Source organism: Nicotiana tomentosiformis, chromosome 6 (assembly GCF_000390325.3).
Source record: "Nicotiana tomentosiformis chromosome 6, ASM39032v3, whole genome shotgun sequence".
NCBI lineage: Eukaryota > Viridiplantae > Streptophyta > Magnoliopsida > Solanales > Solanaceae > Nicotiana > Nicotiana tomentosiformis.
The window spans coordinates 2515812-2576759 of record NC_090817.1 but is presented as its reverse complement, the minus strand read 5'-3'; the positions used below and the strand labels follow the sequence as shown (position 1 = coordinate 2576759).

At 37.4% G+C, this 60948-nt stretch overlaps 6 protein-coding genes and 1 non-coding gene across 9 annotated transcripts; 5 read left to right on the top strand and 2 right to left on the bottom strand.

The window, feature by feature from the left end:
* Window positions 1-721: 721 nt before the first annotated feature.
* LOC104107502 (nucleoid-associated protein At4g30620, chloroplastic-like) lies at window positions 722-7495 on the top strand. Its single transcript, XM_009616327.4, has 7 exons — window positions 722-967; window positions 3178-3317; window positions 5058-5158; window positions 5264-5303; window positions 5741-5812; window positions 6461-6517; window positions 7223-7495. Exons 1-7 carry the CDS (start codon window positions 901-903, stop codon window positions 7298-7300), a joined length of 555 nt encoding a protein of 184 aa, XP_009614622.1. The 5' UTR covers window positions 722-900; the 3' UTR covers window positions 7301-7495.
* A 3426-nt stretch (window positions 7496-10921) lies between these two features.
* On the top strand, window positions 10922-16077 carry LOC104107503 (uncharacterized). The gene is made up of 9 exons (XM_009616328.4): window positions 10922-11059; window positions 12386-13392; window positions 13808-13892; window positions 14060-14155; window positions 14484-14744; window positions 14833-14952; window positions 15156-15281; window positions 15370-15453; window positions 15802-16077. The coding sequence occupies exons 2-9, from the start codon at window positions 12407-12409 to the stop codon at window positions 15925-15927; spliced, it is 1884 nt and encodes a 627-aa protein (XP_009614623.1). The 5' UTR covers window positions 10922-11059; window positions 12386-12406; the 3' UTR covers window positions 15928-16077.
* Window positions 16078-18082: 2005 nt separating this feature from the next.
* Window positions 18083-18155, top strand: TRNAE-CUC (transfer RNA glutamic acid (anticodon CUC)). Its single transcript has one exon. It is a non-coding gene; the product is annotated as a tRNA-Glu (tRNA).
* A 1657-nt stretch (window positions 18156-19812) lies between these two features.
* Window positions 19813-21170, top strand: LOC104107504 (early nodulin-like protein 14). Its single transcript, XM_009616329.3, has 2 exons — window positions 19813-20079; window positions 20672-21170. Exons 1-2 carry the CDS (start codon window positions 19890-19892, stop codon window positions 21046-21048), a joined length of 567 nt encoding a protein of 188 aa, XP_009614624.1. The 5' UTR covers window positions 19813-19889; the 3' UTR covers window positions 21049-21170.
* Window positions 21171-23656: 2486 nt separating this feature from the next.
* Window positions 23657-29802, top strand: LOC104107506 (probable cyclic nucleotide-gated ion channel 5). Of its 3 annotated transcripts, none has more exons than XM_009616330.4 (7): window positions 23657-23801; window positions 25737-26321; window positions 26486-26698; window positions 27497-27804; window positions 28318-28429; window positions 28587-28823; window positions 28940-29802. In XM_009616330.4, exons 2-7 carry the CDS (start codon window positions 25806-25808, stop codon window positions 29633-29635), a joined length of 2082 nt encoding a protein of 693 aa, XP_009614625.1. In that variant the 5' UTR covers window positions 23657-23801; window positions 25737-25805; the 3' UTR covers window positions 29636-29802. The 3 variants fall into 3 exon arrangements, with proteins under 3 accessions (XP_009614625.1, XP_070033145.1, XP_070033146.1); XM_070177044.1 differs by lacking the exon at window positions 23657-23801 and adding an exon at window positions 25163-25255; XM_070177045.1 differs by lacking the exon at window positions 23657-23801 and adding an exon at window positions 25169-25250.
* A 635-nt stretch (window positions 29803-30437) lies between these two features.
* LOC104107507 (leucine aminopeptidase 2, chloroplastic) lies at window positions 30438-35929 on the bottom strand. The gene is made up of 10 exons (XM_009616335.4): window positions 35627-35929; window positions 34219-34633; window positions 33939-34133; window positions 33626-33851; window positions 33351-33477; window positions 33152-33247; window positions 32683-32760; window positions 32149-32209; window positions 31712-31899; window positions 30438-30839 (listed from the first exon to the last, which is right to left on the bottom strand). The coding sequence occupies exons 1-10, from the start codon at window positions 35846-35848 to the stop codon at window positions 30708-30710; spliced, it is 1740 nt and encodes a 579-aa protein (XP_009614630.1). The 5' UTR covers window positions 35849-35929; the 3' UTR covers window positions 30438-30707.
* A 17207-nt stretch (window positions 35930-53136) lies between these two features.
* Window positions 53137-53715, bottom strand: LOC138893478 (uncharacterized). Its single transcript, XM_070178095.1, has one exon. The coding sequence runs from the start codon at window positions 53713-53715 to the stop codon at window positions 53137-53139; it is 579 nt and encodes a 192-aa protein (XP_070034196.1).
* Between the last annotated feature and the right edge of the window lie 7233 nt (window positions 53716-60948).

Genomic DNA, 60948 nt, shown 5'->3' with positions numbered 1-60948 from the left:
AGCAAGATCGAAGAAAGCACAATAATAGAAAGGCAAGATATCCGTGACTGGTCGAGGATCATGGCGTAAATCTCAGAACGGATCAAATCAGAAATGGTTAATTAGCTAATAATGGAATTTCCTTCTGTAATTAGAATTATATAATAAGTGGAATTCCTCTACTATAAAAAGGGAGTTCTAATCATTTGTAAAGGACATTGTTCACAGATACAAAAATCAATATGATTCTCTTTCCTCTTTATACTGTTGTTCATCGGCTTGTCATATTGTAACTGTTCTTGCATCAACCAGTTCGAGGGTATCCAAACTCGAGGGCTGAGTTCCATTATAACACTGCTTTGCTTTACTTTATAGTTTATTTATGTTATTAATCTTCATATTTATCAATTGGTATTAAGTGAAATCACGTGTTCTTAGAACCACATTATAAGTTTAATCGTTATCCAATTTTTCTGGGTAAACAAGGTTAGGGCAGGCATCATGCGTTCACGTATGGTCCGTGAAGGACCGCACCCCAAGGGGTGTGATGTAGACAACCTAACCTAATATAAGTATTATTAGTTGCTTACGTGGTTCGAACTCGTGACCTATAGGTCATACATAAACAACTTTACCGTTACTCTGAGGCTCCCCTTAACAAAAAAAAAAAAAAAAAAAAAAGGTTGATAGGAGTATATACGAGGGTGCTAGTATAAAGTTTAGAAATATTTGGCATCATATTGATATTATCAAAACCTTGAGGGGGGAAACTAATGTTTATCCAGAAGTCCAAACTGCAACCTCGTAAAGCTGCATAAAGATATTTTTTTCAGAATAAACTGAGGCAATATCGATAATTCAAAAAATCATTCAATCTTCTCTGAAATTACACATTTCCCTTCAATTTATTTTTTGTGAAAAATGGCGTCAACAAGTGCTCTCTCAGCTGGGATTTCAAACCTCCATAACTTCTCCTCAGTCTCCTTCTGTAAGCTCTTTTTTTTTTCCTATAAGTTATTTTATTCTAATTAAATTTTAGTTAATTTTTTGTTTAGAGAACTATTAATTTGCGATAAAAGACAAATTATTTTGTATTGGAAATTTGGAATGAATATAGAGGATTCATGTAGCTGATTGTTATTTTCTTATTTGATTTCTCTGCATTATAGGTTAGTAATTATTTTCAGAACAAACTGGCAATTTAATTAGTACATCCAATTTATTTTACTTTGGTTAGTGATGATGTGTATATTGTAAGTAATTTACAAAATTAGATGCTGTTATGGCTTATGTTGGCATGACGTTGTTTCCTTTTTAGTCGGTTTCATTAATTTAAACATCCAATTTACTTGTAATAACATGAATTTGTAACCGCACAAATGTATGTCATGTTTAAGACCGCAAGTTCCAACAGTTTTTCTTTCTTAAACTCCGCGCCTTGTCAATCATGTTAACATAAAATGAAAAGAAGGTACTAATAGTTCTTTGCTGCTAAGGAGTTTGTCTTGATATTTTACAGAAGGCCCTAGAAAAGATAGAGAGAGCTGATAGGTAGAAGCCATTAAGTTTCCTCCATGTAAAGATAGCAACTTTCTTTGTTGAATAAGGCTAATTTTGGCGGTAATCACAAAATTTTCTAACTTGTGGAAGTTCCTTAGCATGGATGCGTCCTTCCTGCTTGAAATGTGCGCACTCGCACACATATAGATGAACAATTTTGAAATATAGCGACCATTGCCACAAAGGAGTAGTGGTATGGTGGCACTTTATACCCACTGACTTCAAAATCTGTATCCGCCTTTGGCATTTTCCTTTTTGATGTCCCATATGCAGGCGATGATATAATTTAGTAAACCTCTAATAACAATGGGAAAATCCTATCAATCTCTTGATGGCATTTAAATTGTTGGTTATTTACAAAAGGAGATGCCTTTATGGCTTACGTTTGTGTTTATAGTTTACTATAGGCCCTAACAAGATAAAGAGAGCCCGTAACTTGAAGCTATTAGCTTTCTTGATGTAAAGCTAGCAACTTTCTTTGTGGAAAAAGAAACTTTCTTGATGTAAATCTTATCTCCTTTCTACGAACACACGCACACACTCTTATAGTAATGATTATGAGAAAAAAAAAATGTTTGTGTTAAGTTTGCAACCATTGCCACAAAGGAGTAGTAGTGTGATAGCACTCTACACCCACTGGCTTAAAAATTCTGTAGCCACCTTTGTCCTGACATTCTATTCTCCATGGCTAATTGCAAAGATATATCTTAGTAAACCTTTAATAACAATGGGAAACTCCTATTAATCTTTTCAATTTTTCCAACAACAGCCACCGAATCTGACTGTCTATGCAGATTATGTGTTTTTCATTTCCTTCAAATGTGTGATAGTGTTTGTGACCAGGGGCGGATTTAGGGGGGCGAAAGGGGGTTACCCGAACCCCCTTCACCAAAAAATTACACCGTATATATAAGGCAAAATCTGTTTTTTACCTCTATATATTATGTTTTGAATCCCCTTGACATATTCCAAAACCATAGCTTAGTGGTCAAGGGGGTTCAAAACCTTTGTGAGGTCATTGGTTCAATTACCACTAGCTACAATCCCTTTTAATTTTTTTCTTTTTTGAACCCTCTTAGCAAAAATCTTGCCTCCGCCACTGTTTGTGACGGTTTGATTCAGTAATAAATAAGTTTGAGGGGAGTACTTCTGTTTTAAGCTACGAAATATATTTAACCTTCCTATTACTTGTACCAATGTGCCTGTTCTGTCAAAGAGAAAAAGCTCATGCTTAGCAAAAATGTTAATGCTTTATCATCAGGTTGTGTTCCAGCCACTGTTTCAAACTTCTGGATTTAGAAGGAAAGGGCTTATTTGAGTGTCAATATTTGGTCAAAGTTCCTTTCCATTTAGATATTTCTTTGGCTAAAAAATCGAGCACGTCTCTGGAATAATGCTTTTCAATGATTGATTATTACTGTTAAAAGACGTAAGAGGATGAACGTGAGCCTCTTGCTGACATCTTCTCTGCCCAGTTTGGGTATTAATTCATGCTTTTCTGTATGTTGAAAACAAGTAGGAGTATTACCTTAAATGAGTTTTACAAGTACCATTAATTCGTTTCTTTAATTGTACCTCCAGTGGGATAATCAAGCACCTAATGAAGTATATGTTATTTCACAATTTTGGTCTTTGCAGACAATCCAAGTCCTAATGTGAATCAAGTTGGCATGTGGACTTTATCAAGATCCGGCTGTCGAAAGGTTTCTGATAATCCCAGACCTATGCAAATACGTGCTCTGTTTGGAGGCAAAAAGGATGACAATGAGAACAATAAGGTATCTGAGTATAGTCCCTTCATTGTAGAGGATTTTGTTGCTCACGTTGACATTGGATCTATCTTGTTCACTGACTTGTTAAAAATCATTTTAAACTATATATTCGTGCACATAAAGAGCACATTGCAAAATCTTCTTCTGGTAGCTTGCTAATATTATCTCCGCAATTAAAAGAATCAAGTTCATGAGCGTTTTTTTGGTAATAACATTGACAATAAACTGAAGCTCATTCAAGAAACATGGTTGTTTGGGAGTTCCCTTTTTTTGTTGGTATTGTTATGATACCCCGGAGGCTCAATGGCGCACGATTCGAAACTCGGTGGATAATGGGCCCACCCCTCTACTCTTTGCTTAAACACCAAGCTTTTGTTAGTGGCATTGTTTGGGAGTTTATAATTTCGAAAATATTTAGCAAGTTTAAAGAAATTCCTTGGGAAAGAATGATTTCAATTCTTGTTCACGTCATTATTACCCTTGATAATGGGTAATGGATTACATGATACAAAGGTGGATGGAGAGCCTTGAATTCATTTCTCTTTGTTCAAATTATTGTGATTTGAAGTGGCCCCTAGGGTTGGCGATAGTTGATCCTTCCATGAACTAACCACAACAACAACAAACCCAGAATAATCCCACAAGTTGGGTATGGGGAGGGTAGTGTGTACGCAGACCTTACCCCTACCTTGAGGGTAGAAAGGTTGTTTCCGATAGATCTCCGGCTCAAGGAAAAGTTTTTAACAATGAACTGGCTGATGAGTCTTGATTAACGTCTATTTATGAAACATGAAGGGGTTGGTTAATGGTTATAAACAAAATGAAATACAAAGGGGTGTTCAGACATCCAAGACCATATCTTTCTTGGGTGCTGAAGTTTTCGTTCAAGTCTGTTCAGGACTTGAACAGACTTAAATACCCCAACATATTTGTAAGGTTTGTTCATGGACAAAAAATCAGAGGAAATGTCTCTGTTCAGTTTTAAAGCTCGTTAACCTCAAACCTCAAACCTCGGGTAACCATGAGTGCAAGTGTTGACAATCTAATGAAACAACAAACTCAACTTTGTTATCAACGAAAAAGTAGAGGAATAATCTTCTTCTTTTTTTTTGGATTTTCAGGTGTTTGACGTGGGAAGATGCTTATTCATTTGACATGTTTTTCCATTTAACCTTTTTTCTCTACGCTTGATGGGTTAGTAAGTCATGGAAGTGTCACGCCCATAGGAAGTGTCATGGTTCTAAAAATACTTGGATGGCAAAGTGCAAGTTTTTTAAAAATCTCTCTGAAGTCATGCTGAGTTAGCTGAAAAGAAAACACAATTGAAGCATAATATCCATATATGAGGTACCAGCTAGTGGTATTAACACATAGTCATGTTTTTACATTTGAATTAGGTATAGCTTTGGCACATTAGTTGTGATTACTTTGCTAAAAGGCAAATTATTGAGTCCTAGTAGAGCGGAATGAATATTGAGGATTCATATAATGGACCCAACTTGTATGAAATTGAGGCATATTTGTTTAATGTTTTACCTTCACGGGGCACTTAGGAAATGGGGTTTGATGTTTTGGTTGAGCTATATAAGTAATGCAGCCACTATCAAATGTATAAGCTGCTGCTCCTCAGCCTAAGCATGCTTGTAGTTCTATATTCAACTTTCTTATGCTTCACCTGTTGTTCACTCGTCAAAAATGTTATATTATTTCACTTGACCAACCTCAGTGTGCTTATCTTGATCTTAGGCAGGTCTTCTGGGCAACATGCAAAACCTATACGAAACGGTGAAGAAGGCACAAAATGTGGTTCAAGTTGAGGCAGTGCGAGTACAAAAAGAGCTCGCTTTGTATGTTTCTATATAGTACATTTTCTAATATGTTTTAACCTTTCCGTGAGCTATCTTTATGAGTCATTTTCTACTTCTTTTTTTTTGGGTGGTTTGTATTTTCAGAGCAGAGTTTGATGGTTACTGTGAAGGTGAACTAATCAAGGTATGTTCTTTCTTGCTTTATTTTGTGTCATCTAGCTGAAGAGATCACTTCTAATTGACCTAAGTGAAATAGTGATTCAACTGCTCCTGAAATTAAGATGCAATCTCCAATCTTACTTGGCAACGCAAGTGTTGGGTCTGTTTGTTGACTGAAACAATTGAACAAGATATAACCTTCTTTTTAGACATAGAATGCTTCGTCTTGGTTCTGGCAGCACTTCTTGCCATAAGTTCAAGCAAAAATGGCTGGATCTTTTATTTCAGAGTCTGTCCCGCACCTTTTATATTATCTACATGCTTCTCCTCTCTTTCACTATGTGTCTCGGAATAGGATTAATATAGACATATGTAGACAGAAATGATAACATGGAAATGTTAGAGATATTCCAATGTAGATACATTTTTATGAGAGCTTACCAATATTTACACCATTTGCAGGTAACGCTGTCTGGGAATCAGCAACCTATACGTACCGAAATTACTGAGGCTGCCATGGAACTGGGGCCAGAAGTGAGTATATATTGCGTAGATCATCTGAGTTTATGTACTTCTATCTTCTTTGACCTGTCAAAATCTGTTACATACTTGATACGTGGTGATTTAGAGATGGATTCTCAGTTATTAATCGTTTTTTGCTTTATGCTTTAAGCAACCATTTTATCTGCAGTTCACCCAGGAACTAACTCCTCTTATTGTGCCCATTGAGAATCCTTGTACACTTAATCTATTCATGCTTCACCTTAACATACTATTTCTTTGAACCATTTTTTCTTTCTCATGAGACCAAGATGTTTTTACTCGCTCCTGAAGCGAGTCTGTTGCGCAAGTTGCATTTGCTGTATACTCCCTTGTTCTACAACAACAGCAACAACAACAACAAACCCAGCTTAATCCCATACGTGGGTCTGGCGAGGGTAATGTGTACGCAGTCTTACCCCTACCCTATAAAGGTAGAGAGGCTGCTTCCGATAGACCCTCGGCTCAAGGAACGGTACTCCCTTGTTCAGTCAGAGCAAATGAAATTATTCATGAATGCACTATAATTGTCGCTTTCCTCTTTTAAGGAGCCCTGTGGAATACAACAATATATGAATCCATGTGATTTTGTCCGATGTCAGTTCCCAAATGTTATAGAGTCTGAATGTTTTTCTTGTGCAGAAACTTTCACTTTTAATTACAGAGGCATACAAGGATGCACATCAGAAAAGTGTACTAGTAAGAGCCTTAAACTTCTTCCTTTTAGTTGTACTCCCTCGTTTCATTTTATTTGACTCTCCTTTTCCGTTTTAGTCTGTCCTATCTATACTTGGAAACTATAAATTTTAAATTTTCATTTTACCCTTAATAACATAAATTTTATAGCTGCAAAAATATCATCGCATGTTAGAGGCCACAAGTTCCAAACTATTTTCTTTCTTAAATTCCGTGTTTGTAAAACACCATCATGTAAGATGAAACGTAGGGAATATTTTTCGTGCAAGATAAGGCTGCATACGTAAGACCCAATATGGTCCGGTCCTTTTTAGACCTCGCACTAAGCCGGTGCTTAGTGCACTGCACTGCCCATTTTATCCACCCAAAGGGAATCAACAATGGTTCTCTATCTACTCTGTGTGACACGAACCTTTGGGTTAACAGTTGGAGGTAGAGACGCTTCACCAGCAGTGGCATATCTACAAAAGAAGCTATGGGTTCACCTGACCCTGTATATCTCTGTCAGAAAACTCATTAGATATGTATAAATAATAGATTTTAAATTAGATGAAATATGGTAGAATTTCAAATCTGAACTCATAAAGTTTAAATTCTTGATCCGCCTCTGTTCACCAGTAGTCCACTACTCCTCACTCGTCATCTCAATCTTATAACTAATTCTATCTTTAGATTTGTTATTTACTAACATGACCCTTATGTTCTCAGGCAATGAAGGAAAGAATGAGCGATCTTGCGCAGAGCTTAGGAATGCCAGCAGACCTCGGCGAAGGATTTAAACAGTGACATTGTCTCGTGAAGAATCATGCTTCACTGAGTTTCAATTTTGTACACAAGACGACGTTAGTATTATTTGCATCAACCTTATGAAAACATGTTTTATTAAATTGTAGTTTATAGGTAAAGATTATGCATTCAAATCTTTTGGTTTGAACGTTCAATTTCTTTCACAATGATTAGAGTTGTCAAAGAGTTGAATCATCACTTTGAGTGCTGCTTCTTGAGATTTATTGTCAAATATAGTAGAAATGACACCGGGTAGCCATTCTAAGGGCTGTTATTTAGGAATTAGCCAGTGCGTCCTGAATTTAAGTTTTTCAGTTCAATTTTTTGGGACAAAAGTGTCCTGAATTATGCTGAAGTTAAGATTTTTAGTTTAAAATTTTAAAGAAAATAAGTATTGGCTAATATCTAAATATCATCTCTGAAAATGACTATACGTGCACTTGCCCCGACAATGGAGAAATTCAAAAAAGACTGTACTTTACATGTCAATACATAAACATTGTACACTTTATTCTTTTTTCTAATACCATAAATGTTTTATATAAAAATAAATATAATGATAATACTCTTTTTAGCCACTTTGTAAGCCTTTTTTTTTCTTTTTTCATCCAATAACAATTTTATTTGACCAAATGAAAGAGACTAGACATAGAAATTGGTGGGAATCTATTCACCAATTTAATGCTGACGAGGTAATCAAGTTTGAAGCTTGGTTAAATTTATTATTCCACAATGAATAATCGTTTAAAGCAGTTAAAGAATAAGATTTTATCTTCGTCACAAGCCCCTCGAAAAAAATATAGATAACGCACCTAGTGCTTCGTAAATGAATCAATCCCTAGGTAAAATCACTTATCGAAGCCCTAGGTGACAAAAATTATTGGTGTGCACATATCAATAATTTTTGTTTCCTAGGATTTTAATAAGTGATATTATTTAGGGAATGATTTATTTATGAAACACTAGGTGCATTATTTTTATTTTCACGAGTTTGTGGATCTGTCGACGCCAAAGGTGGCATGTGGGCTGGTCCTAGGCTTAAGTGGGCCGATCCATGTCCCGTGTCGGTCCCAATTTAAACGGGTCAAACGGTCCCAATCATGGTGGTTTTTTTGTAGGAACCGGTTCGGGATCGAGCCCACGAACAAATGGTTCCGGGTTAAACGGTCCCGGCCCACGGGCTAAGTGGGCCTAACAGATACTTTTTTTTGTTGAAATTTTATAGAAATTAAAGAAAAAAAGATGTTAATAAAAGTATCTAAGGCAATTCCTTGTAAATTTTATTATAGAATTGTGACCTAAATTTTCTAATTTAAAGACAAAAATATTGTAAAGAGATATTCAAAGCAATACGTTATAATTTTATTATAGTATTAAAAAAATATGACAATATCTTTCTTAGGGCTAGAAGAAAAACTATAGGGTAAGCACACAACAATAACCATTTTTTGCCAATTCTTCCCGAACTTTTTTGGATCATAATATAAAATACTACTGGTAACAGTGTTAACTTTCGGTTGAAATTGATTTGACCCAATACTAGGGTCAACCTGACTAGGAGTAGGTACAGTTGTCCCCTCGCCCAAAAGCTTTGGCACGAAGATATTTTACTTTATCTTAAGGGTGTATCAAAAAGTGTCTAGCCAAAGTCCCCCCCTCCGCCCCGACCTCCAAAATATTTAAAAGCTAACTCCTTGCCACAAGTTTTACACTTAGCCTTATTTTGTGGAATTAGTTGAGTAAAAAATGGCCAAACAATAGATGTTTCTGTTCGTTTGGTACGTTGTCTAGAAAAAGTATGGGCAGTAACAAGAGTATCAGACGGAACATCATTTGGATTAACTTCAGGAGCACGACTAATGGGTGTATCGTCATCCGGTTGAGTTTCATCAAAATCTATTTCCTCCTCATCATTTTCATCAATAGTTGGATTAGAATAAAGAGCATTTATTAATTCATTGTCTAATTGTTCACCAGCTCAAGCATTATGGCAAAATTGACTCTCAGTAAATTGTAATAAACTATTATCACTATAAAGAATAGCAGGTGTAGGACGAATATGTGGTTTGGGTCAGGGAGCCGGGGCAGTGGAGGAGGAACAAATTGGCCACTAGACTCACCACTCTTGAATTTTTCCTTGTTTTTACCAATTTTTTTTAAGGAAGCCATCTTAATTAATCAAATAATAGAAAATAAATAAAACAAACAAAACTATAATATTAAAAATTAAGAGTTGGAACGAGTTTACTAAATTGACGAACAACTTGTTGAAAATTGATTATTGTTGAAGATTTAAATTCACCAACTTCATAATTTTTTCACAAATTGTAACAATAAAGTAAGCAATAGTAGCAATTATAGAAGAAAATTATAGAGAGATCGAGAGAAATTTATGATTTTGTGAGAAAATATGAAAGAATAGGGGGTATTTATAGTTGAAAATAAGGAAAAATTATAATTATAAAAAAATGTGGGGTTAATACAAAGTTTGGAGGGGGAGGGTTAAATGACTATTTTGTAAATACCCAACGACTATTTTGGCAGACCCAACGATTGTTTTTGAAATGCCCAAACGGGCAAATATTTTTTTTTTAATTTTTGATCGCTGGGACCGTTTGGACCCGCCAAGACCGGTCTGGAACCGGGCCTAGCGGTCCTAAAGTAAAAAATCGGCCCACTTAGCCAGTTCTAATTGGTTCATGCCCGTTTAGGCCCAAAAGACCGTTTGGTTCGCGGCCCGGTCCGGTCCAGACGCCCTTCGCCTTCTTATTCTTCATTTATAAAGATTATTGATCAACTGTTTTCGAGGTTATAAGAAACGATATATCACTGCTATTTATATGCATCAAGAATTTCTTTTACACTGAATACTTGCACTTCTAACCAAATATTGAAATTGGAAACAATATCTTCTTTATGATGAAGATTATAGTAACAAAATAAAATGGACTTGAAACTTAAGAAACTAGATCTGAATTTTTAAGTTAAATAGGTAAATTTTTTAATACACTTAATGAACTTAACAAAGTTATGATTAGTTAGTGTGAATATAATTTGGAAAAACATTAGTTACATACCAAAATATTTCCAATTTCTTATAACAACAAATCAAGTTCTCCATATGCACGAACAAAAATAAATCTAAAATTTTAACTTAAAAAGGAAAATATATTAATGTGCTTATTCAAATTCATCGAGTTTTACTTTCACAATAAATTTCACGATTTTTTTTGTGTATAATTATTCAGTATCTAAACAGTAATAATTTGTATAATTGATCCGAATTTTGTTTAGAATTAAGACATACAAATAGTTATTATAGTCGTTAATTATTCAACATCAAAATTCAGTTACCTGACTAGTCTAAATATGTTTTATGTAGGTCCATTACTTGTTGAAAAAATTACATAGTACAACTTCTCTTAAAAATAAAAACCGATAATATGTTATATATATATAGCTAACAAATGTAATTATTGTTACCGACCGATCAAATATGTAATTTTCATAATTAATCCATGAATGATGAAACCTTATTACATTTTTTGCACATGAAATTCGTTACAAAATAGGAAGTTACACATCTATTTCGTTATAATAGAGGACAATTTGGTCTTCACACGGAAAAAAAGTCAAAGCTGACGTCTTTTCATATAAATACTCCAAAATTAACATCTTCGCCTTCAATTTTTCATTTTCATTTTTTTCCCTTTTCAATTCATTCCTTTACCTTTTCCTCCTGATTTCACAAATTGATAGGTATGAATAATTAACATCCTCTTTCTTCTAATTAAAGTTACTGATATTATTTATTTATTTATTTATTTGTAATCCTTGCCTCGTTTATTTTTAGTTTTTGGGTTAGCTGGATTTATTAGGAGTATGTTGTTTTCAATCTGAGATTTTTTTAAAATTGTTTAAAGGTGCTTGGATTTGGGTTTTTTCTGGTTCGATCTGAGTTGGTTTTTTTTTTTTTTTAATTGAGGAAATGATTTTTAAAAATTTTTCTTTTATAGTTTTTGGTTGTAGTTTGATTGCTTGAATTATGAAAAAGATTTGGTGGGTTTATCGTTTTTTTTACCTTGATTTGGTTTAAGGATTTGTGGGATCTTCATAAATTCTGATAGTTTTCTCTTTTAAGTCAAAGTTCAGATTTTTAATTCTCTTGTGTATGCGCATGACGTTAAATTTGATACATGTGCCTTTTCTTAATCTATAAATTTTAGTTTAGGAAACTCTTAATTTGCTTTAAAAGATAAATTATTTACTGGTTTGAGAAAGAAGTGGATCTGTATAGAGCAAATTAGATATGCCCCTAGGGCTTTGGTCTAGTGGTAAGAGTGTAGCTTGTGATGTATGGGTTAGGCGTACTTCACGGGTTTGAACTTTGCTGCTGACAACAGCCTGGCATTTAAGTGGAGAAGTGCGGGTCTATTATACATCGAGTTCAGAACTAGTGGCGGAACCAGTAATTTTACTAAGGTATATCAAGATATACAGAAGTCAACACGCAGAAGAAAATAAAGGGAGTGAACATATATTATATATACATAAAATTTAAAAAATTGACCAAGCTAAATAGTGTAATTTTCCTACGACACCCCTTAGTATTAGACTATTAGGTGACTCCGCCACTGTTTAGAACAATGCGCCACTGCCCCGTTCATTTAGTCGAACTAACAAGTTTGTGATTGTGGTCTAGTTAATTGAATATTATGTTGTGATTTTGTAGCCCTTCTCCCAATATGTGAGCTTTCAAAGTCCAGAAAATCTTAAAGCGTTTTTATTGTTGCCAAGTTATGTTCTTTAAGATTTTTTGTTCTTAGCCGACCTCAACTTGTTTGGGATTGAGGTGTAGTTGTTGTTGTAAGCTTTTTCTTTCTTGATTGCTACACTTTCCTCTTTTAGGCGAAGAAAAGTTCCTGACTTTCCATACATTGAATCTGTTATAGGACCTGGATTTTGGTTCTCTTTCTCCAGCTACATTCATCAACAATGCAAGTTTTATTTTCACTTGTTTTAAGGGGTTTAATTTGCATGCTGAGAAGTGACTTTTTTTCTTAAAACTACGTCTTTTGTTTGCAGGGGTATATTTAGAATCCAAAGATGTTAGAGCAGTTACTGATATTCACTAGAGGGGGCTTGATCCTCTGGACATGTAAAGAGCTTGGAAATGCTCTCAGAGGTTCTCCAATTGACACGTTGATTCGTTCATGTCTTTTGGAGGAACGTTCAGGTGCTGCTTCATATAATTATGATGCACCAGGAGCTGCATACACTCTTAAATGGACGTTTCACAATGAACTGGGGCTTGTGTTTGTTGCTGTGTATCAGCGAATTCTTCATCTTTTGTATGTGGATGAATTGCTTGCTATGGTTAAGCGGGAATTCTCGGAGATTTATGACCCCAAAAAGACTGTTTACAATGAATTTGATGATGTTTTTAAGCAGCTTAGGAAGGAGGCTGAGGCGCGTGCTGAGGAAATGAAGAAGTCGAAGCAGGTCGGCAAGCCTGTCACCAATAATCTAGGTAAGAAGCAAGGACAAGTGCAAAAGGGCATTATGAATGGAGGTAATCAAAAAAAGAGTGGTCCTGAATCAGGAAGTGATGGTGGTGATAGCGATAAAGTAAAAAGTCGTGCCATGGAAAATGGCCATTCTAACGGTAGTAATGGAAATGGAGTAGTACAGGCTAACGGTAAAGAGAATGGAAGTTCTGATTCTGGGGCTTTTGATGTAAATAAGCTACAGAAGCTTAGGGCTAAAGGTGTGAAGAAAACTGATACTGTTATAAAGGGTTCCAAGGCAACCGATACCATTGTAAAGGGTTCCAAGGCAGAGCCTACAAAAAAGATAAAGAAGAACAGAGTCTGGGATGATTCACCTACCGAGTCAAAATTGGATTTCACGGATCCTATGAGTGAGAATGGGAATGAGAATATTGCAGTTGTGGCAGCAGTTCAAGGTGAGAGTATGATGGACAAAGAGGAGATTGTGAGTAGTGATAGTGAGACCGAGGAGGATGAGGAGCCAGGGAAAGACAGCAAGGTCGAGGCAAAGAAGAAAGGTTGGTTCTCATCCATGTTCCAGAGGTAAAATTCTCATCCTCCCTTGATTTCAGAAAAGGGAAAGAGTCTGTTTTACCAGTATTCTTATATCTTTCTTTAGTTAATAACTTTATTATATAGTCTTGGTCCTTTTCTTGTTCGTGAAAAAAGGAAAGTTCATCTTTATGGAAATTTAGTCGATGAAATGGCTGATATTTGTATCATATAGTCCTCACCCCATGGGTAAAATGGGTATAAAATTGATCAGGAAAACTTTTGTCTAATTTGCATATCAGACACTAAAGAAGTGTAATTTGCTTGGGTTTTATATGAGAAGCTAAAAAATATTCAAGAAAGATGGGAAAAGAATGACAGATACAGTTTGTCTTTCAAGATAATGGATCTCTATTTTTGACAATTGAAATGTTGGACATAACCTGTGTTGCTGTTGTTTTTCCAGTATCGCCGGAAAGGCTAATTTGGAGAAGGCCGACTTAGAACCAGCTTTAAAAGCTCTTAAGGACCGGCTGATGACAAAGAATGTGGTAAGTTTGCCGTTGCTTTACTCTTCCCTACCCCCTTTGTATCTCTTTCCTCCTCCCAAAAGATGGAGAAAGAGAAGAAAAGAGCAAAATACTTTCATTGGTGACCCTATTTCTCTCAGCAGTTTTCCTTATATAATTGGTTGATGGGTGTTCTGCATGTCTTACAGGCCGAGGAAATTGCTGAAAAGCTTTGTGAATCAGTTGCGGCAAGTCTGGAGGGTAAAAAACTTGCCTCATTTACAAGAATTTCTTCGACAGTTCAGGTAAGAGAATTGGAACCTTAAATCATGTACAGAGTAGACATTTATAGTCATAGTTTTAAAGTACTCTAACTTGGAGGAACAATGCCATTTGAGAAGTGTTCAAGTCCAAGGTGTTTGGAACCGTACACAACTCCACCCCCGGCCCAAACAAAAAAAGAAAAAAAAAACAGTTTCTTACTTATTAGAAAAGAGAAGATTAAAAATGGGCAGATGTTTTCAAAATCGAATAATTGCATACCAAAACTTCAAAAATCTCTTCACTCTATTTTTTCCTTATTGGTTTTGTTTGAACATACTAATATGGGGTGTTGAATTGATCAAACCACAGGCAGCAATGGAGGAGGCCCTTGTTCGCATCTTAACTCCTAAACGCTCGATTGATATATTGAGGGATGTTCATGCCGCAAAGGAGCAAGGGAAATCATATGTTGTGGTTTTTGTAGGAGTTAATGGAGTTGGAAAATCTACCAATCTTGCTAAGGTTGCTTATTGGCTTCAGCAGCACAACATTAATGTAATGATGGCTGCCTGTGACACATTCCGATCAGGAGCTGTAGAGCAGCTGCGTACTCATGCACGTAGACTTCAGGTATGTCATCGTTGGAAAGTTTATGCGCTCTTCGTTGGGAGAGAGATTATGCGTATTAGTTTCTGACATTGAATTGTCTTATCTTCAGATCCCCATATTTGAGAAGGGCTATGAGAAGGATCCTGCTATTGTTGCTAAGGAAGCAATTCAGGAGGCTAATCGTAATGGTTCAGATGTTGTTCTTGTTGATACAGCTGGTCGTATGCAGGTAAGATTGAATTTTGACTTTCTTACCTTGTAATCATTGCTTATTGTAGGACTCCTAGATTTTCTTGGATGCTGTATATGTTGTATTGGACAGCGGTTTCCAATTGTTTGTTGTAATATTCTGCCTTAAAAGCTGAGCTACTCTTGTTTCTTGTTTTAACTTTCAAGTCCTTCTCATTTATGCACAACTGTCTTATTCCACAGGATAATGAGCCGCTGATGCGAGCACTTTCCAAGCTTATATATGTCAATAGTCCGGATCTGATCCTTTTTGTTGGTGAGGCACTTGTCGGAAATGATGCTGTTGATCAGTTGTCGAAGTTCAACCAGGTTTGCCTCTAATGGTGATGATAACATTCTTTTCTTGAATGTTTGTCCCCGCATTAGATTCACCACGTTCTCTTGTTTTTTATTGCAGAAATTAGGCGATCTTTCACCCTCTCCAAATCCAAGGTTGATAGATGGAATTCTGCTTACCAAGTTTGACACCATTGATGATAAGGTACATGGTCATGGTCTTTTTTCATAAATAAGTTTGATGCCTGGTTACCTTTTCTATACGAGTTTTTAGTGCTAATATCTTCATACTTAATCATTCTGATATTCAAAATATGTTTTAGTCATGTTAGTACGTTTACTTTAGGTCCTAAGCTTTATAGTCATATCAGAGAGAGATTTATATACCGGTAGAAAGAGTATTGGCTTATTTCTACCTTATTTTTGTGTAATATTGGCTTATGACAAGCTTAAATGGAGCGACACAATCAGTGAAGGTTCATATTGTTGATCCCTACTTGAGTTTGGGATTGAGGCTTAGTTGTTGTGCTCTGATATTCAACGTTTGGCGCAGGTGGGAGCGGCATTATCTATGGTTTATATATCCGGAGCCCCTGTCATGTTTGTGGGATGTGGTCAGTCCTACACAGACTTGAAGAAGCTGAATGTTAAGTCCATCGTGAAAACACTCCTCAAATGAGAGCATACAATCTGTCTCCTCCTTTAGTTTGTTGGTTCTAATATGTTGTTTAAGAAGTGTGAACACTTTGTATCCTTGCTGCAGTCTGTTTGTGTACTCTTCATCTGTAATCTCACTATTTTGATTTTGAAGGTGAAGCATTTGACTTAATGGTGTGTACTAACCACCTAACCCCCTCTCCCCCCCCACCCCCGTCCACCCTACTTTCCTCCTTTTATAACCGAGAAATCCGCTGATTATAGGGTGTGTTTGGTACGAAGGAAAATATTTTTCAATTTACCTATGTTTGATTGGCTTAAATGTTTTGAAAAACATTTTTCTCGTGAATTCATTTTCCTTCAATTTGAGGAAAATGTTTTCACTATCAAGAAAAGGGAAAACATTTTCCAAAACTTTTTTTCAACCTTCTCCATCCTATTTCCCATCCCCACCCAATTCGTTGGATAATTGATTCGCCTCTCTATCTTTCCAACTTAAATATCACTTGAAATTTTGTGGATAATCGATCCGTCTCTTTACCTATGTCACCTTAAATTTTTTGTAGATAATCAATTCTTCTCTCTACTTTTTTCAACTTAAATATAACCTTTTCAACTTATAAATAGGTTTCGAACAGTGACATGTGCCAATCACGTTGTTTCCCGGGTTTATGACACATTCTCTTAAGGTTGGGATAAGATTTGCGTATACAATACCATTTTCAGATCCCATTTGTGGGAATTCACTGAGTTTGTTGTAGTTGTTGTTTTGTCGTAACTAGAATCATGTGAAACGTTTAAATCTAAGGAAAGAAAATGCAAAATGGTTAAGTTTAAAAATTTGGAACGAATTTGAACAGAACTACTTTTTGATTTTTTATAGCCATTCAAATTTAACTACATGCCCAAATAACATTCCAACTCGATTCAAGTTTATTAAAGTCTACATTTTTTTTATAAAAAAGAAAAAAAAAGTCTTATTTACGTGCCCGTGTAAGGAAACCACAGTGTATTGATGCGACATTTTAATAAATGCTATTGGAAAGGATAATATATCTATTTCAATTCATATAAATGGTGATGAATGTTGACCAAAATAAATTTCGAAAACTGATGTTAATCTTAATTTATTATGGAGTTTTCAATTATTCACGTTGAACTTTTCAAAACCTTTATTTTTTTTTCGTCTTCCAAACTTTTGATTTATATTTGTTAAAAATAAAAAAACTAGACTCGAATGGAAGAGATTGACGATTCATAATAAAAAGGGGTGTCTAAGAATTCTTTTGTCCCCGACATAAAATATGATTAATAAAAGACAGGGGAGGATCCAACCCTTTGATACCGGATTCAATTGAATCCAGTATTTTTAGTGCGGAGTATAACTCTATGTGTAAAACATTACTAAAATTATAACATATGAGTAGTAGATATGAACACATAACTTTAAAAATATAATTGGTTTGAACCCATAAAATTTAAATTTTATATCCGTCTCATATAAAAGACGAGGAAGAGTATATTTTGTAGAGAGATAGCAATTTGAGAGGAAGAATGACACTGTATAGTCTCTATCAAAATAATAGCCCAAAAAATATATGTATATATATATATATAAAATAAATTAAAGACAAACAAAAAATTCTCTTCTTAGAATCATTTATAGTAAACGAAAAAAGGAAAAAAAAAAGGAAATAACAATGAATAGAAATTTCTTCACCCAAAATGATTCTAAGAAGAGAAATTTTTGTTTGTCTTTAATTTATTTTCCAATTTTATATTTGTTGTTGTGGACAGTCACCATTGACGAGTGAGAGAAAGGAGGAAGAGGAATAAGATCAACCAGGTGTTAGATTTTGTAAAACGACAGTGAAACCCCTCATATTAATGGGTTGTTATTTTGATAATAGGGGCATTTAAGGCAAATCAAATATGCATACATTGCTAACCTACTATAACTATGTAGTAGGTTAGCATATATATATATATATATATATATTATGTATGTTATATACAAAATTTTATAATTTTTTGGCTACCGAATGTAAATAGTTTTTGGCGCGAGCTAAAATTTTTTTAAAAAAAATATATATATATATATATATATTTGAGACACATTTTGTACCCCTCCTTGGGAATTCATAGTTTAATAAAACTCTGTGGCTATTAACAACAAATCCGTTGTAGTCTAGTTGGTCAGGATACTCGGCTCTCACCCGAGAGACCCGGGTTCAAGTCCCGGCAACGGAATTCTTTTTATTTCCAATTTTAAATTTATGATTAATTATTATTATTACATTCTTTTGGATTGGTGAAAAACATAGTGAGCTCGCCAACAGCCCAACAGCAAGACTTGAACAACCAAATTGATATATGACTTTTTCCACGTATCCAATCTATTTTGGTTAAAAAAACAAATTCTAAACCATCTCTATAACTAGCAATCAAAGATATAATTCCTTTTATTAATAAGAGCTTTCTCTGGATTTAGAAGGCAAAAACTATGTAATTAATTTTTCTAATTTAATTATGAGTTAGGATTTAAACAAAAGGGTTCACAAATAAAAATGCTAATGCTACGGTAAGTTTATACATTGTTAAAACTTTTATAAAAACTAGAGTATATAATAGAGTACCTCCTCCTTTTTTTTATCCTATGCCTCATATTATTTGCGGATACCCTCTACAATTTGATCATCTACATATTAATATCGGCAACAATGAAATTTATAATAAGAAAAAAATTCATATGACTTCAAAAATCATGATGGTTCAAATTTCCTCTACTATTACTGGGTGAATTAAAGCGCAAAAAATATTTATTGCCTCCCCCCCCCCCTCATTTTATTCGTGGGAATCAGAGGCGGACCTATGTGTAATGCTAAGGGGTCACCGGACCTCGTAAACTTCGACAAAAATCTTCTATATGTATATGTATATGCATATACCTTAAAATGGTTAATTTGAATCACTTGACACCCTGAACGCTAAAAGCCTTTAGAGAGCACTAATTAAATAAAATATTATTCCCTCATCGCATTAAAATCCCGGGTCCGCCTTTAGTGGGGATAATAGTGGCCTAAGGTTAGGGAATGTAACAAGAAAAGAATAACGTAGGAAAGACACGATTCAAAAGACGACTTTTTAGAGCTACTTAGCTCCTTGATCTCTTCTCTCAAAAAAGACGTTGTGCGGGCAGAACTAGCATGAAAATCGATTTATTAAGACCAATGCGGTTATTCCTATTTCATTTTGAACCTTATACTTTAGAGTTTAAATCATATTTAGAGTTTAAGTCATATACATCGTTAGTGTAAGATTTTATTTTTCATACCATCAAGTCACCTTTATATATTGTAACAAGTAACATATCTTATTTTTAAAATTATAAAATCATATTTTAAGATGGTTTTTTACCTATAAATATTCTTTGAGTGACAAAATGTTGATAGTGTTCTAACGTAGTTATACAGTCAAGTTCCAACCCAAAAGATAATGTTTCTAAGGGATGTTTCAATGGGTGGATTTCACCTAAAAATATGTAATATTAATGTTTTTAAAAAATTTAAACGTCCTAAAAATGTGCTCACTATAAATTTGTACTTTTACTATGGGATTTTTTTAATTATATTTTTTGTTTTTTTTTGCTCAAACTCATGAAATGAAACGGCTCATTAAGCTAATTATGGAAAATAAATGACCAAAAACAATCCACTTAAATATCAAATTCAAACTTTCCAAACCTCCCTTTTGACTTATCATGTGCCACTAACGTGTCAACATCTCACAGCTTCGATCAGTCCGAACCTCACTCCGAACCTAGACTCCTAAACAAAGCCAAAAGCTTTATATATATCGATAAAGCCCATAAATCCTACGACTCTCTCATCAACTCATAATATATATCTTTCCTTGCTATATTCTTCACTTATAACTTTCTGTTTAGAAATTTTTCACATTTTCTTTTGAAAAAAGGAAAAAAAAATGGTTTCCATTAAAAGTAATACTCTTGTTTCCTTTTTGGCTTTTCTTGTGATTTTTGTTTTTATCAGTTTTTGTGAAGCAAAAGAGTTTGTTGTGGATGGCAAAGCAAATTCTTGGAAAATCCCTTCTTCACCTGATGAATTTAATAAATGGGCTGAGAAAACTCGTTTTCAGATCGGTGATTATCTTGGTAATTTCCTTTTTTAATCTTAACTTTATATTTTCAAAGTCATTTTCTAGAAAAATATTTTAATAATATATCCTTGTTCTCTAGATTAACTTGCATGCATAATGCATATATATATATATGTTCGTTATTCCATACATGTTAGTGTCAGGACGGGAATTTCTGCCTTGTTATCAAAAAGGAGTTCGGTAAAGCAAATTCTCTCTTTGGAGGAGCACGGGCTTAGTCATTGCTATGGGCGGAGTTAGAGTGGCGAAAATCTACTTTGCCGAAACAAAATTATATTTTATGTGTAGATAGTAGATGTTGAATCCTCTTGACATGTTCGTATGTTTGCGTTTTAATATTCTGAAGTTCATTAATAAAAATCCTGCCTTCGCTAGTGATCGTTGCATTGCTTGATGCTCATCCACCGCTTTTTATATAAAAAATTTAGTCTTTATCTTTTTAGGCTGTCTTTTGTGTGCTATTATTTACCATCTGCTATATAACTTACATCTTGTGGCTATATTAGATAAACCAAGATTTTCACCCCCACAACAAGTTAATTTCAGTTAACACTTCTTCTTGTCTTTCTTAATTATATTTTGGACAGTTTTGAAGTATGATCCAAATTCAGACTCAGTACTACAAGTGAATGAAGAAGACTACAAAAATTGCAACAAAGCAAATCCCCTTAAATCATATCAAGATGGAGAAACCAAGATTTTGCTTAATAAATCAAGTCCATTTTTCTTCATTAGTGGAGCTAATGGCCATTGTGAAAAGGGACAAAAACTTGAGGTCAAAGTCTTGTCTCCTCAACATAGTTCTAAGGCTCATTCTCCGGTCCTCGCTCAGACTCCAGCTACTCACACTCCAGTCGAAATTTTACCTCCGGCACCGACTCCGGCTAGTGGAAGTTCCGGCATGAAATTTGGGATTATTGAAGGTTTCATTGTTATGCTAGGAAGTTTTATTGTTCTTGCTTAGGGTTTTTAGACTTAGGTTTTAGATTTTAGGTTTTTTTTTTAAATCTTGTAGTGCATGACTCATTTGTGACATTATGTTCGTGTTTTTTTAATTAGCAGTACTTCTTTTGTTGTTTTTTGTTATACGGTATCAATTTGTTTGAACCTTTTCGAAGTATTTGGTTTAAATTAACTAATTTTTTATATGAGTTCGAATATATATTTTTTTAAATTTTTATAAATAAAATTCACATATATAGAAGCTACATAAAAAGTACTATATAAGTCAAAATAGTTAATAATTTAAAAATATTTAAAAACTATTTGCAAATATATACTTATCAAAGAAAATTTTGTTTAATTCTCCAAATAGTAATAAGTCCATTCTTTTTGAAATGGAGGTAGTAACTTTTTGTGCAATCTTCTTTTTCTTACTTCAAAGCATTTATAAGTTTTTTATGCATTGATAATGAAAAATATATTTAAACAATCAAATTACTTATAAGATAATTATAGTAAACTTATATATATATATATATATATATATATATATATATATATATATATATGATATGCATTAACTGGTAATCTAGTAAAACAATTATGTTTTGCATCATGTTTGTAGTTGTTTATCAGCAGTACTTTTGTAATTTTTGGTTATGTTTGGCTTATTGGAGATATTAGCTTTTTGTGCAATCTTGTTTTTTCTTTGTTTTTGTTTTTATTTTTATGAGCCGAGGGTCTTTCGGAAACAATATCTCTACTCATTTGGGGTAGGAGTAAGGTCTGTGTACACACTAACACTACCTTCCCAAACCCCATTAGTGAGATTTTACTGGGTTGTTGTTTTATTTTTTCTTCCAAGAATTTTAAGTTTTTTTTTGCTCTAATAATGGAAATATATTTACATAATTAAGTTACTTGTAAGATAATTATACGTAGTAAATTTTTCTAGTAAAAAATATAGATAAAATCCTAGAACAAGAAAAACTTTATCTCTAACTAAGAGATGAAGATAAAGATAAAATCATATAACGAATAGTGATAAAAATATGATTGAAGTCGTTCCCGTCAAGATGAGTTTCTAATCTAGTGAATAATAAAAATAAGATATAATCTAATAAGATAAATACTACTAGTATTGTTTAGCATTAGAGACATTATCTTTTGAGTTTAACTTAAATTAATGCACTAAAACTGTAAAATCAATTAAATTACGAGGGTATATAAGTTAAATTCTTATCAAGTGAAAAATCTATTTAACTTAGGTCTTTTCAAGTTAAAGAGTCACAAGAACTCAATGAAAAACAGATAAGCCAGTTTGGACATCACCAAACCTATTCATATTTGCTCTTCAACAAGAAAATAACCATTCAATTATATATTCCAAAACTTTTGCTCTTAATTTATTATTTTCACAACTGCATTTGCTGTCTTAAGTCCACTTGTATCAACAATTAATCCTCTCATTTTTTACACTATTTATAACTCCTAATTTGCAATAACTAATCTTCTCTCCGTCTCAATTTATATATTATATTTTTCTTTTTAATCTGTCTCAAAGAGATGTTATACTTCCTCATCTAGAAACAATTTAATAGTAAAATTTTGATTTTATTTTTAATAAAATAATTTATAATCACACAAATATTCATAGTTTGTTTTAGGCCATAAATTTCAAAAGTCGAATTAAATAATGCTACATAAATTGGGGCGAATTGAGTAGTCAAATATCATTGCGAGTAACCTATGTGACTATCTGCTCACCGACACGTTATTACAAAACAATTCGAAGGGAAGCCTCAAATGTGAGAAATAATGAATTATAGATTATGACCCAAAAAAAGAGAATGAATTATAGATTATGATACTTTAACTTTTAATCATTAAAACCAAATTATAGGATGCAAATTGAAACAAAAAAAATATATGTGTCATCAGAATTCAGTTGGATAAATTAGTTATCGAAATTTTATAAGATCAACCCCAATTAAATGATTAATTAAATCATTATACTTATTTTTTTGACAGAATAGACTAATAGATACTTTTACTTCTCTTATTTTGACATCCCGAACCCCTATTTCTTGCGGTGACGGAGCCACATATATTCAAGGGGGTCAATTGACATTCTTTCGTCATAAAATTACGATGTTTAGCTAGATAGAAAATTCGTTTGTACATATATATAACTATATATTGACTATTCTTGGCTTTTTCATAGTTTTACTTTTTTATATTTTGATCTCTTTTAATAAAAATTCTTGCTCCGTCACTGAACTCTCGGAGTTTCATCCGGTAGACACTTGTAATTGTTAAAACATATACTACTATTTTCAACCCCTTTAACACTAAAATTGCAAATACTATTTTAGTTCTAAAATTTTCCTTCCTTTTCCATTTTCAGAATAACAAGTGCCTTAACATTTCTCTTCTAAAAAAAAAGAAAGAATTGCATATTATTATGGAAATTAAAGAAAAAAACTAAATGAGAAAATTGGCCAATAGGGAAAGAGGAGGTCTTTTTTTGTTGGGAAGCTACAAATTTTCCCAACTTGTGTCTATTTTATTAGAACTTCTGCTGCTCTGTTCCTCACTTTTGACTTCTATATTTAGTGCATCCCTTAGATACTGTACATTTTCAGAAATTTTTTGACTTTATCTCTGCTTTTTATTACAACCCCTCCCCCCTACCTAGCCCCCCTTTTCTTCTTCCCTTCTTCTCTATCTCTTTTACACCTTAGTTCATCAATTAAACCTCAAAAGACTTTAACTGTAAGTCCCTTTCTCTGATCTACTTTTTTTCCCTATATCTTCACTTGTAGAGATTATTCATTAAAATTAGCAATATAATATAGTTTTCTGTTCTTTTCTTGTCTTTTTTTTTTTTTTTTTTCTAACTTTAAAAATGGAGTCTTGATTAGTTTGTTGGTTATGTGAACTTATATACAAATTTACAGCTGAAGTGGTTAATAAAAATTCAATCTTTATTGGTTAAATTTATGGGTTATTTTCTTTCTTTCTTGTTGACTAGTTAAATGGACTCTTGATTAGTTTGCTGGTTATGTTATCATCTGGTTTTTGTTGTCTGAATTTATATACAAATTTACAGCTGAAATGGTCAATAAAAAGTCAATCTTTATTGGTTAAACTTTTGGGGTTTGTACCTTCTATATATCTTCACTTGCTGATATTAATCATTAAATTAGAAATATTATGTAGTTTTCTGTCTTTTTTTTCCTCTTTTTTTGTTGTTTTTTGATTGGTAAAATGAGTCTTGATTAGTTTGCTGGTTATCATCTCTTTTTTTTTTGTCTTAATTGCTCGTGTCAATTTATATACAAATTTACAGCTGAAATTGTCCATAGAAATCCAATCTTTATTGGTTAAATTTATGGAGTTTGTTTCACTAGCAGATATTATTCATTTAATTAGCAATATAATTTGGTTTATGTTTCTTTTCTCTTTTTTTTGCTTCATTTGATTCGTTAAATGGAGTCTTGATTAGTTTGCTGGTTATGTTATCATCTGTTTTTGTTGTCTGAATTGCTTGTGTGAATTTATATGCAAAATTTACAGCTGATGTTGTCAATAAAAAAAGGGATTGTTCCACAAATAGCCGGCCAGATTCAATGTTTACTTTTTCTAGCCGGTATACATAGATTATACATTAATTATACACAGTTATACATATGTTATATACGAATTATACATATAGTATACATCCGTTGGCTATTTTTAGTTTAAGAGATCGGGTGAGCGGCTATTTGGGTTAATTCTTCATAAAAATTCAATCTTTTTTGGTTAAATTTATGTGTCTTTTTGTTTCTTTCTTGTTGACTAGTTAAATGGAGTCTTATTCCAGTTTACCTTCTTCACTTTTCTAAACTTTGTTTGAGTTTGATTTTCTTACTTTTTCTTCCATGTTAGAAAAGAACATTGAGATTGTTGTTGAAGTGGCTCAATATGATGTTCTTTTTCATGGTTCCCATTTTGGAAAATAAAGCTGCTCGCATGTATTTATCTCCTTGATGGCTTTTTGCAAGTAAAGAAAGATGTTAAACGGCAAGGGTCTTCCCAAAAATTGAAGAAAATTACACACTCGACTTTCGAACCTGCTGGAATTTTTTGCTTTGTTGCAGTTACTACATATGTGTTTGACTGTACAAAATGTTTGATTGTGGTTCCAAGTCCCAATATCTGGGTGGGCAGCGAGAGAAGTTTGTGAGGTACTAGAACATCCTTTGTTGAGATTATCAATCTTTTGTTTCTGTCCACTTCTTTCCACACATATTTGGGGGTTGTATGTTCTTATACGTTAGACATTGTTTTTGCTTAATGTGAAATCAAGGGTAAATGGATGAAACTGGATTCCATAAGTTCCTGATTTATTTGATATGAAATGGCAGTTGGAGCTGAGATCTAACTACAATCTGTTGCTTAAATAGCTGTTGAGAAATCTGTGGTAAATCAATGTTTTCTGGTTTTTCGTAGGTTACATCTTGTCCTCATTTCCTTTGAAGGTTATTTTCAACAATCTTGATGTTGTATTAGACATTTTTCTATTAGTTAAAGATAACACATAAGATGTTACTATTTAGAATTTAGTCAATTTAGTTATGGCCATTTTCTTTAGTCATTGATGATTTTCCCTGGAGTATCTCTATCGTCATTTGGCAGCTAATCTTGCTTCATCAAATTTTCATATAGGGCGGATGACTTGATTCCAATGTATCCTCACGGTTAGCATCAATTGCAACAAATATATGTGGCTTCAACATGGAAGCTTTTAGACATTCTGGCCATGCAACTAATAGCCCGTCAAGGTCTTTTAAGAGAGGAATGAGAAAAGGATCGGAAGGACTCAAGTCTATTGGTCGATCACTCGGTTTTGGTGTCTCTAAGGCAGTATTTCCTGAAGATCTGAAAGTTTCAGAGAATAAGATTTTTGATCCTCAAGATAAATTCCTTCTCTTGTGGAATAAGCTCTTTGTTGTATCATGCATTCTGGCGGTATCTGTGGATCCACTGTTCTTCTACCTTCCAGTTTTTAATAACACGGCGAATTGCCTTCAGATTGATCGAAAGCTAGCTGTCATAGCCACTACACTACGTACCGTTGTTGATGCTTTCTATCTTATTCACATGGCACTTCAGTTTCGTACAGCTTATATTGCGCCATCATCTCGCGTTTTTGGACGGGGTGAACTTGTGATAGATTCTGGACAAATTGCTAAAAGATACTTGCGGTTCTATTTCATTATCGATCTTCTCTCTGTGCTTCCCTTGCCTCAGGTTTTAACAAAATGCTTTATATTTCTTTGGTGTCTCCTCAAATAGCAACTTTATTTCGATTACTAGTCTTCTACCATGGCTCTTATGGTCACTGACCTATATGTAGTTGTAAATGGTTTTTTCCTTCTTGTTCACTTTCCTTTTCCTCTTGTGGATCTATGCAGATTGTAGTTGGGAGATTCCTGCAGAGATCAGCAGGTTCTGATGTACTCGCTACCAAACAAGCTTTGCTCTATATCATTTTGCTTCAGTATATCCCCAGATTTGGTCGAGTTATACCCTTAACTTCAGAGTTGAAAAGAACTACCGGTGTCTTTGCTGAAACTGCATGGGCTGGCGCTGCATCCTATTTGCTGTTGTACATGCTTGCTAGTCACGTAAGCTACTTGTTAAGTTGTCGAAACGTTTGCTATCAACCGTTTCTACCTTTGGTTCTGTGTAGTATAACCTACTGATTATGTTGTTGTTATTAAAATTTTACTTCTTTCATGTTTGTGTAAGTTTTCCTGTCATTATGGAGCTCCTTATGAGGGAAAATCTTTGTGAAAATGCAATCTGTGCAAATAGCATCTTACTTATCTTTGAAGTAGCTAAAAGCCTAAAACCGCATCTGTAAAGCAAACGAAACGCAGCTTGTTATGTGTTTCTGGTTCAATTGCTGGTATAGAGTTCTCTTTCATTCTAATATGAATAGATATTTTACTTGTTCTGCATAGCATCTGCTTTTTAGGCCGTCTTTCCATAAGTTGGAATTTTGGATGGTTCGTCTTTACAACACCACGAAGGGGAGCCTTGGAGCAACGGTAAAGTTGTCTTCGTGTGACCTATAGGTACGGGTTTGAGCCGTGGAAGCAGTTACTAATGCTTGCATTAGGGTAGGTTGTCTACATCACACCCCTTGGGGTGTGTCCCTTCTCCGGACCCTACGTGAACGCTGGATGCTTTATGCACTGGGTTGCCCTTTTTTGTCTTTACAACATCTGCATAGTACGTTTTTGAGTTAAAATATCGGACTCTTTACTGCCTAGTCTTAATGAATTCTTTAGATTTATGAGCTAAATGAGCACATACTTGTCAATTGTTGGAATTAATTTGGTTGTCGTCCATATAACAATGTTCTTCTTTTTCCGTAAAAAGGAAGCTTTCTTACTTCCCTTCTCTTTGGTTCTTTTCAGATAGTTGGTTCCTTTTGGTATTTGCTTTCTGTGGAACGCTATGATACATGCTGGCAAGAAGCTTGTAAACATAATGGAACATGCAACACTGATTTCTTGTACTGTGGCAATCAAGGAATGAAAGGATATAATGCTTGGAGCATTATCAGTGATTCGGTTTTAAATGAAGCATGCCCTGTAGATAGTGACGACAATCAACCATTTGACTTTGGAATTTTTAAGCAGGCTTTGTCATCTGGCATAGTTTTCTCGATGAAGTTCGTGACTAAATATTGCTACTGTTTGTGGTGGGGACTCCAGAATTTAAGGTGACTTTACGTTTATACTCAACTAACATTCTTCTTTTCTCCTTTTGGTGAGTCTCCCTGTAATTCAACGCGAACAAGACTATAGGTTCTTTTTTTCCGGTGATAAGGTAACAAGACTATAGGGTTCTACGGGAGTTATAGCGGATATATAAGACAAGTACCTAAATCAATTGTTCCAGTGTGATATGCTTTTTCTGATTCAATACGACAAGAGCAGGGTATTTCTTGCTAATCAGGTGCTATCATTGTATTATAATGATTATTCTTACGTCAGAGTAGACGGCCTTTTCTGGTTCATATTGTCTATTTACTAATTGGTTTGACTAATAGTATTGCTAGGATTTTCTTTTATTCGTAGTTCCTACACAGAGGACTGAAAAGGAAAAAAAGAAAGAAAGTGATTAGGCTGGATTTCGCGAAACTATTTATTTGAACATTTACATTATTTTACCTTTAATTCTGTAGTACATTTGTTAGTAATGACATTCTTTTTTTCATGTTTTACTTGTGCAGTACCCTTGGACAGGGACTTCAAACTAGCACATTTCCCGGGGAGTCTCTTTTCTCTATTGCACTTGCAATACTCGGGCTCATTCTCTTTGCACTGTTGATTGGTAACATGCAGGTAATTACCATCTTATATAGAGATTTTTCTCATCACATAAAATTACATAACGCTTCAAATCTGTTCAACAAGATGTTTCTTTTATGATTGTTAATTTCTTTGAAGTGTTTCTGATAATGGCATTGTAACTTAAGAGTTCGGTATTTTGCTGTCACAGACATACCTTCAGTCACTTACTATTCGACTTGAGGAGATGAGAGTTAAAAGGCGCGACTCAGAACAGTGGATGCATCACCGATTGCTTCCACAAGATCTCCGAGAACGGGTTAGGGGCTATGATCAGTACAAATGGCAAGAAACACGCGGAGTGGATGAAGAGAATATAGTTCAGAATTTGCCCAAGGATCTCAGGAGGGATATTAAGCGTCATCTTTGTCTGGCTCTAGTGAAGAGGGTAACTAAATTATATATTCTGCTTCTGTTATATTTCTTTCTCCCACCTTTAATCAACTCGTCATAGCGGTCATGGCTTTGGTTTTGTATTACTAATATCTCTTTGTTGATTTTCAGGTTCCTCTATTTGCAAATATGGAGGAGAGATTGCTCGATGCAATTTGTGAGCGTCTAAAACCCTGTTTGTACATCGAGAATACTTACCTTGTTCGAGAAGGAGATCCAGTAGACGAAATGCTCTTTGTCATACGTGGTCGCCTTGAGAGTGTGACAACTGATGGTGGGCGAAGCGGTTTCTTCAACCGAAGTTTATTGAAAGAATCCGACTTTTGTGGAGAGGAACTTCTAACTTGGGCTCTAGACCCAAAATCAGGTTCTAACCTCCCATCTTCTACTCGTACAGTGAAAGCTCTAACAGAAGTAGAGGCTTTTGCTCTTATAGCAGACGAATTGAAATTCGTCGCCAGTCAGTTCAGAAAGCTTCACAGTAGACAGGTTCAGCACACGTTCCGGTTCTACTCACAACATTGGAGGACTTGGGCTGCTTGCTTTATCCAAGCAGCGTGGAGGCGTTTCACGAAAAGGAAACTTATGGAACTTCAAAGAAAAGAAGACGAAGAAGCAGAAGCTTTGGCCGGGGCCAGTAGCACTCTGGGTGGATCGCCTTATAGTATTCGTGCAACATTCTTGGCATCAAGATTTGCAGCTAATGCTCTCCGAGGGGTTCACAGGAATCGAAATCTTAAGACTGCTAGGGAACTAATGAAGCTGCAAAAACCTCCAGAGCCTGATTTCAGTGAAGATACTGAGTGAATTTTGTTGCTGTAAGTTGTAACTGCGCATAATGCTTTTGCCTGACTTGTTCATCTTTTGAGCTTTGCAAGGGCTTGATTTATAATTCATGTTTAGTGTTATTGATACATACTTATGTAATAGTTTAACTTATATACACTGATTGTGTAAATAATTTTTTACACTAACATGTCGCATAAAAGCTAACTTCAGGTAGCCTATAATTAGTGGTATCAGTAATCTGAAAAATAAGGCATATAACATATTTAGATTACATTGATAGTGTAAAAATAAAACTTACCTTGTTAGTGCATTTAACATAGAAACAAATGGAGAATTCGAGTATTATATGTAAGTTGTGTGTATTTATTCAACAATAAAATAAGAAATTTTGTCTAACCTTGCCTATTCACCTTGCTAAAAATTGGTTTTAGCCTAGCAATTGAATATCTTTTATAAGGTTAAAACATTCAACCCATATTTGACAAAAGGTTCGGGTTTATGGATTGTTGCAACATAATTAAAGTGAGGCTTTAGCCGTTAGTCACTCTAACAAACGAAAGAAGTCTGATGTCAAACAACATAATTAAAGTGAGGCTTTAGCTATTAGTCGCTCTAACAAACGAAAGAAGTTGCCATCAAACAGCTCGCCCTATTTAGTATGAAAGATGCGCTCAACCCGATGAGTAGCGAATGGGTTTGAATCCTGTCAAAATATTACTGATCATTCATTTAGGGCAGCCCGGTGCACAAGGCACTCCACGTTTACACAGGGTCCGGAGAAGGGCTTCACCTCAAAGGGTGTGATGTAGATAGTCTACCCTTGATAAAATGAAAAATTATAAATTTCATTCGATAAAACAAAGTGCCAATTTAGATATTTTATAAATCAAGGAAACAAGAAAGCAGCTAAAGTATCCGCCAATCTACCTATGAAGATCAATGCACATACTATTGCCTTTTCCTTTTCCAACACCCTCACCCCAAATTTATTCATAAAAACTTGATGCACTTATTCTCAAAACATCAAAAGTCCCTTGAAAATATAACTATCTCATCTGTTGGCCGTTATATGGCGGAAACCTGACTCGCTCTAGTTTGTAGAGTTCTTCAGCACCCATTCCACTAGGGTTGAAACACCAAAACCCGTTGCATTCTTCTTTTTGTCGTTCCAGACAGGACCAGCTAAGTCGATATGCATCCATTGAACCTTCTCGTCAACAAACTGAAAAAAAAAAGAAAACCAAATGTCATGTTTCTTGTCTCAACAATTTATCTTCTTTTACCGGCAGCAAATTGCAATGTAGTAGGAACAGCATGAGTCTTCCTTAAAGATCTCTGTAAGAACAGATGAAAAGCTCTTACACAGAAATTTGCCACAAGTTTTTGGAAATCCAAAATCTGTAGGCGTGAAAACGAAGGTCCTTTAGCCATTTTATAATGTCTTTAAGTTCCAGTCCTTGTAGGTTTTCTTTTAATTATGAGGTTAGAAGAAACTTTGGGCTCTGCTAAACTTAAGCTTGCACCATTAGCAACAAAAGCTAAGAACCTTTCTAGGTCACTTTTATCCTCATGAAATATGAAATGCTTATGGGTCTTTGGAAGGGGAGCCTTGGCGTAACCGGTAAAGTTGTTGCCATGTGACCAAAAAGGTCATGGTTTCTAGCCGTGAAAACAGCCTCTTGCAGAAATGCAGGGTAAGGGTGCGAATAATAGACTCTTGTGGTCCGACCGTTCCTCAGACTCCGCGCATAGCGGGAGTTTAGTGCACCGGGCTGCCCTTTTGTTATGGGTCTTTGGGTCCAAGTATATTATACTTCAATTCTACCCACGAGATTATCATCATTGGGAAGCTGCTGAACTTTGTTGGGTACAAAATCCACATACATGTGCAAGGATGCTATCTTGTTGATAAGGGCATGTGCAAGGATGCAATATAGGAGGGGGCCAAAGTGCATCTACTCATAGAAGGCCGCAAGCCAGATATTCTCAATGGATGACATTGTAAATTCCTTAATCAATGCAGCTAAAAGGTGGCTCCGACTGAATTACATGTCAACGAAAGTGGAGAAACTTTTAGAGTGATAAGATGACTACCTGCTTCAGGAAGAGAGCAGCAACTATTGCGCCACCTTGACGACCTCCAGTGTTCACCATATCAGCCACTCCTGATGTCATAGTGTCCCAGTAACTCTCCTCCAAAGGCATTCTCCATAGCTTTTCACCGCTTAACTCAGAAGCTGCAGCGACCTCCTTTGCTAGGTCATCGCTAGGGGTAAAAACACCTGCATTTTGTATACAAGATATCCAATAAAATTCCGGTAGACAAAACTCGGAGTTAAAACATCAGTCAAAAGATTCGCTACTCTTTCTTTCTTCAACATGTGCATTCAGTGTCATAATTTTTTTTTTCGCAATCAAAGTAACGGCTGAAAATGTGATTCATGTATAAACTAGAAGATCAAATGGTAAACTGACCAAAACATATGCATAAAGTTTTTGCCAAACACAAGAAGATGCACAAGCAAACATACCAGCAATTGAAGGTCCAAGAGCAACAATACAAGCACCCGTTAATGTTGCCAGATCAACTATCTGAATAAAGATCAACCATGTCGTTAACACATGCCAATGTCCTGAATAAACTTCTGACTATTGTACAAGCTTTCTTAGCAAGAGTGAAGTTAAGAAGATCAAAGCAAAGGATCTGATTACATTTTTTGTTAAAGTTGGATATCTGAAAAACCATTTTGAAATAGTTTTTGACATTAAATTTTGGAAGTTTTTGGTTATTTCGAAAATAAAACTATGTTAAAAACATTATCTTGTTTCCAATTAGCATCATGTCTCTCTAACATTAATAATATCTATGACTTCATGTCCATGTCTATTCAAGCATCCAACTAACTGATTATATTGATAGATACAAGAACATTGACCAATGAAAGTTACAAGGTTTCCCTTTCGGGGTGTGAAGTATGGAACAGCAAAAGAAACATATTAAATGGTTAACAGCGCAAAGTGATTCCAACAGAGACAGAAGCATAATAGCAATGTTTCATTTCTACCTTTTCTACACCTTGGTTACAGGCATATACCAACGCATCAGCAAGTGTGAGCCGACCCTCAGCATCAGTATTGTTAACCTACAATAAAGATCAAAGCACAAACAGAAAACCCAAAAACAGTCAAATAAGGTAAAATTAGCAAAACAGAAAACAATAATCAGACTTGCATCATCCTGGTCCTAAACTAACAAGTCAACAATGTACGAATAGTAAAGTTAAAAACATCCTAATTATACAGAAAAAATGAAAATCTTTTGACAAAATAAAAGAATGAAACAACTTGAGCTTTACAAGAGCTACAAAACTTAAATTAAGGTGCTTCGGCACATCCCAACCGAATCATGAATACCATAAAAGTAAAATGGATTCAATAAGAAAACTAAAGGACAATCTTCAAAAGGAGCTTGTTGGGTAAGGGGAGTAAAGGAGATCCAATAGGATTAACTCCTAAAGGCAAAAATGACCATACCTCAATTGTCTTCCCATTTGAAGCTGTGACAACGTCTCCAGGCCTCATGCCTGTTCCACTGATCATATTCTCACAAGCAGCAACAATGAAATGCACCTGTCACATGGTAATTAGTTTAGAGAAAAGAGATTAATTGAATACATGCAACTCGAGTAAATAAATCAGGACATTTTCCCTTGAATGAAGACAAAGGACTTACCTCTACTCCAGCAGGCTTTATTTGACCAAGAGCTTTTGCCGCACCTAAAACAGCTGCAGACCCTCCCATGTCAAACTTCATAAGCTCAATCAAACAACCGGGTCCAGTCTTGATGTTGTAGCCACCACTGGGAACATGAAAAAGATTGTTCAATAAATCATACACAAAAAAAGGGCAGCAACAATAAAAGTGTGATATCACTTCAGCCAGTTCAGAAATCCATTTTTTTATTCTTCCAACATGTGGTCATCTCATTTTAGAGAAGATAGAATTACCTGTCAAAAGTCAATCCCTTTCCAACCAAGGCTAATTTCTTTTTGATTTCCCCACCAGTAGGCTTATAACATAAATGGATGAAATGAGGAGGATTTGCAGAAGCTTCACCAACAGCTAAATAGGATCCCATTTTCAATTCTTTGCACTGCTCAACATCCAAGATGTTTGCAGAAAGGACATCGCTATAAGTGGAGGCAATCTTTTTCGCCTCTTCAGCAAGTACCGCTGCAGCATAAAGACCGCTTGTCAATAGCTAGGTAAGAGTCATGCTAAGAAAAGGGAAAACAAGCAAATATATTGAAGATCACTAACCAGGCGTAAGTACATTGGCAGGTGCATTGACGAGCTCTCTGCAGAATATAACACCTGCGCAGACATCTTCTGCATACTTGAGTTTCTTCTCTATCTCAGGTCCAGTTCCCAGTCCAAGAATGTCCAAAGATTTCAAGGTTGGTTTTTTTGACTCAGACTTAAACCTATTATCTTCAAATATCCCAAGTGCAGCTCCTATAACATTCAACAAAATCCACCAAGTTTAGTTTCTCAATATGGTTCAATTATTTAAGCGAAGATCAAGAAAATATATACTTACCAGTTACTATAGCAGAGGCAGAGCTAAGCTTTGATTCTGCAGATAGCCCATCAGTAGAAGCAAGTGCAACCGCAATATTACTAGCCTGAGCAGACTTGGCAGCTGCAGCAACAGCCTCCCCTAAACTGCGATAAGCAGCAGTTGATGATACAGATGAGCCAAGCCCAACTAAAGCGATCCTTTTCGAGCCAAGACCAGGAAGTCTAAGAACTGTGGATTGTCCAGACTTTCCACTAAAATCCTCCTCTGATGAAGCTTCAGATAATAAACCGCCCAATTTCGAGTCTAGCTTTTGCAATATTGGATTCTGGAACTTTGAATTCTCGTCTCTGGCCAAGTCCTTCTCCGTGGCACCTACTGCAAGTATGTCTCCTTTCCATTCCACCAAATCAATCTCTTTAGCAGCAAATGAAATCTTTCATGTCCCGAAAACAGAGAAAGGATTTAGTCCGGAAATTATAGAACTGCCATACATATAAACAACAAGAATCACAAAATAGAGATCACAGGAATCAAAGACTGGCCACTTGCTAAGAATGGAGCATTTAAAAAATATCTACGCAGATTTTAAAATGTTAGGACTATAGCCCCCAAAAAAGAATCAATTAATCAACTACTTCTCGATCCCAAATTAGCTGCTGCAAGCTATCTGAATCCTTTATATCCATTCCGCTCTTTTCAGGCATATTATACTCCAAAAGGTTAGTTCAAATAGAATATAAGGCAAAATTTATAACAATTGGGAGATCACCAGCTTTTTTTTTGTTCATGAGATACAGAAATTACACCAAATTTCACATAAAAACATATCATTAGGTACTCTAAATATGGAATTGAATTCACAAAGATAAATATGAGAACAAAGGGTATCACACATCAGAATCCAAATCCACAAAAACAAGAAAAAAAAGTATAAATAAAAATCAGTTCTTTGCACTTACTTCACAGATATAAACATGATAATAAATAATACCACACTTCAAAATCCAACCTCACCAAAAATGACAACAAAAACTTAAAAAAATCAGTAGTTTTCACTGAATTCACAAAGATAAACACAAGACTACAGACTATCACAGATTCTAATTCAAACCCACCAAAAAAAAAGAATTAAAAATCAGTTCTTTGCACTAAATTCACAAAGATAAAAACAAAACTAAAGGGTATCACAGATCCTAATCCAAATCTTTTTGCTCAGTTTTTGTATTTGTTAGACAATAAAGATCAGTTCTTTGCACTGAATTCACAAAGATGAACATAAGAATAACTAGTATCACAAATCGTAATCCAAACCAACAAAATAAAAATAAAACGATAATTAACAGCAACTACTATGCCACAATTTAATACAAGGACTAAAAAACAACAAAAAACAAATCTTTATGAACAAAAAAGAAAAATTACAAACCTTAGGAGCCTCAATTTGATTAGGATGAGTTAAACCAAGAGTGGCACGAGCAATAGAATGAGCCATCCTTTTTGCTCTTCTTGAACACAACAAGGGTGTAACTGAAAAAGAAATAGACCAGATGGGACTAGATTGGAATTTAGTGAAAACTGAAGGGTAACAATGCAAAGAAGAAGAAGAAGTTGAAGTAGAAGCTACTGAAAAAACTCTCAGTGCGGCCATTGTAAAAGGAATTTTGTGTGTATATATAACAAAAGACCTAAAAAATCAGTGACTTTGAGTTAGAGAAGAAAAGGGGGGTTGTCATTGGTGGGGTGGGTGGTGTTTGGATGATGATACGGTGTATGCACTGACATCTTTTTTGGGGTTTAACAATTTTGGTAATATTTTTAATTCTTGAATTTTATATTCACACATATTTGTTCTTTTTTGCTCTAAACTAACGTTATAATAAAAGATGTTATTATCGCAAGTAATTCATGATTTGAGTCCTAAACTATCCGTACATAGTATAATTAGTAGCTACGTACGAATGCATACGTAGTCCCTGCAATTAACAATAATTATTAATTTAAATCACCTATGGGGTAAATTCCCTCTTACAAGATTAGATAAGAGACTTATCTTGTCTCAAAGTCCACTTCCCGATCACAACGTCGCGTTAAAGTCTCAATTCGGTGCCGAAAAATTTGAAACTATTCAAATGTTATATAGAATAATTAATACATGCTCAATAATTCGAAATTAGACTATTAAATTAATTAACCAACCCAAAAAAGTAAAATTCCTAAAATTTACCTCGGGCCCACGTGCCCGAATTTCGAAAATATTTGGAGAAAAACATTACCCATAATCTCAAGAACTCAAATATATAATTTTCACCAAATTCCATAACTATTTTCGTGGTCAAATCCCATTTTTATCCAAAACCTAGGTTTTTCATCTAAACCCTTGATTTCACCCATTTTTACATGTTAATCTACCCCTAATTTATGTATTTAACTCATGTTGTATAGAAATTACTTTCCTCATTGTGCTAGGTAAAACCCCTCTTCCAAGAGCTCTAAACATTGCCCAAGAGATGAAAGAAATGAGCTAAATGGCCTAAGTCCCGCATTTAATAAGCTATGTACAGGTTTCAGATGTCGCATTTGTGACATCTGGTTCGCAAATGCGACACACACATCGCAAATGCGAACCTGGGCTCCCACTGCCAAGGTCGCAAATGCGAACCCTGTCATTGTCGCAATTTGCGGTTGATTTCTCGCAAATGCGAGCTATGTGAAGATCAGGCTTCTTCGCAAATGCGAAGCCTTTCTCGCAAATGCGAATTATTTCTCGCATTTGCGACACGTGCATCACCAACAAAGAAAACACAAAAAAATTAAGCTTCATCCTTTCGAACATTGTCCGAAACTCACCCGAGCCCTCGGGGCTCCACACCCAACATCCACACAAGTCTTAAAATGTCATATGGACTCTCCCGCACAATCGGAACACCGAATTAATATCAAAATCCACGAATCGCTCCCCAATTCAAGCTTTATGAAATTTAGAACTTCAAACTTCTACATTCGACGCCGAAATCTATCAAATCAAATCCGATTGACCTCGAATTTTGTACACAAGTCATAATTGACATTACAGACCTACTCCCACTTCCGAAATCTGAATCCTACCCCGATATAAAAAAGTCCACTCCTGGTCAAACTTCCCCAAAACCTTCAAATTTCCAACTTTCGCCAAATGACCCCGAAATGACCTACAGACTTCCAAATCCACACCCGAACGCGCCCCTAAGACCAGAATCACCATGTGGAGCTATTCCCAGGCTCAAAATTCCAAACGGACATCGATAACATCAAAATCTACTTCAACCAAAACTTAGGAAATTCTTAAACTTTAAAAATGCCAACCTTCAGTAATAGGCGCTGAAATACTCCCGGGCCACCTGATACTCAACCTGAACATACGCCCAAGTCTGAAATCATCATAAGGACCTATTGAAACTTTTAAATCCCGATTCTGAGATCATTTACTCAAAAGTCAAACTTTGATCAACTCTTCTAACTTTAAGCTTTTGAAATTAGAATTTTCTTCCCAAATCAACTCCGAACCTCCTGAAATTCGATTTTGATCACACATACAAGTCATGATACCTGAAGTGAAGCTACTCCAGACCTCAAACTGCTAAATGATGCACTAGAGCTCAAAATGACCGATCGGATCGTTACACTTATTGTACAAGGATTTGACTATAAAATTTTTGTTAGGTGTTAATCCCTATTTTATTTTGTCATAAGCGTGTGGATTATGTAGTGGTTGCACATAAATTTTGAGTATTTTGTTCACAATAGTTAGTGGTAATTCAAAGGGTAAGTCACCGATGTTTACCATCTGGTGGGTTAAATGTTGCTCAACTGTTGAGTTATGTTTATTATTTGGTAGTGGGCCTTCAATAATGTTTCAGAGTATGATATTTTGGCCAATCCATGGCTCCGTCCAAAACTTAATGTGTTGTCCGTTGGAAATGTGCCATAGTATGCCTTGTTGGAAAAATTTCCATCCCAATTTAACAGCTTTCTAGATATTAGAAAATTGATGATGATTGATTTTCATTGAGTATTTATTGCTGAGTATAGAAGCCCATAGTGTTGTTGGCGATGTGAACAATATCCAAGCTAGGGCTCCTAGTAGAGCACTATTTTTAATAGATAAGTTATGGATACCCAATCCCCCATTTCCTTTGATTATTTTATAGTATTCCATTCTAGGAGGTGTATCTTACTTTTGCTTTGAGTTGTACCCAAAAAAAAGTTTCTGTGGTACTTTTCCATATTATTTATGATATTATGCGGAAGGATGATAATTTTCATACATGATTTGGAATTGAGTTTAATGTGTATTTAATTAAAGTACTTCGTCCTGCCATCGCTAGCCTTGCTTTAAAGTTATCAAAAGTAAATTGGTATTCACTTTTGAGTGATCTTTGAGTGAATAAAGTAAATCCTAGATATTTTCCAAATTTGACTCCTTATTTCATACTAAATGAAGTAAGGGCAATCTGCTTATCATGAGAAGTGGTATTTTTGGAATTTTTTTTTTTTGACTTAACGTAATATGTTTTTTGCCCTGAGTCATGAGTAAAATTGTTAAGAATATCAATGATTGTGTGAATAATGTTAGTTGTGAGACGTGAAGTGAGAGTGATATCATCAGAAAAGAGTAAGTGCGAGATAAATGGCCCTTGACGTGACAGTTGAACTAGAATCCATTGTTTATAATCAACGGCTGTGTGAATTTGGCGGGATAATAATTCCATGCATAAAATGAATATGTATGGTGAGAGTAGATCACCTTGACAAAGTCTCTTTGTAGGTGTGAAGTATTCTGTGGGGTGTCCGTTTAATAGATTGGATATGGATGAGGTAGCGATGCAGGACATAATTAGGGTGATAAAAGGGATTGGAAAGTTGAAGTAATGTAATGTTTCTTTAATGAACGCCCACTCCATTTGATTAAAGGCTTTTTCAACATCTAGTTTTAAAAGAAAGTTTGCATGTTTTCCTTTTTTATGTCTGAAATATTCAAGAATTTCCCGCACTATAATTGTGTTATATGAAGCATGACGTTGTTTTAGAAAAGCTGATTGTTCATGACTAATAAGCTTTTGTAATAGAGGCTTGATTTGTAATGACCCGACCAATCGTTTTGCGCCCTAGAGCGCCGTTTAGCAGTTCGAGGCCCTGAGCAGATTCACTTCAGGTATTATGACTTGTACTCATGGTCGGAATTGAATTTCGGGAAGTTCGGAGTTGATTTGGAAAGAAATTTCTAATTTGAGAAGTTTTAGGTTGGAAGAATTGACTAAGGTTTGATTTTTGAGTAAACGACCTTAGAATTGGGATTAGAAGGTTCCAACAGGTTCGTATAATGATTTTGGACTTAGGCGTATGTCCGGATCGGGTTTTGAATGACCCGGGAGCGTTTCAACGCCTATTGTGGAAGTTGGCATTTTTGGAAGGATTTCATAAATTTGGACTGAAGTACATTTCAAAGCTATCGATATCCATTTGGGATTATGAGTCTAAGAATAGCTTCGTATGGTGATTCTGGTATTAGGAGAGCGTCTGGATGTGGATTTGGAGGCCCGTAGGTCATTTCGGGGTCATTTGGCGAAAGATAAAATTTTGAAGGTTTTTGAGAAGTTTGTTCGGGAGTGGACTTTTTGATATTGAGGTCGGACTCCGATTCCGGAAGTTGGAGTAGGTCCTAATGTCGAATGTGACTTGTGTGCAAAATTTGAGGTGAATCGGACGTGATTTGATAGGTTTCGGCATCCAATATAGAAGTACGAAGTTCTAAAGTTCATTAAGCTTGAATTGGAGTGCGATTCATGATTTTGACGTTATTTGATGTGATTTGAGGCCTCGATCAAGTTCGTGTTGTATTTGGTTGAGGTTCCAAGGGCATCGGGTGAATTGCGGATGGTTAAAAGATCAAATTTGGACTTGGAAGTGTGCTGAGGTTGTTGTCTTCAGGTGTAACCACACCTGCGAGGTTATGGCCGTAGGTGCAGAGCCACAGAAGCGACCATGAGGGCCGCAAGAGCGGTACTAGCTGGGGAAGGCTGGGACCGTAGGTGCAGTCGAGTTCCACAGACGAGGAACTTCACCTGCGCATGTGGTGTCGTAGAAGCGAAGGCGCAAAAGCGCGGATGGAGCCGCAAATGCGGAGTTGAGGGGCCTGAAGGAGTACCGTATAAGTGGTATTTTGGCCGCACCTGTAGGACCACAGAAGCGGTCAAGTGACCGCAGGTGCGAGAGATCGATGGGCAGTGTGTTTCTTTAAGAACATGGAATTGGCCCATTTTCTTCCGTTCTCTCTTGGTTGGGCGATTTTTGGAGAGCTTCAAGTGAGGGTTTCATCATATCAGCCAAGGTAAGTTATTCCCATCAATGTTAAGATAAATACATGGGTTTTATATGAATTCAAGCATGAAAATTCGTAGAAATTCGGGATTTTGAAGGAAAACCTAGAAATTTATATCTTTGGATTTTGACCACAAATTTGGGCATGGAATTTGGAATAAATTATACATTTGAGTTTGTGGGGTTATGGGTAATGTATATCTTCGAAAATTTTTGGAATCCGGGCACGTGGGTCCGAGGGTAATTTTTATCGACTTTTCGAGCGGAGTTGGAAATTATTGTAGATTGAATTATAAAGAGTATTAGAGTATATATTTATGGATTTTCACATTTATTGACAAGTTTTGGAGCGTTGGGAATCGGTTTGAGTTGTTGGAGAGGCTTTGGAGACGGTTATGGAATTTGCGGAGTGAGGTAAGTGTCCTTTTTAACCTTGTAAGAGGGAATTAACACCATAGGCAAATCAAAACATTATGTGCTCCTATTTGTGGAGGCTACGTACGCACGAGGTGATGAGAGTCCGTGCGTAGCTACTATTATGCTTAAGTCCGGGTAGTCTAGGGTCCAAATCATACTATACTTGCGATGTTGCAACCTTCTTGGTAATTTGATTTGCTTAGATCACATTGAACTTGCTAAAGAAATTTTAAAAGGATAAAATTCGTTCTCTTGACCGTTAAATGAGAATTTGGCATTTTCTTGAATAATTGCCCTTTAATAAATTCTTGACTTGGTTGTTTGAATGTGTTTATCGTTTTGTGGAGCGGGCCGAACGACTCGACAGATTTAAAAGATGTATCTATGGTTCGCGCCGTTCGACCCTCGGCAATGCACAATTTAAATATTTATGTTGGAGCGGGCCGTACGACCTCGGCATGATTTGCGCATGATTGAATTTGATTGATTTGGAATTTACAATAAAGGATATTTCCTCCTTGGCCTGAAATAAATTATTAAATAATGGGAAATAAATTTGGAGATTTCATAATTATAAAAGAACGACTTACTTACTTCAAAATATTGAGCTTGCAACCGTTTTATATAATCCATGCTTAATTATATCATTGATATTTTATTTATAGCCCATAGTTAGTATCGAAGTTGACCCCTAGTCACTACTTCTTCGAGGTTAGGCGGGATACTTACTGGGTACGCGTTGATTTACGTACTCATACTACACTTGTTGCACATTTTTGTGCAGGTACATATATGCTTAGTGGCCTTGTGGGCACAGAGGCGCGGTTATGGCAGGGACTTAGGTGAGCTGCATTATATACGACGATCCGCAGCTAGGGGTGTTCAAAATCGAACCGAAACCAAAAATCGAACCGAAACCAAAGATTAATGGCTTATTGGTATCGAGTTAACGGTTTAACGGACGGGGAAAAAATTAATTTTTTTTATTAACGGCTTATCGGTTTGGGGGAGGGGATTATTCAATTTTCTTAACGGATAATCCGTTAACCCGTTAAGAATATATATATATATATATATTCTAAGCTAAGCTAAGCCAAGCCTGGGATCTTCTGAATGTACTTATCTTCGAGAGGCTACCGGGCTGATAGGAGCACTTCCCTTCTTGATTCCTCATCGTGCGATTTGATTCTTTTGAGGCTTATGCCTTCATTTCCTTCCTATTTAATCTTATGCGACGTGAAGCGCTTGTTTTAAATTTGGAATCGAGGAATTTTAATGGCACTACTGATGTAGAGCAGGATGTTTCTCCCTGCGTATGCGATTTGGGCTAATGTCGTTGCCTTGTGGAAGGATGTTTTGTCATCTCAGCTCAGTAGCTGTATTTCTAATGGTTTTGGGGATATGCACCAATTGCTATGATGTTCATGAGTTGTTATCGCACAATATTAAAGTAATGGTAGGATACTTGTCAACGTGTAGGTGCATTGAATGAATTGAGAGGAGTTTTTTCTCAATGCGTGATTCAGAGGTTTAGTATTTTATTTCTAGCGGAGGGAAAGGCAATCGGACTAAGAATGTTCAGGTTGGATTGATGGAGTAACGAGACTTGGTATTATCGAGTGTGGTGGAATCTTCAATCCGAGATGTGGTGTCGTCGTCCTTGATTGAATGTGTTAAGTTCGTCGGTGTTATGGCCTTATTCAAATCGCCTTTAGGGCGGAGTATTGTGAATGGTGCCAGGGAAGCGACTGTCAGATGTCGCAGTGTGCTGTGGTTTAGAATCGAATCGGTAATCCTAATGTTGATGGCTCGATAAGGATGATCTTCGGAGAGGTTTAAAGTTGGCAGTGATCGATTGGTTCAAGTGCTACATAGATAGATTTTGTTTTAAGGCAACAACTAGGCAGTGAAGGATGAGGAAATACATGTGGGAGGTGTCTTGTCGCGGTTAAGTTTCTAGAAGGCCAAGTGTGAGAAACAAGAGTCGAGTGGTTGCTTAAAGGAGATGGTTTGACAAAGTGGGAGAGTGGTAGAGTATCAGATGGGTTCTGTGGTAGGATAGCTACACGCGTTGAAGAAAGTTAGTGATTTGGAACTTATGGTGGACAATGACTAAGTCTACAGACTTAATTTGGAATATTGCGTGCTATTCGGAGAAGGGTTGGGTACGACTGAAAGGAGTTGCATGATATGAAGAAGGATACAACATGACTTTGGATTGGAATGTATTGTCGCACCTTTAGTTGATGTCTATGAGAAAGGGACGGACTTGTACGGCTGGTGATAGAGCACGGGCTTAAGATGGGTTATTGGTGTCGTGGTAATTGTACTCGGTGCAGCATTGTTGGAAAATGTCGGCATGGAATTTCCACATATGGGTTATTTCTGGTGAGCAGGTTGACTGTTGCGTGGTGTTGATGAAGCTCCTACGAAGAATTTTACTGGCTATCCGGTAAGAGGTCAAATATGTAAATATTTCTAGTGATTTAAAACGTTCATGAAATGGTTAATAAGAAGATTTCGAGGAATTTAGCGGGTCCATTACGCAAGGTCATGTTAGTAAGGAAGAAGGAATCTTGGTAGGTTCTAGGTTCATGTAATGGTAGCTTCAAGCTTAAGTGGGAGAGCCCCACCGCCTACGATTGGATTGTATGGTTGTCTACTTGTGAGGTTTCTGGTTATCGGCATATTGATGTGTTGCTACGACTAAGGAAAGAGAACATCAGTGGTGAATTTAGTCAAGGATTTGAGGAATGTGTGTTATATTTTATCGGTTCATGTTCGGGTTTTGGGAAGACTTAGAGTTTATGCTTCGTGTAGATGTGATGTACAAGGAAAGGAATTCAGCCGGTTGCTTCTTTGAGAGGGTGTTAATATGCCAGCATGGCCTTAGAGTTTGATTATATTCGGGAACAAGCTAGAGTGGGTGACTCTCAACAATGCGGTGACTAAGGATTTCGAGCCAGTAGTATGCTTAAGTATCCAGCTTTTGTAGTGGATTATGAAAATGGCTTGGAGTATTCTATGCTATCATCGGTCTGCGATGTAGCATTGGGGGAATGGGAGGAAATAACTTTAGATTCATAGAGGGATTTTCAGAATGGGTGTACCAGTTGAAGATGCGAATATGCTCATATGGAAAGTATGTGATAGTTCGTGGATTTTGAGACAGTGTGGTCTCGTGAAATAAGGTCACTCAGGATGAGTGCGGATTTGGGTTCATGATGTTTGAATGGGGTTATTATTATTATTTCTAGGGAAAGTCCCGAGTAAATTAGAAGAAGTCGGATCAGTTAGCAATGGCTGAATCGGTATGATGTGGCAATGATCGGGTCCTTCAACGTGCTAAGTTTTACAGGTGGTTGTGGCGATACGTGCAAGGCTTGACAGTCGCCGTAATTTGATTTATTTGGAGGTATTCGATTATTATGGCATGTTATGAGTAGATGGATCCCGAAAGGGACATGGTGGTTTAGACCTCTACGTGTGGTTGTATTTTCTGCAGTTATGGGAATTCAGTCACGTGTGGCAATGGTTCTCCTGAAATGAGTTAAATAAAAGGTTTCTATATGATGATGTGTGTACCCTATTGGTGGTTCAGGAGTTATGATAAAATTCTTGTACTCTTGCGTATTGGTATGTTAGGTGCAGTGAGCGGAATGGAAATTGAAAGTGGAGGATCAAGGTTGCAGCTGATGTCGACAAGAATGTCAAGAGCTCGGATGAGCAGGGAAGAATTAAGATATTTAGAGTAAGCTGGTATTGTCTTTAGCGTCACCTGAGATCGATTTCCTGTGTAAGAGGCTCTGTGTATTGATTTTGCGGATTCTTGATTTGCTTTACAACATTAATGTGGCCGGCAGTATGAAGGTGCAAACTTGTTACCTGGTGCGAAAGGTCGTGGGAGTACATCCCATGGGAAGATTGTATAAGTGTGACATGTATTCACCTGATTGATTAAAGATTTAAAACCAGGTATGAAGATTGTGGTACTATCGCTAATGTGGGAATTTATGCCTGAAGGGTGATCGGTTCATTTGGTTTTGAGTTGTGAAAGTTTATTCCGGATTTGAGGGTTGTTCTTGCGTGTCATGGGAAAATGGTCATTGTGGATCCTTGAGAGGTTATTTGCCCAAGCATGGTATGATCAGAATCGGTTTGAGGTCCGTTGATGTGTCCAAATGTGGTTGTGTACTCTACACCAGCCTGGGTGTGTTCATTCAGCATAGCATTCCTTATGGAAGAGTATTCGGGCGTGGGGTGTTAATTTCATCACCAACTATTTCATGTAATACTCTATTGTGCCATGTGGGTTGTGAGACGACTTGATTATTTGTACAATGTGTTGAGGTCCCGCATAGCGGTTGTATTATGTGAGCAGAGTGGCTCTCGAGATCCAGATCAAATATCGCACCTTAGTTGTGCTTGAGTTTTATAGCGTATGACGCTACCCATCTCCCCAGGATTTGTATTATGCACTTGGCGTGCTTATGGTTGATCTTCGGGCATTTCATGAGTATAAGCGTTACGGCTCGATGTGTGTTTTCTTTAGATTATTATGTGTGAATCGGGTGGCACGCCACCACGAGCATATGGTTGGATCGGGTGGCACGTCTCCATGGATATATTGTTTGGTTGGGCTGGCACGCCGCCATGGGTATCATTGTTGGATCGGGTTGCACGCCGCAACTATATTATGTGTGGATCGGGTTGCACGCCGCAACGGTATCATGTGTGGATCGGGTTGCACGCCGCAATAGTATGATATTGAGTACAGTTTCCCATAGCTATTATTGTGTGTTTTGCTTCTCGTTTCCTAAGGAAGGTTCATAACATCTTTTCGGTTGTTTAAATTAGTAACGTGGGTTGAGTAGATCTTTCCAGAGTTCGTTTCCTTATGTATCACATTCGAGTTGTTAGCTTGTTGGCACATTGTAGCATCATATGGGACTTTTGGCAGCGTTTGAGGTGGCTTATTGCTTGAGCAACTTGTACTGGGTGAGACAAGATTATTGGACCTGGGATCAGTGCGATCAGATTTATATGAAGTATATTAAAGAGTAAATATTATTAATTAGTCCAAAATGAGGTAATGGTTCTTGTCGGGAGGAGAGACTCCATAAATTGTGATTCGGCAGGTGGCTATGAGTTCTACACATCTTCTCTGTCATGGCATTTCGAGAATTGGAATAAGACTTATATGTGTCATGAGGTATGTTGTGAGCATCAGATTCGTGGGATTTCGACTATTGTCGTCAGATGATGTTATTATGGTCATGTGAATAATGCGGTGCATGGTGTGAATTCAGTGAGAGTATACAATTATGTATTGGTACATCGTGTAGTGATTGAAACCGTGTTCTATGTTGGAAGCAAGCCTAGTAGAGAATTTCAGACGTTGGAATTTGGCTCTAAGTTTTATTTGCCTAAATAAATGGGAGAATCTTCAGATTTTCTCGAGCTATTGTGCTCAGTTGAGTTGTGGTAGCACGGGTAGGTGCACAAGGTGTTAAACAATAATTTCAGACAACTCTAGAGGAGTTCTTGGCACGTTCGAGCACGAACATATGTTTAAGTGGGAGAGAATGTAATGACCCGACATGTCATTTTGAGCCCTAGCGTGTCGTTAAGCGGTTTGAGGCCCTGAGCAACTTCACTTAAGGTATTATGACTTGTGCGCATGATCGGAATTGAATTTTGGAAGTTCGGAGTTGATTTGGAAAGAAATTTTAATTTCGGAAGCTTTAAGTTGGAAGGATTGACTAAGGTTTGTTTTTTGAGTAAACGACCTCGGAATCGGGATTGGAAGGTTCCAATAGGTTCGTATGATGATCTTGGACTTGGGCGCAAGTCCGAATCGGGTTTTAGATGACCCGGGAGCATTTCAGTGCCTATTGTGGAAATTGGCATTTTGGAAGGATTTCATAAATTTGGGTTGAAGTGCATTTCAATGCTATTGATGTCTGTTTGGGATTCTGAGTTTAGGAATAGATGTGTATGGTGATTATGGTATTGGGAGCGCATCCAGATGTGGATTTGGAGGCTCGTAGGTCATTTCGGGGTCATTTGGCTAAAGTTGGAAATTTGAAGGTTTTTGAGAAGTTTGATCGGGAGTGGAATTTTTGATATCGGGGTCGGACTCTGATTCCGGAAGTTAGAGTAGGTCCATAATGTTGAATGTGACTTGTGTGCAAAATTTGAGGTCAAGCGGACGTGATTTGATAGGTTTCAGCATCGAATATAAAAGTTCAAAGTTCATTAAGCTTGAATTAGAGTGCGATTCATGATTTCGACGTTGTTTGATGTGATTTAAGGCCTCAAGAATGTTTGTGTTGTGTTTTCGGACGTGTTGGTAAATTTGGTTGAGGTCTCGAGGGCCTCAGGTGGATTTCAGATGGTTAACGAATCGAATTTGGACTTGGAAGTGTGCTGAGGTTGCTGTCTTCTAGTGTAACCGCATCTGCGAGGTTATGGCCGCAACTGCGAAGCCGCATAAACGACCATGAGGGTCGCAGGAGCAGTTTTGGCTGGGGAAGGATGGGACCGCAGATGCGGTCGAGTTTCGTAGAAGCAGGACCGCACATGCGCATGTTGTGGCCCAGTGTCACGACCCGGAATTCCCACCGTCGGGACCATGATAGCGCCTAACATTCCACTTGCTAGGCAAACCGACATTAGAGAATTATTAACCCAATTCTTATTCAATTCAGTAAATGACAGCAAATAAGCTAAAATGAAATACAACGAGTGCGAAATAATATAAAGTTCATCAATTACTACCATCCGGATCTGGAGTCATAATTCACGAACTTCTAGGATTTACTACAAGTAAAAGTGTGAAAGAAATGCAACCGTTTTGACGAAAGAAACAGTAAAAAGAAACTGAAAAGATAGACAGGGACTTCAAGGTCTGCCAACGCCAACAGATCTACCTTGAGTCTCCGATGAACCAGTCCGAGCTGCTACGCCTCTCGATCAACTTGGACCAATACCAAAATCAGCACAGGAAGTGCAGAGTGCAGTATCAGTACAACCGACCCCATGTACTGGTATGTGTCGAGCCTAACCTCGACGAAGTAGTGACGAGGCTACGACAATATACCTACATAACAAACCTGTGCAGATAACAGTATATGTACAAGAAAACCATAGTAACAGCTAAACATATACTATTGGGAGGGGGACATGCTTAAGGGGGCACAAGATATAGAAGATACAACAGAAATGATAACCAGAACAATCAACATGTTTTTAACCAGTGAAAACAACTAAACACAATGAAGAAAATTACACGACATCACCCTTCGTGCTTTTACTCTCAGCCTCACAATATAAATCAATAGATACGACACGGCATCACCCATCGTACATTAACTCTCATAACGTGGCACAACATCACCCTTAGTGCATTCACACTCACAACATGTCACGATATCATCCTTCGTGCATTAACTCTCACAACATGACATGGCATCACCCTTCATGCATTAACACTCACAATATAGAACGATATTACCCTTCGTGCATTAACACTCACAATATGGCACGACATCACCCTTCGTGCATTAACACTCTCCCTTACCATAATGCAATGAACAAATAACACCAGGGAGATAAAATAATAAGTACAAGCTTTACTTCAAAATTTGGTTCCACAATATACAACCTCAACTTTGAAATCAATACTCAATTATCACCAGAATATCCGTAAACATGATAAGAATGATTAATTTAATAATACTAGTCTAAACATGGATAACATGAACAAAGGAAGCTATAATTGCAAGAAACCCCGCCTATATGCTTTAACCCGACTATAACGCATAAGTACTCGTCACCTCACATATACGTTATTCCCCAACATCTAAACATGTAGCAAATAGACAAACAAGTTCTATTTCCTCAAGTCAAGGTTAGACACAACACTTACCTCGCTCCAAAGGCCACTCAATACTCAATTACCGTTTTCCCTCTAGAATCTACCTCCAAAACACCCGTATCTATCCACAAACGACTCAATAATATCAAATATTGCTAAAGAAATCAATTACAATGCATAAATGTAGATTCCCCAAACTTCCCCCCTAAAAGTCAAAAATCGACCTCGGCCCCGCTTGGTCAAAACCCAAGGTTCGGACCAAAATTCATTCACCCATTCACTCCCGAGCCAATTATATAATTTATTTCAAAATCCGACTTCAATTTGAGGTCTAAATTCAATTTATGCAAAAATCCATAATTCTAGCCAAACCCCCAATTTCCACCATGAAAATCCTAGATTTTTAGGTTGAAAACTCATGGAATGCAATGTGTAATTGAAATAAAGTAGGTTAGAATCACTTACCAACAAATTAGGGAAGAAAATATTATGGGAGAATCGCCTCTAGGTCTTTTAGTTTTGAAATGTTTGAGAGAATGGCAAAATCCCGTAATTGGGACTGTTTTATCACTGGGCGTCAGTGTTCATCGCGTTCGCGTGAACACTGACGCGTTCGCGAGGAGCAGAGCCTTAATGGCTTACACGATTGTGGGAGACTCAACGCATTTGCGAAGGTATAGACCGCCTCACCTTCGCATTCGCGAGATAGGGCTTGCGTTCGCATAGAGTCACCCCTCATTTCCCTTCCCAACCTGCCTATTGCTACACGTTCGCGTGTGACAGTTCGCATAGAGCAATCCCCCAAATGCTCCGCATTTGCGACAATAGTCTCACGTTTGCATAGGAAAAAACCCAACCCAGCCCAGTTCACACATCGCGTTTGCGAGAGTGCCTTCGCAAACACGAAGAAGGAAACCAGAAGGCACTTGAAACTGTAGAAAAAGTAGAATTTCTAAGTTCAAATCATCCCGTAGCCTATCCGAAACTTACCCGATCCCTTGGGTCTCCAAACCAAACTTCCATACAAGTCCCAAAACATCATACGAACTCACTCGCGTAACTAAAACACCAAAATAATGCCTAGAACTACGAATCGGACACCAAATCAAATGGAATTTTCAAGAAAGCTTTAAAACTTCTATTTTCACAACCGAACGTCCTAATCACGTCAAATCAACTTCGTTTCTCACCAAATTCGACAGACAAGTCATAAATATTGTAGTAGACTTGTACAAGGCTCCTGAACCAAAATACGGACCCGATATCTATAAAACCAAACATCAGTCAATTCTTAAAATCATTAAACTTTCAAACGCTTAATTTTTTACCAAAATTTCATATCTCGAGCTAGGGACCTAGGAATTCATTTCCGGGCATATGCCTAGGTCCCAAATTCTGATACGGACCTACCGGGACCGTTAAAATATAGATCCAGGTCAGTTTACTCAAAACCTTGACTAAAGTCAACTCAAATCATTTTCAAAGCAAAATTTCATATTTTTCATAGTTTTTAACATAAAAGCTTCTCGGAAACACGCTCGGACTGCACACACAACTCGAGGAGGGTAAAAATGAGATTTTTAAGGTTTCAGATCAAATATTTAGGTATTAAAACATAAAATGACCTATCGGGTCATCACATTCTCCACCTTTAAAATAATCGTTCGTCCTTGAACGAACATTGAAAAGTATCTGGGCTGGTGAAATGATGTGGATATCTACTCCGCATATCTGAATCGGAGTCTTAAGTAGCTGCCTCAACGGGCTGACCTCTACACTGCACTCGAACTAAAGGATAACTCTTAGACCTCAGCTGTCAAACCTACCGGGCTATAATAGCCACCGGCTCCTCCTCGTAAGTCAAATCTTTGTCCAAGTGGACAGAGCTGAAATCTAACACATAGGACAGATCTCCGTGATACTTCTGGAGTATGGACACATGGAATACGGGAAGAAAAATTGCTAAACTAGGTGGCAATGCAAGCCTGTAAGCCACCTCACCCACTCTCTCCAGAATCTCAAAAGGTCCGATATACCTAAGGCTCAACTTACCCTTCTTTCCGAATCTTATTACACCTTTCATGGGTGATACCCGAAGAAACACTCTCTCCCCGACCATGAATGAAACATCATAAACTCTACGGTCGACATAACTCTTCTTCCTGGAATGAGCTGTGCGAAGTTGATCCTGAATAATCTTGACCTTATCCAAGGCATCCTGTACCAAATCTGTACCCAACAACCGAGCCTTCCCCGGCTCGAACCACCCAACTGGCGACCGACACCGCCTACCATATAATTCCTCATAGGGAGCCATCTGAATGCTCGACTGGTAGTTGTTGTTGTAGGCGAACTCTGCAAGGGGCAAGAACTGATCCCACGATCCTCCGAAGTCTATAACACATGCACCGAGCATATCCTCTAAGATTTGAATAGTGCGCTTGGACTGTCCGTCCGTCTGAGGATGAAACGTTGTGCTCAACTTAACCCGCGTACCCAACTCACGTTGTACTGCCCTCCAGAAGTGCGAGGTGAACTGCGTACCTCGATCAGAAATGATAGACATGGTCACACCATGAAGAGGGACGATCTCGCGGATGTAAATCTCTGCCAACCGCTCAGAAGAATAGGTAACTGCCACATAAATGAAATGCGCTAACTTAGTCAGCCTGTCCACAATAACCCAAACTGCGTCAAACTTCCTCTGAGTCCGTGGGAGTCTAACAACGAATTCTTTAGTGATACGCTTCCGCTTCCACTCAAGAATCTCTATCTTCTGAAGCAAACCACCAGATCTCTGATGATCATACTTTACTTGTTGGCAATTTAGACACCTAGCTACATAAGCAACTATATCCTTCTTCATCCTCCTCCACCAATAATATGCTGCAAGTTCTGATACATCTTGGCGGTGCCCGGATGAATAGAATACCGGGAACTGTGAGTCTCCTCAAGAATCAACTCACGAAGTCCATCCACATTAGGCACACAAACATGACCCTGCATCCTCAGAACTCCATCATCTCCGACAGTAACCTTCTTGGCACCACCGTGTCGTACTGTGTCCCTAAGAACTAACAAATGAGGGTCGTCATACTGCTGATCTCTGATACAATCAAACAAAGAAGACCGAGCTACTGTACATGCTAGAACACGGCTAGGCTCTAAAATATCCAACCTCACAAACTAGTTGGCTAAAGTCTGAACATCTGATGCATACGGTCTCTCACCGACTAGAATGAATGCAAGGCTGCCCATACTCACTGCCTTTCTACTCAAGGCATCGTCCACCACATTGGCCTTCCTGGGGTGGTACAAAATAGTGATATCATAGTCTTTCAATAGCTCCAGCCACCTCCTCTGCCTCAAATTGAGATCCTTTTGCTTGAAGACCTAGAGGCGATGATCCGTGAAGACCTCACACGACACGCCGTAAAGATAGTGCCTTCAAAAAAAGTGACTGAATCCAACCAAAACTCGCACTTTGAAAATTTAGCATATAATTGGCTGGCTCTCAGAGTCTGAAGTACAATCCTAAGATGATGCTCATGCTCCTCTCGACTACGGGAGTAGATCAAGATATCATCAATAAATATGATCACAAAGGAGTCCAAATAAATCTTGAACACTCGGTTCATCAGATCCATGAATGCTGCTGGGGCATTTCTCAACCCAAAGGACATCACAGATACTCATAATGCCCGTAACGAGTCCGAAAAACTGTCTTAGGGACATCAGATGCCCTTCCTCAACTGATGGTAGCCAGATCTCAAATCAATCTTCAAAAACAACTTGGCACCCTGAATCTGATCAAATAAATCGTCAATCCTTGGCAATGGATACTTGTTCTTGATGGTGGCTTTGTTCAACTGCCGATAATCTATGTACATCCTCATCGATCTATCCTTCTTCTTCACAAACAACACAGGTGCACCCCAGGGCGAGACACTAGGTCTAATGATGCCCTTATCAAGTGAATCTTGCAGTTTTTCCTTCAATTCTTTCAACTCTGGCGGGTCCATATGGTATGGCAGAATAGAGATGGGCTGAGTGCTAGGAGCCAAATCAAAACCGAAATCAATATCCCTGTCGGGTGGTATCCCCGACAGGTCTGCATGAAATATCTCTGGAAACTCACGAACAACGGGTACTGAATCCATGGAAGGAACCTCCGCACAAGAATCGCGGACATAAACCAAATAAGCTAGACACCCCTTCTCGACCATATGCTGAGCCTTCGTATAAGAGATAACCATACTGGTAGAGTGGTTAGGAGTCCCTATCTACTCTAATCGAGGCAACCCCGGCAAGGCTAAGGTCACCATCTTAGCATGATAGTCCAATATAGCGTGATAAGGTGACATCCAATCCATACCCAAGATAATATCAAAATCGACCATATCGAGAAGTAGAAGATCTATACTAGTTTCAATACTCCCAATGGTGACCACACATGAACGATATACACGATATACAACAATAACATCTCCCATAGGTGTGGACATATACACATGAGCACTCAAAGAATCACGAGGCACAACCAAATATGAAGCAAAATAGGATGACACATAGGAATAAGTAGAACTCGGATTAAATAGAACTGAAGCATCTCTACTACAAATTGAAATAGTACATGTGATAACAACATCAAATGACTCAGCCTCATGACTGACTAGAAAAGCATAACATTGGGGCTGGGACCCATCACCCTGAACTACGTTCCTGAGACGACCTCTAGCTGGCTGGCGTCCACCTCTAACAGCCTGATCTCCACCTCTAATAGTCTGGCCTCTACCTCTGGCTGCCTGACCCTTGCCTCTATCTGGCCGAGCAGGTGGTGCAGCAACTAGTGCTGGAACCATGGCACGAGAACCCTGATGCTATGAGCTGCCCGATGCCCGAGAGAAAAATCTAGCAATGTGCCTCGGATCACCACAAGTATAACATGACCTCGAATGTTGTGACTGATGACCCTACAAATGACCCTGTCGACCTGAGTAACCGCCCTGAAAACTCTAGAGCAAAGGTGCACTAATAAGAGCTGGTGGTGCACTGTAGGCTAGCTGGTCGGAATAAGGCACATAAGGACCACGACTCCCTGAAGCACCGTGGGATTCTTGGAGTGCTGAATGAAATGGTCTGGGAGGATGGCCTCTACCAAAAGTACCCCTGCCTCCAGATGAGGCACTGGTGAACCCTCCGAAATGACGTGGTCTCTTGTCAGACCCCTGACCTCCCTAAGCAAGAACCACATCGACTCGCCTAGCGACATTGGCAGTCGCCTGAAAAGCAATCTCACTCCCAGTCTCTTTAGCCATCTGCAATATTATAGGTTGAGCAAGTACATCAATAAACCTCCTCACCCTCTCTCTCGGTAGGAAGTAGAATAAGAGCATGACGGGCCAAATCCACAAAAGGGGTCTCATACTGAGTAACTGTCATATTTCCCTGCTGGAGACGCTCGAACTGACGACGGTGCTCCTCTCTCAGTGTGATAGGGAGAAACTTCTCTAGAAAGAACTGAGAGAACTGGTCCCAAGTAAAAGAAGGCCACCCCGCTGGTTTGGTCAACAAAATCGACCCCGTTGGTCTCCACTATACCCACGTTCCGTAGCACCTCATGACAGCTGTCAAGATACTCCTGGGGATCCTCTGAAGGAGCACCACTTAAGTGAATTGGAAAGAGCTTGGTAAACCTGTTCAATCTCTACAAAGCCTCAGAAGACATAACTAACCCATCATTGGTCTGTCCCGTAACAACCGGCTAAACTACTCTGACTGGATGAGCTACTGGAGTCTGGTACTGGGGAGCCATCTCCTCCTCCATCCTGAGAGACGGATGGTGCCATGGGAAATACGCGAGTATGTGCCACACTTTCCATAAGGTCCACCAAACGGACCAAAGCGTCCTGAAGCACTGGGGTGGCAATGAACCCCTCCGGGACCTGAGCTGGTCCGATAGGCCTAGCCTGGGCTAGAATCTCCTCATCAAACTCTACCTGAGGGTCCACCGCTGGTGCTGCTGCTCGAGCTCTAGACTGAGCTCTGCCCCTGCCTGGGCCTCTGGCATGACCTCGTTCTCGACCTCTGCCCTCGTAGGAGCTGCCACCGAAGGCTCTGGTTGGTACTCGATTGAAGAAGCGGTACGTGTTCTCGCCATCCATGGAAGGACAAGAATAGAAGAGTTCAATCAGCAATGATAGAATGAAATCGCACGACAGAGAATAATAGAAGTAAAATTTGTTCCAAAACTTCATAGCCTCTCGGAGATAAGTACAGAGGTCTCCGTACCGATCCCCCAGACTCTACTAAGCTCGCTCATGAATTGTGAGACCTAGGCAACCTAGTGCTCTGATACCAACTTGTGACGACCTGGAATTCCCACCGTCGGGACCGTGATGGCACCTAACATTCCACTTGCTAGGCAGGCCGACATTAGAGAATTATTAAGCCAATCCTTATTCAATTCAGAAAATTATAGCAAATAAGCTAAAATGAAATACAACGAGTGCGTAATAATATAAAAACTTCATTAATTATTACCACCCGGATCTGGAGTCACAATTCACGAACTTCTAGGATTTACTACAAGTAAACGTCTGAAAGAAATACAACTGTTTGAACGAAAGAAACAGTAAAAGGAAATTGAAAAGATAGACGGGGACTTCAAGGTTTGCGAACGCCAACAGGTCTATCTTGAGTCTCCGATGAACTAGTCTGAGCTGCTACACATCTCGATCAACAGGGACCAATACCAAAATCTGCACAAGAAGTGCAGAGTGCAGTATCAGTACAACCGATCCCATGTACTGGTTGGTGTCGAGCCTAACCTCGACGAAGTAGTGACGAGGCTACGACAAGATACCTACATAACAAACCTGTGCAGGTAACAATATATGTACAAGAAAACCACAGTAACAGCTAAACATATACTATTGGGAGGGGGACATGCTTAAGGGGCACATGATATATGAGATACAACGGAAATGATAACCAGAACAATCAACATGCTTTTAACCAGTGAAAACAACTAAACACAATGAAGAAAATTGCACGACATCACCCTTCGTGCTTTTACTCTCAGCCTCACAATATAAATCAATAGATATGACACGGCATCACCCATCGTACATTAACTCTCATAATGTGGCACAACATCACCCTTAATGCATTCAGACTCACAACATGTCACGGTATCACCCTTCGTGCATTAACTCTCACAACATGACATGACATCACCCTTCGTGCATTAACACTCACAATATGGCACGATATCACCCTTCGTGCATTAACACTCACAATATGGCACGACATCACCCTTCGTGCATTAACATTCTCCCTTACCATAATGCAATGAACAAATAACACCAGGGAGATAAAATAACAAGTACAATCTTTACTTCAACATTTGGTTCCACAATATCAACCTCAATTTCAAAATCAATACTCAATTATCACTAGAATATCCGTAAACATGATAAGAATGATCAATTTAACAATACTAGTCTAAATATGGATAACATGAAGAAGCTATAATTGCAAGAAACCCCGCATGTATGCTTTAACCCGATTATAACGCATAAGTACTCGTCACCTCACATATTCGTTGTTCCCCAACATCTAAACATGTAGCAAATAGACAAACAAGTTCTATTCCCTCAAGTCAAGGTTAGACGCAACACTTACCTCACTCCAAAGGCCACTCAATGCTCAGTTACCGCTTTTCCTCTAGAATCTACCTCTAAAACACTCGTATCTATCCACAAACGACTCAATAATATCAAATATTGCTAAAGAAATCAATTACAATGCATAAATGTAGATTCCCCAAACTTTCCCCCCAAAAGTCAAAAATCAACCTCGGTCCCGCTTGGTCAAAACCCAAGGTTCGGACAAAAATTCATTCACCTATTCACTCCCAAGCCCGATTATATAATTTATTTTGAAATCCGATCTCAATTTGAGGTCAAAATTTCAATTATGCAAAAATCCCTAATTCTACCCAAACCCCCATTTCCACCATGAAAATCCTAGATTTTTAGGTTGAAAACTCATGAAATGCAATGTGTAATTGAAATAAAGTAGGTTATAATCACTTACCAACAAATTGGAAAAGAAAATCTTATGGGAGAATCGCCTCTAGTTCTTTTAGTTTTGAAATTTTTGAGAGAATGGCAAAATCCCGTAATTGGGACTGTTTTATCACTGGGCATCAGTGTTCATCGCGTTCACGTGAACACTGACGAGTTCGCGAAGAGCAGAGCTTTAATGGCTTACGCGATCGTGGGAGACTTAACGCATTTGCGAAGGTATAGACCACCTCACCTTCGCGTTTGCGAGATAGGGCTTGAGTTCGCATAGAGTCACCCCTGATTTCCCTTCCCAGCCTGCCTATTGCTACGCGTTCGCGTGTGACAGTTCGCATAGAGCAATCCCCCCCAATGCTCCGCGTTCGCGACAGTAGTCTCACATTCGCGTAGGAGAAAAACCAACCCAGCCCAGTTCACACATCGCGTTTGCGAGAGTGCTTTTGCGAACACGAAGAAGGAAACCAGAAGGCACTTGAAACTGCAGAAAAATCAGAATTTCCAAGTTAAAATCATCCCGTAGCCTATCCGTAACGCACCCTAGCCCTCGAGGCTCCATACCAAATATGCACACAAGTCCCAAAACATCATACGAACTCGCTCGCGCGACCAAAACACCAAAATAACACCTAGTACTACGAATCAGATACCAAATCAAATATAATTTTCAAGAAAAGTTTAAAACTTCTATTTTCACAACCGAACTTTCGAATCACGTCAAATCAACTCTGTTTTTTACCAAATTCGACAGACAAGTCATAAATAATATAGTGGACTTGTACCGGGCTCCGAAATCAAAATACAGACCCGGTATCAATAAAACCAAACATCAGTCAATTCTTAAAATTATTAAACTTTCAAACATTTAATTTTTCATCAAAATTCCATATCTCGAGCTAGGGACCTCGGAATTCAATTCCGTGCATACGCCCTGGTCCCAAATTACAATACGGAACTACCGGGACCGTCAAAATATAGATCCGGGTCTGTTTACTCAAATCATTGACCAAAGTCAACTCAAATCATTTTCAAAGCAAAGTTTCATATTTTTCACGGATTTTAACATAAAAGCTTTCCGGAAATAAGCCCAGACTGCCCACGCAACTCGAGGAGGGTAAAAATAAGATTTTTAAGGTTTCAAATCACATCATTAGGTTTTAAAATATAAGATGACCTATCAGGTCATCACACGTAGAAGCGAAGGCGCAATAGCGCGGATGGAGCCGTAAATGCGGAGTTGAGGGGCCTGAAGGAGGACCACATGAGAGGTATTTTGGCCGCTCCTATGGGACAGCAGAAGCGGTCAAGTGACTGCAGGTGCGAGAGATTGCTGGGCAATGTGTTTCTTTAAGAACGAGGAATTGGCTCATTTTCTTCCATTCTCTCTTGGTTGGGTGATTTTTTGAGAGCTTCAAGTGGGGTTTTTTCATTATATAAGACAAGGTAAGTTATTCCCATCCATTTCTAGATAAATACATGGTTTTTATATGGATTCAAGCATAAAAATTCGTAGAAATTTGGGATTTTGAAGGAAAACCTAGAAATTTATATCTTTGGATTCTGACCACGAATTTGGGCATGGAATTTAGAATGAATTATACATTTGAGTTCGTGGGGTTATGGGTAATGTTTATTGTGATGACCCAAAATGTCTTATTTAAATTTAATAAGTAATTCTATGTTCTAAGACCTCAAAAAGTACCATTTATCATTCCTCGACTTACGTGCACAGTCCGTACATTTTCCGGAAAGTTTTTATGTGAAGAATTGATTAAAATGGGAAATAGAGCTTTAAAACTCAACTCAGTTGACTTTGGTCAACATTTTTAGTAAACGGATCCGGGTCAGTGTTTTGACAGTTCCGGTAGCTCCGTATCATGATTTGGGACTTGGGCATATGCCCAAAATTTAATTTGGAGGTACCTAGCTCAAGTTATGACCATTTAACGGAACTAGCAATTTAAAGGCTAAATATTCCAAGTTTGACCGCGGGGTTAACTTTTTGATATTGGAGGCGGAATTCGATTTTGGAAATTTAAACAGCTCCGTTATGTCTTTTATGGCTTGTGTGCCAAATTTGAAGTCATTCTAGATTTATTTAATATGTTTTGACATGAGATTTGCAAATTTAAAGGTTTAAAACTCAACGTTTGAATCGGGGTGTGAATTGTAATTTCAGCGTTGTTTGACGTGATACGAGACCTCGAGTAAGTCCGTATTATGTTATTGGACTTGTTGGTATATTCGTACGGGGTCCCGAGTACCCCGAGATTGAAACGGATTGAAATCGGATCAAGAATTGGACTTAAGCAAAATCTGTATTTTTGCCTTCTGTGATAATCGCACTTGCGGCTTTTTGACCGCAAGTGCGAGCTCGCAGAAGCGAGCATTTGATCGCAGATGCGGTCTTCGCAGGTGCGACTCTTTTGCGCAGAATCCGCAGATGCGGAATCTCGCCTGGCAGCCCCATTTCCGCAGATACGAGCCCATGCACCGCAGGTGCGGAAATCCCTGGGCAGTGTATATATCGAAGAGTCCGACATGTTTACTCATTTTTGAGTTTTAAGTCTCGAATTTGGGCGATTTCAAGGGGGAATTTCACGGCTTTGAACTTGGTAAGTGTTCTTTAACCCAAAGTGATTATATTTCACAAATCCATGTCTATATTCATCATTTATTTCGGATTTTGATGGAAGAAATTGGAATTTTTGTAAAACTTTCCTAAAACAAAAAATTAAGATTTGAAGGTCCATTTGATATGGGAATTGGACAAATTTAATATGTTTGAACTCGTATCGGAACGAGTGTTCAGATTTCGTGAGTTTTTCTGGGATTTGAGACGTGGGTCCCACTACCGAATATTTTAATGAATTTTAGATTTTATCCGAAAAATTTGTAAATTCATATGGAATTAATTCCTATGATTAGTATTGAATATATTGAATTGTTTGTGAATAGATTTGAAGCTTTCGGAGGCAAATTTAAAAGGAAAAGTTGTGGTTGAATAATTGATTGGAATTTGCAAAGTGAGGTAAGTGTCGGGGTTAACTTTGACTTGAGGGAATAGAACCCTTAAATTGTTTGTTATGTGAATTTCATATAAACGACGTATAGGCGAGGTGACGAGTGTCTATACGTAGTCAAATTAATTGTTTGCTTGCTTACTTGAAAAATCATAAATTATTTTAATCATAAATTAATTATTCTAATAATTGTTTCTCTCTTATTATTTGCAAATATAAATTCTTGAATTCCCGCATTAATTATTACATGCTATTCGAATTATGTGCATCAATTGTTATTTGACATTTAGCATAATAAATACTAAACTGCCTATTTGCTCCCTGATTTCCATAATAATTTGCTATTTGTCATTGTTTGCTTCATAATTAAACCATAATTATTGTATGCTTGTTGTCTCGTAATTTTATATTAATTGTTATATTTATTGGGAAAATTTCTTCTATAAGAATTTGTAAATAAAAATATTGGAGGAGCGGATTGCACGCCGCAACATGATTGATTATAATGAATATATTGGAGGATTGGGTTGCATGCCGCAACAGACTTATTAAAAGTCAATATTGGAGGATCGGGTTGCATGCCGCAACAGACTTATTAAAAGTCAATATTGGAGGATCGGGTTGCACGCCGCAACAGACTTATTAAAAGCAATATTGGAGGATCGGGTTGCACGCCGCAACAGACTTGATTAAAATGAATATGTTGGAGGAGCGGGTTGCACGCCGCAACAGAACTGAATGTGGATATATTGTGAGAGCGAATTGCACGCTGCAACAGAAATAATGGAATTGATTATTGGTTATGACTGCTGAGTTGCCTTCAATTATTATAAATGAATTACCTAATTTATTCTTATTTTTGTTGTCGTTTCTAATATTGCGTACATGTTAATGTAAGTGAACCGCATTAGCCTCGTCACTACTTCGTCTAGGTTAGGCTCAGCACTTACCAGTACATGGAGTCGGTTGTACTGATACTACACTC

Bases quoted from the DNA above. Each gene is read 5' to 3' on its own strand.
- LOC104107502 (XM_009616327.4), top strand. From the start codon at position 901: ATGGCGTCAACAAGTGCTCTCTCAGCTGGGATTTCAAACCTCCATAAC. The intron at 3,318-5,057 runs GTATCTGAGTAT...TCTTGATCTTAG, and splicing joins ATGACAATGAGAACAATAAG to GCAGGTCTTCTGGGCAACAT. The intron at 5,159-5,263 runs GTATGTTTCTAT...TTGTATTTTCAG, and splicing joins GTACAAAAAGAGCTCGCTTT to AGCAGAGTTTGATGGTTACT.
- LOC104107503 (XM_009616328.4), top strand. From the start codon at position 12,407: ATGTTAGAGCAGTTACTGATATTCACTAGAGGGGGCTTGATCCTCTGG. The intron at 13,393-13,807 runs GTAAAATTCTCA...TTGTTTTTCCAG, and splicing joins TTCTCATCCATGTTCCAGAG to TATCGCCGGAAAGGCTAATT. The intron at 14,156-14,483 runs GTAAGAGAATTG...ATCAAACCACAG, and splicing joins GAATTTCTTCGACAGTTCAG to GCAGCAATGGAGGAGGCCCT.
- LOC104107504 (XM_009616329.3), top strand. From the start codon at position 19,890: ATGGTTTCCATTAAAAGTAATACTCTTGTTTCCTTTTTGGCTTTTCTT. The intron at 20,080-20,671 runs GTAATTTCCTTT...TATTTTGGACAG, and splicing joins TCAGATCGGTGATTATCTTG to TTTTGAAGTATGATCCAAAT.
- LOC104107506 (XM_009616330.4), top strand. From the start codon at position 25,806: ATGGAAGCTTTTAGACATTCTGGCCATGCAACTAATAGCCCGTCAAGG. The intron at 26,699-27,496 runs GTAAGCTACTTG...GGTTCTTTTCAG, and splicing joins TGTACATGCTTGCTAGTCAC to ATAGTTGGTTCCTTTTGGTA. The intron at 28,824-28,939 runs GTAACTAAATTA...GTTGATTTTCAG, and splicing joins GTCTGGCTCTAGTGAAGAGG to GTTCCTCTATTTGCAAATAT.
- LOC104107507 (XM_009616335.4), bottom strand. From the start codon at position 35,848: ATGGCCGCACTGAGAGTTTTTTCAGTAGCTTCTACTTCAACTTCTTCT. The intron at 34,134-34,218 runs GTAAGTATATAT...TGAATGTTATAG, and splicing joins TGCCTCTGCTATAGTAACTG to GAGCTGCACTTGGGATATTT. The intron at 33,248-33,350 runs GTAAGTCCTTTG...ACCATGTGACAG, and splicing joins TAAAGCCTGCTGGAGTAGAG to GTGCATTTCATTGTTGCTGC.
- LOC138893478 (XM_070178095.1), bottom strand. From the start codon at position 53,715: ATGGTTCCAGCACTAGTTGCTGCACCACCTGCTCGGCCAGATAGAGGC.